At 44.6% G+C, this 72,089-nt stretch overlaps 1 protein-coding gene across 1 annotated transcript; it reads left to right on the forward strand.

The window, feature by feature from the left end:
* The first annotated feature begins 429 nt into the window (after positions 1 to 429).
* On the forward strand, positions 430 to 57,344 carry PLAGL2 (PLAG1 like zinc finger 2). Its single transcript, XM_078651777.1, has 4 exons — positions 430 to 547; positions 48,176 to 48,280; positions 51,335 to 51,657; positions 51,867 to 57,344. The coding sequence occupies exons 3-4, from the start codon at positions 51,392 to 51,394 to the stop codon at positions 53,077 to 53,079; spliced, it is 1,479 nt and encodes a 492-aa protein (XP_078507903.1). The 5' UTR covers positions 430 to 547; positions 48,176 to 48,280; positions 51,335 to 51,391; the 3' UTR covers positions 53,080 to 57,344.
* Positions 57,345 to 72,089: the final 14,745 nt, after the last annotated feature.

Consider the following 72,089-nt stretch of genomic DNA (forward strand, 5'->3'; position numbering starts at 1 on the left):
CAAGCAGCAGTGGCCATTTTGAAGTAGAAGTATTCATATCACGAGCAATGCAGGCGTCTTCCCGCCTAAAACCACAGCGGTTAAAAATAGTTTTACAAACAAATAACGATTTCTAAAGAAATGATATAGGAATCCTAGAGTAACCTTGTCTTTATCGAATTTAACACATGTAGTTGTGAAAGGTAGCCGAGTAAATTGTATCGGCATAAGGCGGGAGCTTCAAAGTTATGTTAAATGACAATGTATTGTTTTGTTATTTCCGCAGCCTTGGGTTTTTGTTCCTGAGTAAACATTAACATCACTTTAAGATGGCCGGTATACAGTCTGATTCGCGAACTAGGGATTCGTCCTTCTTTTGTGTCTTTACTTTTAACTTTACTTTTCGATCTTTTATTATTCTCCAACGTCGGTGTCCGAAGTGCGGGAACGTGGCGATTGCGTGGTTACGTCATTCCCAGGATGCCTCACGACATGGCTCACTCTTCCCAGCCGCCGGGGGCAATGGAGCCGCCTGGGGCCTAAATTTCGCGGGAAGCTTTTGGCAGAGGTAAGGACAGCGGAAGTCCAAAGCACTAGCACTACTACGTGTAGAGCGGCCAGGTTAAGACCCCACCCTGCGGTCCTCCACTTAAAGGTTAGGAACTGACACTGTCTCCCCTCCCCTTAGGAACCAGCGGGAGCCCCGCCCTCAATCCCGCAAACAAGTTTCCCACAGACCACACACAGTGTAAACTAAAACCAACCCAATTTAGAGACGTTAACTTTGTCAGACACTCGGCACAACTTTTCTGGAGTGCATAATTTATTACAAGTTGTGTGTGGGGCGAGACCTCTTCCCAGTCGCGCCAGAAACAGACCGCTCTGCTAGCTGTGGGTGGGTGAAAGCTAGGAACTAGCGGTTCAGTACAGCTCGTGTACATAAGGGGGGCAGCTCACTTTAAGATACCAAAAGTCCCCCATTGAGACCATTTGCAGCGCAGGCCAGCCCCCATAGTAGAGAGTTGCGCCTTCCACACGAGAGAACCCGCAGGCAGAATGTTGAGAGCTTCCACCAGGTGCATTTTGCCCAAAGGAGAAAGATTACCGTACCATAGGATGGTCATGCAAACGAGCATTGGCAAAGCCAATACGTTTGACCTTAGCTATCTAGTGCTGCGGATATATGTATATATATATATATTTTAGTCTCTTCAAATATAAAACAGGCATTTTGGGTTAGCTAGACGTTTTGCAGTCTTACAGTTCATAGAGAAAAATCTGTTTGAAAATCAAGAATGTGCAGTGTGTTTTTGAGATAATTTATAGCACTAATGAGAGGGAACACTATTTCATTTTCGGTAACATTTTGTACGTTTTGGAACATCATAAACAAAAGTATAAATCAGATCAAGTTGACCATAAAACAGCCCCACAAACTCTAAGGGGCAAAAAATGCAAATCTGCGCCATGTCATTTCTTCAGTGGTAATGATGTCAACATGAATCAAATGAAGACCATTATGAAAGCAGCCGTGCAAATAGAAAACAATTGGTGTTGTTCTTTGGCCATACAGAATTTTATTAGACATGTTTTGACAATTTTCCTGACAAAGCTAAATCGTCAGAGAAAATGTGTGACGTTTGTGTGGGGGAGAAGGTGACCGTGTTGAATTTGATGATTAGGATAGAATTATTTAATTCTTTTTCTTTGGACTCTTGAAGTCTGAATCATACCTGACTTTTCTGCTGATGCCAGTGCATAAGGAATATATGGAATACATTACTCAACTTTTGTAAACTGTCAATTCTATCAAAGAACTTGTGTTTGTGTATATATGTGTGTGTGTATGTATGTACGTGTGTGTGTGGATCATTTTATGAAAGGTAAAAAAGTTAATCTATGAATTATATTGGTTTCTTATACATTGCATCCATACAAGTGTGTGTACTGAATCATTGATAAACCTTGCATTTAGCTTGGGCATAATACACACAGTGAAGATGTTTGCTAAAGACTAGTGTGGTAATCTGTACTGTACCTTTTAAACAGAGTAAACTGCAGTTAGACTTGAAAACCAGCATTGGCAGGGCCAACAGGTTCGGGGGGTTGGAGGGGAGCAAGCTACTTGAAAGAGGTGCAGTTGGAGGAGAGAGAATTAACCATGGGCGGGGGAGAGACCGTACAGTGCTATGCACTCTTACAAAGTTCATGGAAAAAGGTATTAAAGTGCCTGGGGAAGTGCACAGACAGTGGAAGGACACTGACCGCAAACGGGAAGCTGTGCTAGGTCCATGCTCCACAGCAGCGACAGAAGCCCCGGGAGGCCTGACCAGTAAGAAGCAGGGATTCAAGAATGACGAGGAAACCAACCAATGGTAAGTAATGGGTAGGTTCTAAGCCTGATTTTATTTTTGGTCATTTTCACCGACAGCACAGGCGAAACCTAAATAGTGCATACAGTTGTATATAAAGAAATGGGAGGTGTCTGTTTTATAGAAAAAGCAATGGCTAATCCAGTAGGTCTCTCCTATGTGAGATCTGTTGGCGTTAACAATTTAGTTTAGCCAGGTTGCAACATGGCTAACAGTAAAGACAAAAAGCTGTATGACACAGCAAGGGCTGAATGCGTCACATCACTTTATTTTCCCTATCAACATCCATGCACTGAAGATAGCGTTGCTGTACAGTATGGCTAAAAAAAATTGACAGTCAATAGATCTCACATAGGCGAGACCGGTTGACTTTTGCCAGTAATTTTCATTGAACCATCACATCTATGCCATTTAACAAGCTGCCAACATGAAAATTAATAGGATCTTAGATATGCAGGCATTGATGAGGTTTTTGCTGGTAGCTTTGCTAAAAACAGCATTAGAGGTTGAATTGTTCTAATAAATCTTATGCATGCTACTGGAATGCTATATGCATACTATAGAAAGGACCATCCTTAAGTGGTACGTATCGGTGGAGTGACACTTGTATTTAGAATGCAAAACCCTGTTCCAGATAAAGGCACATACTAAAAAATGTCCAGATGTCCTTTAATCACACCATAGTGCCTACAACTCTGTAGAATTCCTTTTGGGGTTCCTGCATTGATCTAAACAAAATCCATTAATCTGTGAATCCTCCACAACCCTCCCTTCACTTAAATGTGGGAGCTTTATGGCATATGCCATAGCTTTCCAAACTTTTCATGTGAGTGACACACCTTTTAGACAATCTTGATCGTGTGACACGCTGACACGTGCGCAGCGCGCACCACCTTAGGAGAAAATTTTGACAAAATAGTGGGCAAATGGTGCATTTTCAAGCAAATTTGAGAAAGCAGGATGGCTAATAAAGCAATTGTGAATCTCTTCTAACAAAGACAGTGACTCGCAAAACTGGGTGTAAGCAAGGTTAAGTTTGTGCCTCAAACAAGAATATAATCATGCACACATTGACACATGCCCACAACCATTGTTCATGAATAATATTGCGGAACTGGTGGCCGATTGCCACCTGCGCCCTTAGTATCGCTATAATAAAATAAACATTAAAGATAAAAAAGTCAATCTTAGAAAACATGTTTCACCTGTAGCGCATATGAATTATTTTAATGCACACCGTACCACAGAGCGGGTATCTGGGTTATGTAAACGTGTCTCTCATACCTCCCCCTCATACTTTGCTTATAGTGCTGGAGTATGTAAATGTCTCCCATACCTCCCCCTCATACTCTGCCACAAACATGCATAAATATACAAAGGATGACCGACATGTTCAAAAACAATCACATGCATAGAAATGTGACATTTCCAGACTCGCACACGCTCTCCCACACATATACACACACTCACTCACACAAAGGACTGAGGCGCCTGCATGATGAACGCAAATTCTCAGACACTCGCATACACAAAAGCTTGCACTCTCCTAGACACAAAGGGCAATTGACTAACAAACACACAATGCTGAAACTAGACAAACTCTCCGGGAGCACCCCAAAACAAAAACGGAAGCACCTGCACTTTTGACAGTACACCCTCAAGTAACTGAAACCATATCTGCCCTGCTAGATGTTTCAAATACAACTGGCTTTAAACTTGCACACAGCTGTGAAGCAAATATGCAAAGCAAATGCAGAAACCATCGCAGGCAGACAAACACACTCAACAACTCCTACACAAAGAAAAAGGTTCAGAAACAAAAAAAACAGGAAGGCAAATAAATGCAGGCTGGAAAGCCTAAACATGAATGTAAACAGACATGGTCCCAGGAGCACACAGTACAAACCGGTGCACACACACGCAGACAAACTCGGATAAGAAACAAGAACACAAAAAGAAACACAACCAAATACCACTACACCGAACAGAGGTACACGCACAGAGAGAGTAAAAATACACAAATCAGTGCCCGCACATGGGCAGATGCGCATACAAAAAACACACAATCACAGACCCACATACAGAGGCCAATGCATCCGGGCAAGTGCAGGGAATAAAGTACCTGACATAAAAATTATAGTCACAAACATGCTCAAAAACAGTTTAAGAAATGCCTGGATCAAACAAACATGAATGAGCAAAAACGAAAAAGTGTGCCACCTTGCTAACACAAACACACAACATGCTAACAACACAACATACTAACACAAAAAAACAGGTAGCGTAGGGACGTGCATGTTAAATACTACCACACCATGCCAAGAGGCAATTGGAAGCAAATCCGAAGGTACCAACTCATTGACGCACACACAACAGTATGAAAGCACATATAGGGAAAGACGCAGGGATGCGCGCACAGCCATTCATCCCGACCCCACCATCTGTGCCTGCAGCATGTGCCGGTAGACTGCAGGCAGGGTGGGGCTCCCAGAAGCCTGTCCTTGCGGTATCCTGCCACAAGGTAAGTAAATCCCCTGACAGCAGTGTCACTTAAATTATGTAACTACGCCTCCTTCCTTTCTTTTTCCTCCCTCCCTTCGTTCCACCTTTCCTTCCTTTGTTTCCTCCCATTCCTTCCACCTTTTGTTGCTTGTTTCCTCCCTTCCTTCCTTTGTTTCCTCCCTCCCTTCCTTCCACATTTTGTTACTTTCTGTTTCTTCTCCTCCTTCCATCTTTCGTTCCTTCCTTCCACCGCTCCTTCCAATATCCATTCCTTGACCCACATCCCCTATATGTTACATCATGTATGAGCAGCTATCAGAAAATCTGGTGATGGAAACTGCCCATAAACAACTCTGTGACATTTTAGTGGCACAAGGGCAATCCTTGTCTGTGGCTGATAAAGATAATAGGGGGTAGAAGGAGGGCGGGCTCATGACGCCACTGGCTGAGCAGAAGGTGCTTTATCTGCATATCGATTTGAAATGTCAGGTCTGACTCACAGAGCCAAATGGCTGGCATTTTTCATTTCAATTTTCACTTGAAAATGGCTCAATTTATGACGGCAAACTCGCTTTTGGGTTTCACAAGCGGCGAATTTGCATGCACGGATTCACATATTCGGGCAAAATATTGCCCCTGTTTGCTGAATCAGTGCGCATGAGTAAATCCTCTCCAGGGGCAGGGCGTGGGAGTTCCAGGGTGGACATGCCCATGAAAATGTAGAAAATATAGAGGAATCAGGAAATCGGAGATTTATTTCTGGCAGGGGCAGGAGTTAACCAATTTAGGTGTGACAATGAGAGGAAAAATATTTTCCCATAGGATAAACAAAAATAATAAAATGCACTTGTGCTCACGCAAACGCATTTTTGCTGCACAATTGAATAATGTGTACCATTACTCATGCAGCCCCCACTCACCCCCCCCCCGTCGTGTGTGGCAGCCCAGGGCCGCTCACAGCCGCACCCGAGCACTTCACACGTCTTTAAAGACCTTGCGCATGTTAATAGGGCTTTGTTGTTTTTCACCACTTCCAAGAGCCCCTGCAGCTCGACTCTGCCGATTCCCGGCAGAAGTCATCTCATCGCGCAACACACCTACGGTTGGGGCGCGACACAGTAATGTGTCGCGCCACACAGTTTGGAAAGCTGTGGCATATGCAATGGTGGTTGCCAAGGGCGATGCAGCTTCATCACTGCAAAGAGGCTAGAAGGAAATGGCTAATTCAGGCGTTTTTTGTTGACAGCCCTCAAGCAAATCACTGTCATTTGATAAACTCCTGTATGGCGAGGAACATCTTTTGTGGAGACACTAATGTTCTACTTGAAGACAGCTTTTCTGTGGTATGGTCCATCATCATGCTGTAAACTCCGCAGTAGCCTGCATAGATGTACTCACAGCCACACTGGCACATAAACTGATCTATGATTTGTGGAAAGGTCAAATGGGCTGGGGTGAGTCACGCGTATGTAATTAATCTGACATGAGAGACCCATCAGACTTTCACTGGCACCCGCCCGGTTGATAAACTGACTAGATTTCCATTATGCCACCATCACTTTGAATATACTGAATTATATATCTGTATTTTATGCTCTCACGAACCACCAATTGGGAAAAACCTACTTTTAAAAATACAGCAATCTTGGCATACAGACCAATATGAACGCACAATGTCAGAATGCAAAAATAAGTCTTGGATGGATTACTCACAAATGACATGGGACGACTTCAGAGCTTTACTTGAAACCCCCCCAGTTTTCACTGTCTGTGGGCTTGGGTGAGCACCGGTCCATAACTCCTGAAATATTGATGGACTTCAGTGTCCTGTGGTCTCCCTTCAGAATCGCCTTAATTTGAGTTCCATCCATAGCTTTGTACCTAATGCCTCGGAACCCACCTCAAAGTGACATAGGTGCTATTCAAATCCATAAACAGAAGAAAACAATCAGGCAAGGCACAAGTAGCGTACGTTGTGATGGATTTTTCATTGTATCTAGTTTTTCTTTCATACCAGGAACAACAAAACTACTCATACCACACTTCAAAGAAAATACCTACACTGGACAAAATACTCGGACACAGTGTTTAATTTGAGCAGGTGGAGCGCACCAGTACGAATTTTTTGGGGATTTGGACTTATTTTTCACCCTCAGACTTTGACCCAAAACTAGAGAGAAAGGCAGGTACGGGTAAAAGGAGGCGGGAGATAAACCTAGAAGAACAGTAACGAAGAAAGCAGGGAAGAAAAAAACCCTTCAAAGTGAGATAAGAGACGGAAGAGTAGGGTGGTGAATGTAAGAGAGGAGAGGTGGAATCATGACCAGATAGCCTTGATATTCGACAGACCAGACATTGAATAGCGCCGGCGGAGGGCTTCTAAGAAAAACCTTGTGTCCTGGCATTTATTCTTTTACAAATTAGCCACTGCTCACACCTCATATGTTTACAACTTGTGAGCTGGGTATTTCCATCCATCCATTTATTTAACAAGAGTGCTGGTACTTTTGTGCCAAGTAGTGTAATTGTTACAGTTTTATTTTATATGATAATGTGTATTTCAATTACATTCTTGGTCAAAATCATAATGCAAGAGTTTTGACACTGAATAGGACATCTGGAGTGTCTCTTTATCCTGATCTTTTGTCAAAAGATCAGGTTAAGACCAAAAGGGTCCAGCCCTATAGCTTCTTGCGGTGTTATCATTTTCAAGTCTACACCATTCGGGGGCGTAGCATTCTATAATGCAACACGTACAGTCGCATAGGGAACCGGCGGTGTTGGTTGCCTACTGCACCCAATTATTTAAGTTTCTTACCATGAAACTATCATATGGGCCAGTGGCACCCTTAATATGCCACAGTCACAAATGACACAATTTGTGGCACACCCGATGTGCTTACCCATTTCCAGACACATCCACTCAATGAAATAATAGAAACTCCATGAGACTGAGTCTGAACGTAACTGATTTTGATTTCCGTACGTCGCGTTCAGGTTACATGCAGGTATCTGCTCTAGGTGCACTTACCAACTGAGCTGCCGTGCTCTACCTCAGTGTTTGCTGAAGCTATATGGTGCCTCATACCAGGCGTAGACTGTAAATGGCCTTTGAGTCTTCCTGTGCTTGCCTCATCTAATGCCCATTGACACTCACTGTTCCTTTAAAACAGGAGACTGCACAGCGAAGAGTGTCTTTTTCAGTGTCGGTAAAAGTTACACTTGTGCTCATGTCCAGTGCGCCGTGGAGAAGAGAAGGCTTGAGGAAGAACAGAGTGTACAGCCGACTTCCCAGAAGAGCTCTCGCTGTGCACCCTGTCTGTGCCCCTGAATCACTTGTCCGTTCTCTGCAGCCTACGCACACATGCATATAAACACACAAACAGCCACAAACACTGCCATCCGTAAGCACACGTTACAGAGTCCGGCCGTGTGAAGAAAACACCGAACTCCGTGTCCAAACGAGAGACGCGAAATGGCTGCGGGCTCCAATCAGCCCGCGCCTTGTAAACAAACAGTAGGCACTTTGCAGTTTCCTGCCACATGCGCTTGTATAAATCACCCACACCAACGCGCACAATTTTCCCAGCACCTTTAGACCTAGGCCGGGATCATCACTTGAGTCAACTTGTACTCTTCTCTGTGCTGCTACCGTAGCTCTTACACCGAGCGTGGCTTTACTGCGAGAGGGTGCGATCACTCTTGGGTCAGTTATCAAAAATAACACATTAATAAAAGAAACGATATATGCAATACCAACAGTGCAGCAAGGTCTCCCGACTGTACCCTGAATGTAGCTGAAAGTTTACAGGCACAGCAGGGGTCTTTAATGAGGGTGCCGTTTTTCTCATTCCAAAGTAAAACAAGCCCGGGAGTGGTGCGCGCGCGCTAGTGCCCACCGCTGCAGGCGAAAAATAGTGATGTGACTTAAATGTATTGATATTACAAATAACAATGGCTTTTAATTTTTAAAATGATTAATACTTAAAGTTTATTGTAATTTAGAATGGCAATAGCTTAAATTGTGTAACTAACTTTTGTGAAGATTGTTTTATGTATTTTATTGTGACGAAAATCCAAGAACAGAAGTCAACTATTAACATCTTTTTGTGACATTTGTAATAAAGCTTGAAACATTGAGAGAACATATTTGAACTAGTTGTTGTTGAATGGTTGCACAGATTGATGCTGTGGTGGCGCTGAGTGGTGGTGTGGTGGTGACGGGTGATGCTGTGGCGTTCAGTGATGCTGTGGTAGCGCACAGTGATGTGGTGGTGGTGCTGAGTGATGCTGTGGTGATGCGATAGATAGAGGGAGGGAGGGCGATAGATAGAGGGAGGGCGATAGATAGAGGGAGGGCGATAGATAGAGGGAGGGCGATAGATAGAGGGAGGGCGATAGATAGAGGGAGGGCGATAGATAGAGGGAGGGCGATAGATAGAGGGAGGGCGATAGATAGAGGGAGGGCGATAGAGTGAGGGCTATCTATCTGAGTGAGGGCGATAGATAGCGAGGGCGATAGATAGATAGTGAGTGAGGGCGATAGATAGGTAGTGAGTGAGGGCGATAGATAGGTAGTGAGTGAGGGCGATAGATAGGTAGTGAGTGAGGGCGATAGATAGGTAGTGAGTGAGGGCGATAGATAGGTAGTGAGGGCGATAGATAGGTAGTGAGTGAGGGCGATAGATAGGTAGTGAGGGCGATAGATAGGTAGTGAGGGCGATAGATAGGTAGTGAGGGCGATAGATAGTGAGGGAGGGCGATAGATAGATAGTGAGGGAGGGCGATAGATAGATAGTGAGGGAGGGCGATAGATAGATAGTGAGGGAGGGCGATAGATAGTGAGGGAGGGCGATAGATAGTGAGGGAGGGCGATAGATAGTGAGGGAGGGCGATAGATAGAGGGAGGGCGATAGATAGAGGGAGGGCGATAGATAGAGGGAGGGCGATAGATAGAGGGAGGGCGATAGATAGATAGTGAGTGAGGGCGATAGATAGATAGAGCGAGGGCGATAGATAGATAGAGCGAGGGCGATAGATAGATAGTGAGTGAGGGCGATAGATAGATAGTGAGTGAGGGCGATAGATAGATAGTGAGTGAGGGCGATAGATAGATAGTGAGTGAGGGCGATAGATAGATAGTGAGTGAGGGCGATAGATAGATAGTGAGTGAGGGCGATAGATAGATAGTGAGTGAGGGCGATAGATAGATAGTGAGTGAGGGCGATAGATAGGTAGTGAGTGAGGGCGATAGATAGGTAGTGAGTGAGGGCGATAGATAGGGAGTGAGGGCGATAGATAGGGAGTGAGGGCGATAGATAGTGAGTGAGGGCGATAGATAGTGAGTGAGGGCGATAGATAGATAGAGTGAGGGCGATAGATAGATAGTGAGGGAGGGCGATAGATAGGTAGTGAGGGCGATAGATAGTGAGTGAGGGTGATAGATAGTGAGTGAGGGTGATAGATAGATAGCGAGGGCGATAGATAGTGAGTGAGGGCGATAGATAGATAGTGAGTGAGGGCGATAGATAGGTAGTGAGTGAGGGCGATAGATAGGTAGTGAGGGCGATAGATAGTGAGTGAGGGTGATAGATAGTGAGTGAGGGTGATAGATAGTGAGTGAGGGTGATAGATAGTGAGTGAGGGCGATAGATAGTGAGTGAGGGCGATAGATAGATAGTGAGGGAGGGCGATAGATAGATAGTGAGGGAGGGCGATAGATAGATAGTGAGGGAGGGCGATAGATAGATAGTGAGGGAGGGCGATAGATAGTGAGGGAGGGCGATAGATAGAGGGAGGGCGATAGATAGAGGGAGGGCTATCTATCTGAGTGAGGGCGATAGATAGTGAGCGAGGGCGATAGATAGATAGTGAGCGAGGGCGATAGATAGATAGTGAGTGAGGGCGATAGATAGATAGTGAGTGAGGGCGATAGATAGATAGTGAGTGAGGGCGATAGATAGATAGTGAGTGAGGGCGATAGATAGAGTGAGGGCTATCTATCTGAGTGAGGGCGATAGATAGCGAGGGCGATAGATAGCGAGGGCGATAGATAGCTAGTGAGTGAGGGCGATAGATAGATAGTGAGTGAGGGCGATAGAGTGAGGGCTATCTATCTGAGTGAGGGCGATAGATAGAGTGAGGGCTATCTATCTGAGTGAGGGCGATAGATAGTGAGTGAGGGCGATAGATAGATAGTGAGTGAGGGCGATAGATTGAGTGAGGGCGATAGATAGGGCGATAGATAGCCCTCACTCTATCTATCTATCGCCCTCACTCACTATCTATCTATCGCCCTCACTCAGATAGATAGCCCTCCCTCTATCTATCGCCCTCCCTCACTATCTATCGCCCTCCCTCACTATCTATCTATCGCCCTCCCTCACTATCTATCTATCGCCCTCCCTCACTATCTATCTATCGCCCTCACTCACTATCTATCTATCACCCTCACTCACTATCTATCGCCCTCACTCACTATCTATCTATCTATCTATCGCCCTCACTCACTATCTATCTATCACCCTCACTCACTATCTATCTATCGCCCTCACTCACTATCTATCTATCGCCCTCGCTATCTATCGCCCTCACTCAGATAGATAGCCCTCACTCTATCTATCGCCCTCACTCACTATCTATCTATCGCCCTCACTCACTATCTATCTATCGCCCTCACTCACTATCTATCTATCGCCCTCACTCACTATCTATCTATCACCCTCACTCACTATCTATCTATCACCCTCACTCACTATCTATCTATCGCCCTCACTCACTATCTATCTATCGCCCTCACTCACTATCTATCTATCGCCCTCACTCACTATCTATCTATCTATCGCCCTCGCTATCTATCGCCCTCACTCAGATAGATAGCCCTCACTCTATCTATCTATCGCCCTCACTCAGATAGATAGCCCTCACTCTATCTATCTGAGTGAGGGCGATAGATAGATAGAGTGAGGGCTATCTATCTGAGTGAGGGCGATAGATAGCGAGGGCGATAGATAGATAGTGAGTGAGGGCGATAGATAGAGTGAGGGCTATCTATCTGAGTGAGGGCGATAGATAGCGAGGGCGATAGATAGATAGTGAGTGAGGGCGATAGATAGATAGATAGTGAGTGAGGGCGATAGATAGATAGTGAGTGAGGGCGATAGATAGATAGTGAGTGAGGGCGATAGATAGATAGTGAGTGAGGGCGATAGATAGATAGATAGTGAGTGAGGGCAATAGATAGAGTGAGGGCTATCTATCTGAGTGAGGGCGATAGATAGCGAGGGCGATAGATAGATAGTGAGTGAGGGCGATAGATAGATTGAGTGAGGGCGATAGATAGATTGAGTGAGGGCGATAGATAGATAGTGAGTGAGGGCGATAGATAGATAGTGAGTGAGGGCGATAGATAGATAGTGAGTGAGGGCGATAGATAGTGAGTGAGGGCGATAGATAGATAGTGAGTGAGGGCGATAGATAGATAGTGAGTGAGGGCGATAGATAGATAGTGAGTGAGGGCGATAGATAGATAGTGAGTGAGGGCGATAGATAGATAGTGAGTGAGGGCGATAGATAGATAGTGAGTGAGGGCGATAGATAGATAGTGAGTGAGGGCGATAGATAGAGTGAGGGCTATCTATCCGAGTGAGGGCGATAGGTAGTGAGTGAGGGCGATAGGTAGTGAGTGAGGGCGATAGTGGGTGAGGGCGATAGTGGGTGAGGGCGATAGATAGTGAGGGCGATAGATAGTGAGTGAGGGCGATAGATAGTGAGTGAGGGCGATAGATAGTGAGTGAGGGCGATAGATAGTGAGTGAGTGAGGGCGATAGAGTGAGGGCTATCTATCTGAGTGAGGGCGATAGATAGCGAGGGCGATAGATAGCGAGGGCGATAGATAGATAGATAGTGAGTGAGGGCGATAGATAGATAGATAGTGAGTGAGGGCGATAGATAGAGTGAGGGCTATCTATCTGAGTGAGGGCGATAGATAGATAGTGAATGAGGGCGATAGATAGATAGTGAATGAGGGCGATAGATAGATAGTGAGTGAGGGCGATAGATAGTGAGTGAGGGCGATAGATAGATAGTGAGTGAGGGCGATAGATAGATAGTGAGTGAGGGCGATAGATAGATAGTGAGTGAGGGCGATAGATAGTGAGTGAGGGCGATAGATAGATAGTGAGTGAGGGCGATAGATAGTGAGTGAGGGCGATAGATAGATAGTGAGTGAGGGCGATAGGTAGTGAGTGAGGGCGATAGATAGGTAGTGAGTGAGGGCGATAGATAGGTAGTGAGTGAGGGCGATAGATAGGTAGTGAGTGAGGGCGATAGATAGTGAGTGAGTGAGGGCGATAGATAGTGAGTGAGTGAGGGCGATAGATAGTGAGTGAGTGAGGGCGATAGTGAGTGAGTGAGGGCGATAGATAGTGAGTGAGTGAGGGCGATAGATAGATAGATAGTGAGTGAGGGCGATAGATAGATAGTGAGTGAGGGCGATAGATAGATAGATAGTGAGTGAGGGCGATAGATAGATAGTGAGTGAGGGCGATAGATAGTGAGTGAGGGCGATAGATAGTGAGTGAGTGAGGGCGATAGATAGTGAGTGAGTGAGGGCGATAGATAGATAGATAGTGAGTGAGGGCGATAGATAGATAGATAGTGAGTGAGGGCGATAGATAGATAGATAGTGAGTGAGGGCGATAGATAGATAGATAGATAGTGAGTGAGGGCGATAGATAGATAGATAGTGAGTGAGGGCGATAGATAGATGGAGTGAGGGGCGGAAACAAGCAGCGTTGGTCAGTGACACCAAAGCCTACGCTTTCGTAGTGCTTTCCACAAGCACCAATAACATTACACAGTTAGTTCCATATTTTTTGTAATGTCCTGAGCTGCCGATTAATCTCCCTGTGTCTACAAAAACACATGAAACTGTAATTGTGTAATATAACTGATTGTGAAAAGCACTACGAAAATGAAGCAAAAAGCCTGCAGAGCCAGCTGCTGCTAATGCGAGCAGCGTGAACAGTGAGAGGACATGGCTCAGTCGCCAGCTCCTCAGACTTTGGAGCTGGGGCTCAGTGTTCGAGCCTCGGCAACGGTTCCACATCCCTTGAATAACTGTCAGCAAATCTTTGCCCTAAAATGCGCAAAAAAAAAAAATCATCTATATTGGAGAGCTGATGGGGGCCCACACAAAGCACTAATGTGTGAGGGATTGAAAGTACAAGAATAATAAATAACTGGACAGGCAAATAAGAAGTAAACCGAAAGCTTGAGCGCAGGCAGAAACCAGATCTCTGGCAAACCTCAAAGTCCCCAGGCAAAACTTTTAACGAGGCTGGGAAGGGTGGAGGGAGAGAGAAAAACACAAGCGTGGCGGAGACGCAAACAGGCTCTCGAGAGAGGACTACGGTGGGAGTGGAAGCAGGAAGGAAGGAAGAGAACAAGAAACCTGGTAGGAAAGGAGTGAGGAAGAAGGCAAAGATTGGCGGTGAAAGAGAAACTAAAGTAACAGGGTTAATCTTCTAAAACACGCTCTCGGCATTGTTGTGTGTGGCGGGGGGAGCAGCAGCCTTTGATGTCTGGTGGTGTGAGAGACAAATGTTGGTGTGCGAGGCTTCCTTTTAAGTCGGTGGGGGGGCGGGGAGCAGGGAAGCAAGCTAGTGGGAGGGAACAAGCATATGGGGTGTGAGTGAGGCCAAGCGCGCTCCTGGCGAAGCGTCACGCTTCAGTAGACAACATGCATTGGGAGGAATCCGCTTGTTCAAGAGTGTTTCCCCTACAATAGTTCAGAGCTATAAATAGCTCGACCTAAACAAGCAGCTATGTGTCCATGGATTATCACTAGGAAATATATTTTTGTTAAGCATGCCCACAGACTAGGCAATATAGTGGGGCTTGATTGCCGATACTGCAGGCATGCCCATTGAATATCTTATCTGCCCTGCTGATGCATACCCAGTCTGGTTGGAATGCTCACTTTTTGTGAACAGTTCGATTATTGAAGGCTCTGAATCCCCCCGCCCTTTTTTTGGGGGGGGGGGTAATTTTCTCTGCTACTTGATTTTTGTATGTTACAGCTACTTTATTTTAAATACTGTCAAGAGGAGGGGATTATTCTGTGTCAATTTTTTTTCTTCTTCAGAAATTGGTTTGAAACAGCTCTTTAAAAGTAGATTATGCTGAACAGACTGCAACCTTCACAATGTTTAGTCTTCCCAGTCATGGAGTTTGTGCTTCTTGCTTCTTGGATCAAGTGAGCACCTGATCTGTTAATATTTGTACTTGCCTCCATCAGAAGTAATCGCACCCTGGTGACCAAAGTAGGAAAAGAAACAAGATGAAATGGTTTCCAGAAAGATACTAATAACTGTCTCCCCTCTGTATAAAGTTCATACTTCATTACTCTTCTAGCATTCGACTACAGACAAGTGACGCTTCTCTGGAAGGGTAGGAAACTCCTTTGAGCCTGCTGTCTTTCAACATAGTAAAGCATTAATTCTTGCTGCGAGTCAGATACTTCACCTCAAATTAGCTGCAAGGAGCTCCAGGCCGTTGATGGGCAACTATAATTTGTCATTTGACCATTTTCCCAGTACACAGATCTCTGCACCTGGCTTTTCATCCCCGTTTTATAGCATCCTATTATTTGACAAGATCTAAGAAGTTTTTGAAGATGGCTCGGCTATTCTAGGTTTCTAAATGTTACATGTCCAACTGTACCTCTAGCATGACTTTCCTCAATGAGAGCAATGTGTATGAATAAGAAAGATCTTTGTGAAAATGGTAATTTTTAAGCAATTGGCGGACACTGCAACATTGGCAACCTAGTAAAATATACTGGATAGAAAATGCCAAAAGTCCTACAATTCTTGACAGGGTATCCGAGGAAAGCTGTGCTAGGTCCATTCTCCACAGCAGGGACAGAAGCCCCTGGAGGAAGTGGGAGGCCAAGAGCGATGCAACCTCATTACTGCAAAGAGGCTAGAAAGAAATGGGTGAATTCAAGCGTTTTGTGTGGATGTTTTTGTTTTCACACAGTCAACGATTCCTTTTTAGGTCTCGGCTAGCGTAGGCTGCGCATGCGCAGTCTCGCTGGCGAGATCTTATGTCTCCAGAGTAGCGAGGTTTAAACCAGCCTCTCTTCTCCATTGGCTGGCTCCCTAAACGACGGCCAGCCATTGGAGAAGAGATGTCGATGACGTCATTTGTTGTAGCTAAGCCCCGTCAGTTTCGGATTAAGGGGCGTGTTTTTTGCGTTTCTTTCTCTCCTCGAAAAATACGCCCCCCCAGTCTGCAAAGGACGGGGCTTAGCTTCAAAAAATGGCGAGCGCTTGTTTATGTTGAAAAACACTGGCAGGGATGTGTATGGAAACTAGTAAGTTGTATTTAAAAATAATTGCGCAGAAAGTCTTCTGAAAGTCAGTTCTTAGAAAGATTCTGAAATACGTTGTTAAAATTGTACTCTAACGGTTCTCTCGAATAACCGGGTAACAGCCAGGAAATGTCTTATTTACCGTAGGGAAAGTCCGTCATCCCAATCAAAGTATTGGGGGAGCATTTATTGGTTAGAAGAGTTCTTCCGAATGTCCATTGGATATTGCTCTTCAGAAAAAATACAGGGGCTTAGGAAATGTCTGCTTGTTATTCATTGGTCATGGCTGGCTTTCAGAGGGGCGTACGTGCCCCCTGCAAAGAGTTTGCGTTGCTGGTCCGAGGGAGCTGGAAGATCCTGATGACCCTCGTGAAGCGAAGCTAGATCGGTGAGCAGCCTTGTAATCAAAGCGGCCTTAGCCTGATTGGACTCCGCCCAGCAGCAGCGCATGAGGTGCTCTTCGCCACAGAGATCCATCCGGACCATACATTTTTCGGACGCGCATCATCTCTTCCACTTTCACTCTGGGGAATGGGCCGACGCCACGCCCTGTACCCGGCTGATGCTCTGCCCATCCTTAACTATTTGTCCGCTGCCACGGGAACGTTCCCCTGTCCGGACTCGCACCAGCGCGGTGAGTGCAAACTACAATGCAGTCCAACGAGCTGCGCGGTGTGTCCGGGCTCCCGCATCCCTTCGTGGCAGGGCTGGGCATGGATGGGCGTGATTTACACCCGCTATAGGGTAGGTCTTGCTTCAGACCCCGCTCTTTAAGTGCACTGGAAACGAGAGGACATTTAAGTCTACATCTTGGGAACCTCACGCTTTCCTTAAGTGCCGTCTCCTGTTTTGTTCCTCTCGGACAGCAGATGAGAACAAAGTATTGGGGGGACCTACATTTGTTACTCCGCTGTGGGATTATTTTTCAAATAACACGAATCGTAAAGATAGTGCTGTGGGTAGGTGTGGTGTGGTGTGACTTTCTATTGTAGTACGTCTGGCTTACTCTAGAATTACAAGAGAAAGTCAGGATTACAGTTTACTCCTGAACCTGGATGTGGAAGAATGGGGGTGAATGTAAGCCAGCCTCATAGGCCCTGGAAGTAGGGGCACATGGTGCTGCTGAACCCCAAAAGAAATATGCTGGAGTTACGATGGTGAATGAAGAATAAAGAGTCCTTTAAATTTAGTTTTTATCTTGTTATATTTGCCGTCAGTTCAAATGGAAAGCCAAGTCGTATGTCAAATTGCTGCACTTTGTTTAACATGGACATTAGTGCTTCCTTTTCTCTAAAGTAAAAGGATTTTTTAAAGCGAGCTATTTGACAGTCATGATAAGGCGCAAGGAGTGTGAAAGGAAAGGCTGCAGGCTGTCTTTTGTATTCTAGCACACATTATTTAAATACTTGTAACTGAACTGTGCAAATATTTAAAATATATCCCCAGTTAACAAAGCACAGGATGCACGTTTTTCTGTTCTGAAGTGTGATGGAAACAGATTTTAATAGGATCAAGCCACTTTTCTTAGTGATGCGCAAATGATAAATGTTCACAGAAATCCGATTTCAATGCATTGTGCACTATATAATTTTCTGTGCAAATTTAATGGCTGTTTTAATGTCAATGTGCTGTTTGTAAATTACAGTTTGCTACCACACCATGTGTTAGTAATATCATTGTGACAGTGTGTTCCAAAACTCTACCAGCTACATATTGAACCTGCATCACTCCCTGCTGAACAGTCATGGCTCATTTGCTACTCTTGTTCTCTGTGTGTCGCTTGGGTTTTTACAGTCCCTATGACTTCGGTGATCTAACATTGATGTCAGGACTCCCACTCTGAAAATTGTTTTAGTAATACTGTAAGCCACCAGTACAACTACAGAAAGTCCTAATAACATATAAGTGAATTAGGGTCTAAGCCAAGTTCTGCAGGTTAATGCAATACTGTGTTGCCTCTACGAGCTTTGTTTTCTTTTTACGGGTAACGTGAGCATTTGTATCCTTCCTGCTTACCAATGATAGATTTTCTGAATCCGAAATGTGCTGCAATGCTGTGATTGCTTGTTTCAAGGTTCTCCATCTTACTGTATTCTCTTAACTGTGGACTCTGACTGTGACCCAGAAAACCTCTTGGTCTCCCGTCCTGGTTAACATAGAAGCCGATTAGACGCTTGCCTTGAATGAGCGACTCCCTATCCGCCCCATGCTCGTTCGCTCTCGTATCTGATCTACACCCGGCTCGACCCTGCATTTTCTATCATAATATCTGTATTGTATATCTGCACATAACTGTAGATGCTGTAAAGCGCTCTGATACCCTCTGGTCCAGCTAGCGCTATATAAAACTCCTAAAGTTAAAATAAAATTAAAAAATTATATTTTTTTGTTCATAGCGAATACGTCAAAATAAGTTCCAGCTTACAATGGAAATTGAAATGACGGCAGGGACTAGTCATACATCACATAAAGAATGTGAAAAACTCAAGTTGATGTCTCGGAAGGTGTCTTATTTTGTTTCCCTCTTGCATTCTTACCTGAATGAAAAAAAATTATATCTATATATGCACCCCTGACGTAAGTTTGCTTGAGTTCCCTGCTTAAATAGGAGTATGTGTCTGCATATGTTCATATGTTATATTTCTGGAAACGCTGTGATAAAGTGTAGTTTTGGACGAATGATGTCGGGGATAGAAAGGACAGCAAAAAACACACCCCTCAATCCGAAACGGACGGGGCTTAAAGTGACGGACACAGCTCTTCTCCAATGGCTGGCTGCCGTTTAGGAAGCCAGCCAATGGAGAAGAGCTAGCTCGTTTACCTCCCTACTAGAAGACATAAGATCTCGCCAGCGAGACTGTGTGTGTGGGTGGCTCTGTGTGTGCAAATGCAATAGGTCTCGCATTTGTGAGAGATTAAGCTATTTGCATTGTAAATGACACTGCCATTTATTTATATGCTTTAAAAACAAAAACATAGACAAAAATAATTTCATGAGCAATGCCAATAGCTCTAAATTTAACAGACGAGACCATTGCATTGTAAATGCTTGTTGATGGATTTGATCGTGGACAGAGGTGACTGAAATATAGCCTTTAGAGAATTCTACTGAACCACAGGTCATCCGTTGTTAAGAGTTACTAAAAATCCAATTCAGTAGTAACGTCTGTCTTTAATATTAAATAAAAGTACGTATTTGCCACTTTTACAAAAAAAGTACGTATTTGAAAGTTACTTTTTACCTGCTCGGATTGTTGGAAGGCTAATGAGCATAAACCTCTGCCAGCTCTCATCCGGTGCTCAGCTTAGAAAAAGTGTGAAATGCCTCCCAGGAGCAAATAGAAGCCTTCCCTAGCGCTTGGACGCCTCAGGGCAGCAATCGCGCTGTACAAATGTATTTCCATTCCATTTCCATTCCATTCCACTGGAATGGATAGAGAAATTCACCAGATTTGCAGGGTGATCCTGTGTGCATTCTGTGACAGCACTCTGTCATATCTAGATCGGTGGATCTGTTGAGCCCCATGTAACACCTGGACATGCTCGAAAAGGAGAGGAAAGGATGCCAAGACCATTCTTGTGGATCCCCTGTCTGGATACTAAAAGACCCAGATTTTTCCTACCAGACTTCTGTTTCGGAGTTTGTTTTGTGTACAGTGCCTGCCTCAAACTGGATTTTAATGTTGGTTGTGGGAGGACAACGGTACTTCCCCTATGACAACCACACACACTTCCAGCCCTCAGAGCCCAAGTTTAGGGTCACTGAAGAATTTTGCCATCTAGAAAACCCCCTGACACATGGTATTTTGGACCCGTTTGCTGTAGGCCACACAGGAGCTACTTGAATGTGTTGAGAGTTGGGATCAGAACTTTTATCTCCTTGGTTTGGGAATGCCCACTGGTCACCCCACTCACTAGTTGAACACATGCATAAATGTGGCACTTTCAGGCTCCCACTTTAGAGCACTGTCTGAACCTGTGGAAGATCAGAAGAGGATTGGACCTGCTGTCTTTGATCTTAGAGGAGCCCTGAAGGACTCTATCTGCTCCCTCCTCTACCCAGGCAGGACAAAGAAGTGGACTCCAAGTGCTGGTTGGCTGACCTGTGTGGCTACAGGGACACACCAAGCTGCAAGAGGCCTTTTCCGGTAAGTACCCAGCAGACCTATGTATCTGGACCTGATCAGACACTGCTGTTGGCCTCTGCTTAACACAGTGAATAAGTAAGGTCCTGGGGGACTTTAGAATTGTACTCCTGTGGTTGCTTGGGCACCAGGAAAAAGTTTAGGAACTTTTGAAAACTTTTGCTCCTGCCTGGTGGGATTCAAAAGGCAAAGTCAGAAGGTAAAATCTTTGGCTAAGAAGAACCATGTTGGTGTTTCTGAGCCACGCTCCATTTGCTGTCTGTCTCAAATCGCACCCAACTAGACTGTGACCATTGGTTATCATTGCCCCTTTCTCATATGCAATTGTTACTTAATACGTGTAAAATTAAAATCTTCCGTTGCCCTGAATTTGTCATTTTGCTAAATTTCTACATGCTGCCTGAATAATTCGCAAGCAGAAGAAAGACACTTACTTGCGTTCTCCGCTGTAGTTTCTTTTAAGTTCCTGGTATCCCAGCAGAAATATGCAGAAACTGTGCAGCTACTTGGCCACCTAAAATACTTAATGCGAACATTTCCCTGCTGATCATCTTAGCTTTCATTTAACGAGTTGGCAAGGAATTTGTAAGGATACTGTTATTTTAAAATATCCCCAGTCTTGCATTTTGTTCAGTGTATAGTATTTTTAGAAATTTTAATCTGGAATGCCGTTGTTCATTTTAACTGTGCATAGCAGGGCTGTGGCATCTCCTGGTTAATTGATTATATGAGGAGGTGTTTATTGCTGTAGTTGAGGCATTTGGAATATTTTATTGCATGTTTAATGGTTTTGAAATTCGAAGAACATTAAACTACGACTTAAAATTAATACCTTCAGCCCCCTGATTTTGTCATTTTATGACATTTTAATCTTTATTTTATTTTTTAAATCGGTTTGGGATTTTTATTGCTTTGCATTTCAACTTTGGTCCTGTATAAATAACTTACAAATTGCCCTAAATTAAGCCTTTCTGCCCTGTGCCATAGCTACTCGGGGTAAGCTCGGGTTAAGCTAGTAACTTTGAGGATTCACTCTGGCAAGGGTTGTAATTTATGTTTTGGAGAACAGGAACCCACACGCCAACTACAGGTCTCAGGAAGCTTGGGCATTGAGTCACCTTACGTAAACCAATCTTGATGACTTCTAGAATGTGTTCAGCCATGGGATGGCTGTGAATAAACGTAGACTTCTCTGGACTCCTTATGAGCCTCATGCTGCTGTCATTATGTTTAATTCAATGGCCATCTTAGTGAACCAATTGTAGTGCAATAAACACTCTTAAACGATCATGCACACATTTTCTGCCAATTAAATCCTTTGCTCACACCCACCAACATATGGGCGCAGCCAAAGCCAATTTTTTTGGGACTACTCCTGAAGGCTTTAAACAATTTTTTTTTTTTTAAACGGTTAATCATGTAAGATCTGGTGACAACTGTGCTGTGAAGCCAGAACTCAAAACAATGGCAAAATGTTGCAGATTGGATACTTTTGACAGGCGGTGTTTTAATTGCATCTTTAAGATATCCTACGTGCAAACACATTTTTACTTTATAACCAGAAATCTGAAATCCAAACTTGTTATCATATCCGCAGAGTAAAGCAAACTAATGTGCAGGAGCAATCAGTGAATAGCACTGTCTCTTCATTACAGGCTAGTATGTACAAAAACACAAGCAAATCTAAACAAAAAGCCATAAACCAGCTATTAAAATGTTGCTGACCTGTCAAATCGTATACCCCACAGAGCATACAGTGGTTGGTTTTCTAAGAAAATGATTACTTGAGACCCAGCACCAAAACTTGAATGTAGCACAAATAGGACAATGTAATCATCCAGCAAATGCCATGGCCTTGCAATGGCATACCAAGAAAATACTTCAAAGACAATAGCTGAACGTAACGGATTCAAAACTTTCTTCCTCTATACTTCTATGTTTTTGAAGAATTGTTGGAATGGGGACTTCTAGACCGTGCTAAATATCTGTAGCCAGGGGTGGCGGAGCTTGCCAGCGACCAAGATGGCTGCTTGAGCCTTGAGCTCCGTCTCGTCCGTAATATGCTGCATAATCCTGCATCAGAACATTGATTTGCTGCAGCTGAGTTACCCCCTGAAACTGAGGACGTCCGGAGCTGGCAGCGGGTGTCTGGCGATTCAGATTTGGTGCCCGTGACCTGACGATATAGACCGCGGCAGATCGGCGGTGCGGTAGGCCCCGAAGCCGCGTCCAAGAATGAAGCCTGCGGCCGTGCAGCGTCACAGTGCGTGCGGCCAGAGAGCGTAAAGAGACTGAAGCTGTCGAGGCGGCGAACCTTGGAGGCCTGGAGGAGGACGCATGTGTACTTCTGGTACTTCTGGTCCGAGCAGGGGTGGTGAGGGGCCTCGCGACGCTTCCCCCCCCCCCCCTCCCACCCCCACCACCACCACCACCAGTTAATGGTAGGCAGAAAAAAGTCTACTTACTGCAGTCTTGGCACCGGTGAAGGGACCCAAGGTGGTGGCTGGTGCTGGCACCTAGTGTACTGGAGAGAGGGCGCAGTAGAGCTCTGCTGAGACTGAGACGGTGAAAGAGCGGCTACAGTGACCCCCAGGCAGTGAAAGCACCGGCGAAGGCGGTGAGGTGCCACGAGCGGCCCTTGAGTGGCGGAGCTGGTCCGCGAACGAAGCCGGGTACAGCCACACGACAGGCCTAAGCCGGGAACAAGCCGGACAGAGCCGGGACAGTGTAGTGCATCAACCAGGGGGCTGGCTTCGGAGACCATTCTATGAGACGCACTCCGATAGTCTGGGGCCCATTAATGAGAACAATCAGAAGTACGCTAAAGACCCACTATAACCTAGAGGGGAATCTGTAGTCGTTCCCCCCCCCCCCTCTCTCGGCAGTCGAAGTCTGGGCATCGTGTGTGTGCAGTGTTTGAATGGAGAGCCGTAACCAAAGAGGCAGCGAACTGCAGAGCGAGGCACAGGCCCAGTGTTGGGCACGAGAGCGATACTAGGAAGACCGAGTGGAAGGCTACTTCGAAGTGCGGACCTGTGTGGCCGGAGACTCTCTGCGACGTCGCAGAATTTGGTGATAGACTGTGGTTTTTGGTGGGGTGGACACCTGTCTGCGCTGAAGCGGAATTTGACAGCTGAGCTGGAGTGTTAAGGGAACAGACCAGCCCGATTTCACTGGAGGAGGTCGCATCAAGCAATAAGCGGCCGCCACAGACCCTTGCTCCCCTGGCAGCATGGGTAGGGGAGAGACAAGACGCAGAGCAAGCTGTCCTTTGATCAAAGGCCCTCAAAGTCACAGGACGCGACGGGCGATGACAGAGTTAACACGCAGGCTGGAGAGGATGCCGCATCCGGTACAGAGATTAAAAACCTGCTCCTAGCTATGGAAAAAGGCCTCCAAAACAGCATGACGTCCCTAGGTTCGAAGATAGACGCCCTCATCTACAGAATGGACAGAATGGCGGAGCGAATCGCCAAACATGCGGAAAGACTCGACATGGGTGAAAGAAGATTGACTGAGGTGGAGGAGGCGCAAACTGAGCTTGACACAGATCATAAGAAGATAGGGAAGCTTATGCAGACATTACAAGAGAAAACCGAAGACTTGGAGGCCCGCTCACGTCGCTGCAACCTCCGCATCACGGGCCTTCCAGAAACGAACCCCCACGGGTAACATGGAACTTTTTGTTGAAAAGCTCCTGGTGACTCTCCTTTGGAAGGGGGCATTCTCTCCAATGTTTGTGGTGGAGCGGGCACACCGCTCACTGGGCCCTCACCCACGCCCTGGAGCACCGCCACGTCCTATCATTGCTAAGTTGCTTAATTATAGGGACGCAGCACTACGACTAGTTAGAGACAAAGTCGCTACAATACGAGGGCTCAGAGATTTCGTTATAACCGGATTTTACGGCCAGAGTACAAGGAGCCCGCAAGCACTTTGCCCCGTTTAAAAGACAGCTTAGGGACCTGGATTACGCAATGCTGTATCCGGCAAAACTGCGTGTCAACCGGCAGGGGCACTCCCATCTATTTACGGATCCAAGAGCCCTGCAGCAAGCGTTGAAAGGTTGGACGAGAGAACATCGCAAAGACGCGAACAGGCCATCGGAGGGTGAGGAGAGGAGCAGCCAGTTGGACGAGCAGGAGTGACATTTTTCCCTTCCAGGCTCCAAGATGATGGAAGGGGTATGGGGCAATGTATGCGGTGAGAACTGGGCCATGAGGTCACCCTAGAGGTTTGGTTTGGACTCTGGACATTGGCGGGTGGGGGGCCTGGTGACCTGGATTGTAGTGTGGTACAGAGTGGTTACTAATAGCACACGCAGTGCCGGTTAGTTGTGGTCGATCACTTTAGAGGCTTACACAGGCGGCTGGCGCATGCTGGTCGGTGTTCCAATAATGAGGGGAGGAAACCTCAATTACAGAGATATTCACAGGGACATCAGTTCTACTTAAGGGCTTGTACAACTTAAAACTTACTGATGAATGAGATCTGGTACAATGAGAGTTCGGAGGAGAGTGTTTAGTGTATTTGACGTACTACAAGCTGGTTATGAGGCAACCTTGGCCCCGCGTGCTATGCACTTTAATGACCACCAGAGGGTCATACTCTTTGGGATATGGGGCGGGGGGAGGGTGGGTGGCGAAGGTTTCTGCAACGCCAGGTTGGGGGTGGTCTGCTGTGGGAGGGGGGTGGAAATGTATGGGTGTTTGGGGTGGTTGTTATGGGGAGGGGGGGATTGTTTTAGTTTTTTAACATGCAGCAGAATGCTAACTCACCCAGTGAACGTACACACACGAAGTTCGATATTGAGAGCAATGGCGAGTACGGCTGAACTAGAGAAACCTAGACCTTCTAATACGCTAAGGGCACTTACATGGAACGTCAGGGGTCTTAATGATTATCGGAAGCTGATGAAGGTGCTGAGCTATCTACAGATGCATCAAGTGGATGTGGCACTCCTACAGGAGACCCACCTGCCTCAAACGAGCAGGATGCTACCCAGCAGGGGTTTGGAGGGTAACATTACCACAGCGGGATTCACGACACACGCCAGGGGAGTGATGACCTGGGTAAATCCCAAATTGAAATTAACACTGGTACTCTTGTACCAGTGGGGGGCCGCTTTGTCATATCGCGATGTAAAGGTCTGGGGTTGGACTTCGTTGTAGTCAACGTTTACGGCCCAAACTTTGATTCCCCAGAATTCTACATGTCATTGGCGACGATAGCCCGCGACTATAATGCTTCCCAGTTCCTGTGGGGTGGGGATTTTAACTTCGTTCTAGATCGAATGTTAGATAGATCTGCAGGACCATCTCGTAGGCCCTCTGCAGCGGCACAAATGTTAAACAGCGTGATCACTAGTCTAGACCTAGAGGATGCGGCGGCATGCAGCGCAGGGGGGGATACACACACTACTCAGCCTACCACGACATACATACCAGAATAGATTACTGGTTGGCGTCTTCCTCTATATTGAGACTGATACGAGAATGTAAGATCCCACGTACCCTGTCTGATCATTCGCCACTACTACTAGTGCTAGATACCCCTAAGAAAACTATTCAGCCGTGTACGTGGCGGTTCCCGCCATACTCGTTACTTGAGCCACTTCAGAGGGGAGATAGCGGAGGCGATAGATGTATTTTTTGAGACTAACATAGGTTCAGTGGACAGCTTTCAATCAGTGTGGGAGGCATTTAAGGTCTACATTAGGGGCATCGCTATGTCTAAGCACTCGGGGGGGTCCTTAGATCTATCAGGCAAAGACTAACGTAGTTGGAGCGGCAGTTAGTACAGTTAGAGGAGCGACAGCGGGGGACTCGCGACACAGCAGTGGACGAAGAGATTAAATCACTTCTGACTGATTACCACGAGGAGGCAGACAGGAAGGTCAAACATATGGGGAAATACGCGACTGCTCGCGCGTACGGAGAGGGGGGAGAGACCTGACCACAGGTAACTGAGTTAAGAACGGAGGAGGGTGAGGTCCTTACGGACGAGACTGACATCGCCCAGAGGTTTAGAAGCTACTATACAGACCTGTACTGAGTGGGGACCTTGATGACGAAATTCTCGATTACCTTGAACATATTGAGCTTCCTACGCTCACCAACACGCATAGGGAATTCCTGATGCTTCCAATAGAGAAAGACGAAATAACCGAGGCACTCGCGGGCATGCGGTCGGGCAGTGCTCCCGGAGCTGATGGGCTCACGGTGGGCTTTTATAAAGCGTTCCAGGACCAGTTGCTCCTGCACCTGTCAACGTTGTTCGATGATAGCTGCGTGGATGGATGCATAGCTCAATCTATGAGAGAGGCGCTTATGGTTACCATTCTTCAGCCGGACGAGTGCAGCTCGTATAGGCCCCTATCCCTGCTGAATGTCGATACAACATTTTTTTGCCGAGTTATTTGTGAACCGCCTGGTGCTCCTAGCTCCGTTGCTGGTCGCACCGGAACAGGCGGTCTTCATCCCGAGTCGAAATCTAACATATAATATTCGTATGGTCCTTGGCACTATGCAACACGTAAAGCAAGACACGAAGGCCATAACCGTGTTCCTGGACATGGAAAAGGCCTTCGACTCGTTGGAGTGGCCTTTTATGAGACGAGTGTTGACTCGGATGGGACTGGGATCACCATTCCTGCAAATGATAGGCTCCCTGTACAACAAACCAAGGGCCAGAATACGGCTTGGTGATATGGTAAGACTCCTTCCCAATCTGCAGGGGGACCAGGCAGGGGTGCCCATTATCTCCCCTATTGTATGCCCTGGTGGCAGAGCCGCTAGCATGCGCATTGCGAGAATACCATGGCAATGAGTGCATAGGTTTCCCCACATACAGAATCGTGGCCTCAATGTATGCTGACGACACCTTGCTATACGTCTGCGACCCAGAAACTAACTTATCATCGATGCTCAGAGAGGTGGTACACTTCGGGCCCTCTCTGGTCTGAAGGTGAACTGGACTAAGTCATTGGTCTTCCCCCTCACCCCGGTTACCCGGGAATTTGACATGGAGTACCCGCAGCTGTGGTCCACACACAAGATCAGATATCTGGGCGTGCGGCTACACACTGACTCAGATCTTATTCAGGGAAAACTATGGAGTTGCTTTCAGCAAATTGGAAGACTGTGGAGGTCTGGTGCAGCCTCCCGCTTTCGCTCCTTGGTCGAATTTCGATCATGAAGATGGTGGTGCTTCCTCGATTACTGTTTGTTCGCTACTATCCCGATTGTGTTGCCTAGGGTTCTCTTTCAGAGACTGACGCAGCTTATGATTAGACTAGCGTAGGCAGCCTAGAGCGCAGTGGAAGCTTCTCTCGCTGCCATACAGCATGGGCGGCCTTGGTGCCCCAGACTTGGAGAGCTTTACTACAGGGTGGTTCAGGCGTCACACTTACACACCTGGGTACATGGAGACACGCGCATTCCCCACGTTTGTATGGAAATCGCGATCTCTCATAAGTCGCTCCAATTCACGAAGGCTCGTCTGGCATGGCAAAGGGATTTACAGATTACCATAGATGATGACTTGTGGCGCTACTGTTGCGTTAACACCAGACGAATTTCTTTAAATGGTAAATATAGACTGGTACATTTCAAATTTTTCAATAGTGTACCATACTCCAGAGAGTCTACACAGATATGGTCTCCGACAGATGGCTGAATGTGAGAGGTGTCACGTGCCGGAGGCAGATTTCCTACACTTGACCTGGCTGTGCTCGGGAGTGTGGGCATACTGGGAGAACATCTTCACAGAATTGAGTAGGATAGTTGAGGTTGTGCAAGTCCCGGACCCCACTTTGGCTCTGTTGGGTCACTCTAGGAAGCTGCCAGTCGCAGTCCGCAGGCTGGTGGATGTGGGAATGCTTATGGCCAAACTGGTAGTTCCCTCTGCTGGATGAGCGGACCAACACCTACAACTAAGCGCTGGGCGCATGACATGCTCTACTGCTGCACGCAGTCTGAAAACTACAGCGAGCTGCTACCCCCAACGAGTCGCCCGAAGAATTTTTGGGGGTTGTACCAGGCACATATAAGAGACCGGGGCGATAATGAGGTCTTGGAGGTCACATATGGTGACGGTGCGGATGTGACACACTGAGGAGATATGATAGGTTATCAAAATATGGCGGGGGGGGGCAGGACTACTACGTTGGTGAAATCAACCAGTTCTGGCTCTGAGGCAGACATAACGGCTAAAATCCCCCTATTGAGAACTACAGGGGAGGATTCTGGAGTTGGAGTGAATCCACACTAGGGGCACGCTGGAGTCGATGGGCTCCCTCCAAGAGCTATGCAGCGCACTTAGGGCTCGGAGAGGGAAATGTATTGCGCTGGGAGTGGGGTGGGGGGAGATGACTGTGGTAATTTGAACTCTCGGATGGGATGTTTTCAAGAGTGCAGTGACTGCCGCCTGCCCAATATTGGGTTGTTGGCTGACCGGCTGTGTATGAGATCACGGAAGGACTGGTATATTGTGAAGATGGACTGTTATACTGTGTATGTTCTGTCAGGGGGAGGGAGGCTAATCGAATGAAGTGTTTATGAATTTTAAATCCTAATAATATGTTAAAAAAATATATATATCTGTAGCCAGATTCCCCCTCCCGCCCTGAATTCTGAAATAGTACATTTATAACCCAATTATCCGTGAAAAGAGGGCTTGTGCTAAAATAAGTCTTCCGTAATTCTTCACACTCGTGCGACAGAGCCGTTGTAACCGCGCTATGGTCGCTGTGAAAGGGTGAATAACTGCAACCGTACCCATTAGCAAACACAACAGACTGTATTTTCAATTAAAGCAAATGAGGAGGACATTCTTAATTCAATCTACTTTTTGGGTTCCGGAGTAGTGTGCTACTCGCCGAAAAAACACTTTGGCTTCTCGTCAGAGGTAGTAAGTGCTATATAAATGCAATTACAATCCAGTAAAATGCTGTTGAGAAGCAAATATTTGTATGTGGGCTATTTCAGCTTACCAGTCTGATTTATTTTTCTCGCATTTACACAAGTTTATGCTATTAGCATTGTAAATGACAATGCCTTTTTTTATGGTTTTTAAAAACGAAAATAAAAGGCATTATTTGCAATGTCAATAGCTCAAACTCGCATTAAAGCGCAACCTATTGCATATGCTTGTTATTTTAAGGAGTCCAGTTGCAATGTTTCATTTTAAAATCTTGGTGGAGCGAGCTTTAGCTGTTACCAGTAGACACATAATAAAACAAGCATTTACAATGCAACGGTCTCGCCTTTGAAAAAGTTAGAGCTATTGGTATTGTAAATGACAACATTTTTATTTGTGTTGGTTTTGAAAACCGATAAATAAATGGCACTGCCATTTACAATGCCAATAGCTTAATCTCTCGCAAATGCCACACACAGACCCAGAGTCCCACACACATACATACCTACAGTCACACACAGAGCCACACACACACACACACACACACACACACAGAGCCACACACACACATACACAGAGCCACAGACACACACACCCAGCTACAGACACACACACACACACTTCATCCACCCACTAAGTCCATCCACCTAGCCACCACTCAACTCCATTCATCCACTGACTCCATCCACCCAACCACACCTTGTCAGGGGTGGGTAGTAAGCAGAGTGACAAGTACACAGGTGCCCACCCATTGGAAGTGGCCTTGAATGTGCGCGTGCACCAAGCGCTGTGCAGTCCCAGTCTCGGTGCTGCACCTGTCCATAGTGCTGAAGGTAGCCACGTCACCCCCACCAAATAAACGGCAAAGCCATTTTGTCACAAGCATTCAAATACAGTATGTTTACATCCAGGTCGGAAACTTTATATTTGTCACTAATACAGACCAAGATTAAACAAAACCATGAACAAACCAATCTACACTGGCCACACACAACATGCAGATAAAAAAATAACAAATCCGTATGTATAGAATCCGTACTCCGGAAGTGCTGCGGTGCCACACATTGACAGTGTATTCTCCAAATGCTGATAACGTGACTTTAAAAGGTAAAGGTGCTTCTCGGCCACCTATAGGCTGCAGGCGGGTCCCGGTGCGGCTGCACTGCATGCCGTCCTGTGCAGAGTGCTGAGCAGAGCTGCACTGTCAGAGGAGGGAGGGAGGGAGGAGGCGATCTCGAGACCGGGAGAGGCTGAAGGGGGAGGGAGGGCGGCCGATCCAGACTGGAGGAGGAGAGCCACCGACCCCGGGACAGGGAGGGAGGAGGGCTGCCGATCCCGGGACACAGAGCGAGACTGGGGAGAACGAGTTGCTGCTGATCCCGGGGGGAGGGGGGTCAGCACACCGAACGAGGGTTCTCTTCTGTAACGATACAAATGAGGTGAACATTAAGGAATGTTGGTTCACAAGACAACACAGTACTATCCCTTGTGATTAATTAGCATTGGCTCATGCAAGCCCATTGAGTTTTTAATGATAGCCACAAGATTATCCTATGTCTGATCACTTAAGAGATGACACTCGGGACAGGGAGAGACTGAAGGGGGAGGGAGGGCGGCCGATCCAGACTGGGGGAGGAGAGCCACCGACCCTGGGACAGGGAGGGGAGGAGGGCTGCCTATCCCGGGACACAGAGCGAGACTGGGGAGGACGAGTTGCTGCCGATCCCGAGGGGGCGGCCAGCACACCGAACGAGGGAGCAGGGCAAGGGGCAGCAAGCACAACTAGCGCGGGGATGGGCATGAGAGCAAGCACTCACCCGAGGACTTCTTCAGGCGGCGGTCGGGGAAAATGGAAACCAAAAGCACCGGCAAAAAAAAAAAAGTAAACGCCCACCTCCGAATGACGGGGAGAGAAAAGGGGCGGGACTTAAAAAAACGACAAACGCCCACGAATCTGCTCCCGCTAAGATTGACACATCTCTCTTCCAATGGCTAGCATCCATTTATGGAGCTAGCCAATGTAACAGAGAGGCGGGTTAAAGCCCCGTACTGAAGATCAAAAGATTTCGCCTGCGCGACACTGCTTGTGTAGTGAACGCCAGGCGAAACCTAAAAAATAGCAGTATGAAGGAGCTTTGGCTTCACTTTTTTGTTGCACAGGCATTTGATTGGGGAGCAGTCCACCTATGAGGTAGTTGCTGATAACAAATAGGCATAGGTCATACTGACCCCATGTCAAATATAATAGAAGGAATCTTGGCATGATGTAATATTTATAAATGCTGTATAAATCTGTTCTCCCTTGACAATATTGGGACAAATATAGGAAGAGGTTTCACATTGTGAACTCCGTGACCACTGTACCAGAAGGGGAATTTACATTGCTTAACAAGATCTTGTTCAAGTTCCCTGTTGAAGAGCAGCTAGAGACATCTGTTTTGATTTATTGCATAAATTGCATATATAGTTGTGTCCGTTAAAGTAATTGTTCTTCTTAAAAGTAAGAGCACTGGCTTGAAATTGATGTAAGTGTTCTTTTGTGCTTGGTGGTAGCTCTGAGTTTTCGATCCCTGCAACCTCCCTGAGTAAGCCTTGGACTTCACTGCTTTGGTACCCTGAAGGTCAAGTGCTGAAGGGGTATACTTTATACTTTATTAGTAAGGTGTTACCAAAGGTGAAAGACTGTCACAAATGGAACCAAGTAACCCCTGATTGCCCCATGGCAGCTCCTCTTCCCCCACTACTACCCAAAAGCAATAGAAACTTCACCCATTTCCACTTTGAATATCTGCATATGTTATTGTTTGAAGGTTGTCAGTTAAACTTGTTTTGGTGTGATGCAAGATCTACTTTTCAGTATTGATGCCTAACATAATACTTGTTTTACATTGTTAGACACCCTGTTGCCACAAGGTGTCTGTCTAGTATTCCACCCACACCAGATTCCTTCTCCCACAACATTACAGTGCAAACTACCTTTACTTATGGATATATACACACACACATATATAATCTATGTTTAAGATGTATATAGGTCACTACATAGTTTTCCTATAAGTTATTTAATTAGATGCTTATGGGTCTCTGTTTTATCTATCATGTAAATATTATAACTATTTTATCTGCAAGTGGTTCACTATTGAGGCAAATATAAAATGTAAATAAAGTAATAAAATTACACCAATTCGCTTCAAGTAAGGGCAGCACTGGAAAGTCTGAGTTTAGTTTAAATCTCGATCTATTATCTTCCTTATACATGTATATCCTTTCTTTGTAGTTATGTATCTATATATTTATTACTTTACTCCTATGGTAGAAGATAAAAAGTCAAATCTTTAACTCTCTCCATTCCACTACTCTTACCCAATACCTCTCTCAGTATATCCTCTACCCATACTATGTGCTTGGAAAAAGAGCAAACTGCTCTCTCCAGCGCGCACCACTCGCGGGTGCACCCCTCCGCCCCTCTCCCCCGCTGCAGCGCGAGGTTTTTACTCTCGAATTTTGTCCACTCCAGTGGCAACCTTGACGAACACCTGGCTCAAAATTTGGACAGGCCGCCAAGGCAGTCTAACTTCGTTGCCTTTCTTTTTCTGCTCTCACACTGTTCCCTTTTCTGTCCGCATTTGTCTTTTCTTCTTCCTTTCATCTGTCTTCCACCTTGATTTTTGCTTTTTGTTTCACTCTGTCCCTTCTCTTTGTCTCTGACCCTTTTGTCTTTGCCTTTTTCTGGTTTCTCCCTCTGACCCATTTATCGATATTCCAACCGCTTATTTCTCTTTCTTTTCGTAACCCTTCCCTCTCGATCCACTTCTTTTTATTTTCTTTGGTGCTCTGCTCGCGTTTATATTTCTCTCTCCTCCTCTTTCTCTCCCCCTCCCTCTCTTCCCTTCTCTGCACCACCATCACTCTTTACCCTACTCTTTATACCTTCTCGCCTCTCTCCCACACCTATTGTTACACTTACTTTTCTAGCCCTCTCTTCCTCTCTCTCGTTGGAATGCGCCCCCCCAACACTGCTCTGTCTTTTCCCTTACTTCCGTAATGTCTTATTTTCATGGATAATGAGGTTTCAATGGCAGCCGCAGCAATACGGTTTCTCTTCATACTTCATACCAGTGAGGGTCTTGCTGTTTTGTTTCTTCAGCGACATCCAGAGGTCCGAGAGTAGTATTTGTGGCCATATGCATTATAGCTTTAATGTAGACACTGATTGGTTAATGGTCGGCGTTTGGGATAGGCATTAGGGAGCGCAATATAGGTATCAATTTGACACAGACCATTTGTAATACTATCTTAGCCTAAGTGATAGTGTTGCCTATCTATAGGGCAGTGAAGCACCTACTCTGCTCTTCTGGGTGTCTTAAGGACTCTTTGTACAGCATGCTTTTAGTACACAGAGATTGTTTGGCTGTTTCCTTACACCCTCCTACCACCACTGCTGTTCCCAGTGTGGTCGGCCATCAGGAGTCGTCCCAGGCTGAGGGGGTGGGTCCGAGGATGAGTACCTCCGTCTTGTCAGAGTTCAGCTTCAGACGGCTGTTCCTCATCTAGTCGGCGACTGCCTTCATTCCCTCGTGGAGGTTGGTTTTGGCGGTGTGCGGGTCCATGATGAGGGAGAGGATGAGCTGGGTGTCGTCGGCGTAGGAGATGATATTGAGGTCGTGTTGGCGGGCCACTTGTGCGAGGGGGGCCATGAAGATGTTGAACAGCGTCTGGCTGAGGGATGAGCCCTGGGCGACACCGCAGATGATGTCGGTGGCCTCGGATCGGGAGGTGGACGCTCTGGGTTCTGCCGGAGAGGAAGGACGTGGTCCAGTCAAGGGCCTTCTCTTGGATTCTGGCTTCTAGGAGGCGTGTCTTTACAGTGCGATGGCAGACCATATCGAAGGCGGCTGACCGGTCCAGGAGGATGAGGGATGATGTTTCGCCGTTGTCTAGTTGGCGCCTGATGTCGTCTGTGGCGGCGATGAGGGCTGTCTCTGTGCTGTGGTTTCGTCTGAACCCGGACTGGGACGGGTCCAAGATGTTGTTGTCTTCCAGGTGGCGGGCCAGTTGCATGTTGATGATTTTCGACGGGAGCAGGGAGAAGGACCGGAAGTCATTGAGGTCCTTGGGGTCCGCCTTGGGCTTCTTGAGGAGGGTGTTGATTTCGGCGTGTTTCCAGCTTTCCGGGAATGTCGCTGTTTCGAAGGAGATGTTGATGACCTTCCGTAGTTGGGTGCGATGGCAGCGTCTGGTTTGTTGAATACGTGGCGTGGGCACGGGTCTGACGGAGATCCTGAGTGGATGGAGTTCATGACCTTGCGTGTCTCGTCGTCGTTGGACAAGGAGGTCAGGCGGTTGGCGCTGGTGGTGTTCACAGGGGAGGTGGGGTCTGGCGTAGTCTGGGCGGTCATGGTGTTGAAGCTGTCATGGATGTCAACGATCTTGCAGTGAGTTGCACAGACCTGCAGCAAATTCTATCTGAGGTGGCATAGCTCACATATCGCATAAATGCCTCACCAGAGTAAGAGTTTCGAGAACTGTCCAGACCCGTGAGCACTGCCAGCACCAACCAGCTCCAATTGACCATTCTGCATACAGCTAAAGTCGCTGGCCGCTAATTAGAAAGATTATCAGTAAATCGAAATTTAAATCCGTTGCCTGTTATCTCTCATTTGAAAAACGTGCTTATAATGCGAGTACTTCCGGGTCACTTGGCATTGACTGAATCCAATTTTGGTAGTCGAGTGGGAGGGAATAGTGGTAATGTGTAAAGCGGCCTAGGATTGGAGTACTGTCAGCACCTCAACCAATCCTAGTGCGTGTTGGCCATGGAGCTCGCACGTGCCACTCGGCATAAACACTGCCCACCTAAGTGTCCTTCGATAGTGACTGGCTCCTTAGCAATTGATATGGAAGTCTGTATATCCCTTTCCCTTGCACAGGAACGTGATCTAGGGAGCATCACAGGGTTAGTGGAGTAGCATACATCCAAGAACCTATAACCTTACTGTGATCCTGCATCTTCACTGAACCGGACCAGATATGCCTTGAGATTGTATGCACTGCGAGAGAAAATAGGAATGTGAAACTGGTAGCAGGTGTGTCAGAAAGACGAACAAAATGAGCGAAAGCTGGAGCTGGGGCACTCCTTTGTTCCCTTGCAACGGACATGGATCTTGGGCAACCCACTCCAGTCTTTGGCGTGGGGTAGCCAGGGCTTCTCGGGCCCTATATTTCTGTCTCTGGGTCTTGGGCTGGGAGGAGGCTTTCTTGCAGACATCAAGACTGACCAGCAGAGCTTCATCAGAGATCCTAGTGGAGGGCAAGCAAGGAGCATGTGAAGTTCCCGTGTGAAAAACACTGGACCCTTGGTGTTCCATCAGATCTCGGAATTACAGAGTACTCCAAGTGATGTGCCCTGACTGGAAGGGCTTTGCGTTTCCGATCTTACTGACAGGACTTTTTGTGTAGTATTGGGGCATTAACACAGGTGTGCCGGGATCATCCAACTGTCATGGGGAAATAAATATAGCACTGCGTTGCTATAAAAAACTAAAATATACAGGAGACACAGGCTTACTACTGGTATCTAATTCTATCTTTCTACCGAGTACCTCCTTATACTGACTGGCTTCTGTAATTCGAGTAAGCGTGTATTGTACTTCAGTAATTATTTGCACTCTCGTGTGTTTTCTTCAGTCAGCGGTAGAGCATGGCATCCATCGAGATGCATTGCTGCTTTTTTGTTGAAACACATTTTATTATGCCATCTATCGATCTCGTCAGCCCCTTCCCTGGGTTTGTGTTCCAAGCGCTGCTTTAGCGTGGCCACTTCATTTAAAATGCTGGTACCAGCCACACGGTGGTACTATTCCGCAACTTTAGGACCAGGGCACACACTACTTACACAGCATGTGGTAGCATTTAATTATGAAATATTAGAAAACGAGTTGTATCTGAAGTGTACATTTTTTGCTGAATATATTAAAGAGGAACACTCGTCTTGTCAGCGCCCAAGAAGACGGCAACCTTACAATGCAATATTCGCTCCAAAAGGCAAAGAGCTGAAAACCTAGGTCTCAAGGAGTCTTTCAATTATCTGACCAATAGGAGTGCCTTCGGGAGAGTAAGCAGCCAGCGGGGTAATGCCTACAGGAAAAACAGCATTGAAAGCGACATTGCGCAAAGATATCTCCAGTACTTGCATACTCTTGTTTGGAAATCTGACACACCTGTGGTACTTCTGAATGGAGGTTTTATTCTTGAATTGATTTTTGAAATTATTTTGTGATGTATACTTAGGTCAGTATTTACCACCAGCCTTCAGCCTCTGGTGTAACTGGCAGGAGCCATTCTTTTGCCATCTCGAGTTCCACTGTTAACAAGTCATGATCTTCTTTACAATGCGTCGATCTTAATTTCACATGGAGCGCGGTGCTGATAACATAAAGGGCGTGCACGGTTGAAGTCGGGCTGTAATCAGTGCTTCATTACACTGAAGCGCAGCGGTCGTGACTCAGGAAGCGATAGTGATCGCGGGGGAAGCATACGAGTGGTGCGCGCAGCAGAAATTGCGCCAAAAGGCGCCTCTGCTCAAGCGTGTGCCCGTGCACATACACTGCAAGCTGTAGCCTGCGGTAACATTTTTAGGTCTCGCCTATTCCATTCCGCAGGAATTAATATGCGAGTCTAATGCCACTAAACCAAGACTTAAACCCAAGGCTCTCAAAAAGCGGATTTCCAACAGTTCACGAGAAATCACGTGACCACAAGCACGCGCATTTCCCCACATGAGCATCAGCCTCCCTCCCACAGGCTTCCCCAGCGTGCGCTCGGCCGGCCTCTGACAGTTCTCCTCCCCTAATTATTCACTTCACTTTTCACGGCCGTGACTCTCACTTCTACGCCCCCCCCCCCTCCCTCTCCCCCCCCAGCCCATGTAGACACCTCCTGCCTTGAAGGCACACATCAAAGGCATCAGCCTCCCACAGGCTTCCCTCCCCGCCCCCCGCCTGCACTCCCCAACCAGGCTGCCATTACTTGTTTTAATCAACTATGCCTTAATGCCCGTGTGCTATCCAGCCACCTCCGAATTACCCCAAGCACTTTCACCTTTTTTTCCAATTTACTGTACATTTCACATTGTTCACACTCCGGCCCACCTCTTTACAAGCCATGCTGTCCGTAGGTAACATTATGCGCATTGCACTTACATTTCAATGATTCACCCTTTTTATTCTCTCAGAAGCCGGCTTTCTGGTGTCAGTAATTTCTCTTGCAAACGTTTGTACTCCACTGGGTGACATTGATCGACCTACCTAGGGCGGTACCGCTGTGTATCCCACATCTCTTAGCATTGAACATTTTATTTCTGCTCACTTGCATTTTTATTTGCGTCCATAACACGTGGTCGTTCCCGTTTTCTTCCTATCTTCAAAAATCTACAAAGATTGGATTCACCGTGGCCATTTCCCATGCTGCTTCTTTTCTTAGCCATTTCTGCTCCTCTGGTGTTTCCTTTCCCCGGTTAGCTGCATCCCTCTTAGTATTTTGTTGCTCTGCGCCCGCGCCCGCATTTAACGACCGTCTTTGTTATTCTATCACCCTCCACCCAGATCCCTTGCCACGGCGCATGATACAATTTTAATGCCTACCTGTACATATGTTCCCTTCCCCCTAGATTGCAGACATGCTCCATACACTTTTAAACTGCACAGTGAAAGTTGGTGTGGGAACATGAGCCACTAAAAACAGCACACACTGAGCGCCAAAAAATAGCTACGATTGGCAAGAGGCTAGATTTAGTAGTATTAGGTGCTCATGCGGCATAAGTCCAGATTCTGCTCGGAAGAGAAAGCTTGCTTGGTTTCACCTCAACAAAAACTTTTGCCAAGGCAATACACGAATGTCTCAATTACAGAGGAAGCAGATGGCTTCCTAAATAGAACTCAGCAGCTCCCTTTAGCATTTTCTTCAGCAAGACCAAAGGATGTAGAGGGAAAGACCGAATGGCCCATCAACATGGAAAACAGACACCCTTGGAAAACCAGCATTGGCCACGCGGCAGTAAAAGTAACGCCGCGCGGCCGTGAAAGTGATTGTGATCTAAGACAAAGACAGATGGTGGTGCGATCAAAGACAGACAGATGGCGGCGCGCGCGCGTGCATGCCTGAGTGCACTCAAGCTTCAGGCCAGTCAGGTATTCGACATACACTTTTTTAACACACTCATTCACAGCACAAACACATTTACATAAATTAAGCAGAAAAATAGCTGTTCTTCCACAAAGCAGTATTTTAAGGTCTGGCTACAGGTGCTCCTCACTCAACAAACTATACTACAGTTAATCTTTAAACTCTACACACTCTCCGACCATATTAATAATTTGCTTATGTAATTCCCCGTCGTAAATAATAACTTTTCACGGACGCGAGGCCGTGCTTCACCCTGTCTCCTCCTCCGACGGCCCATCTGGACTCGTTCGTTTACTTGCGGCAATAGACGGTCTTCTTAAATTACTGGGTAAGCACTTTAAAAAAAAAAAAAATGTTCAAAGTGAAAGCTTGTTTAACATTGCGTTAGCCTCAGCTGTAAGTAGTGTTTTTTTCTTCTTTTTGTGACTTGCGGTACCGTTTTTCTTGCCTTTGTAATTTCGATCGATCGTGTTTATGCTATCTGAATTCCCTACGTTTTCGTATTATACTTTCGCCCTCCCTCTATCTATCAATCGCCCTCACTATCCATCGCATCACCACAGCATCACTCAGAGGCACCACAACATCACTATGCGTTACCACAGCATCACTGAACGCCACAGCATCACTCGTCGCCGCCACATCATTCAGAGCCACCACAGCATCAATCTGTGCAACCATTCAACAACAACTGATTCAAATATGTGTACTCAATGTTTCAAACTTTATTACAAATGTCACAAAAAAATGTTAATATTTCACTTCTGTTCTTGTATTTTCATCACAATAAAATACACTAAACATAATCTTCCCAAAAATTATTTGCAAAAGTTTAAGCTATTGCCATTACAAAAACTTTTATTTAAGTATTAATTATTTTTAAAAAACAACCCATTGTTATTTTTAATATGAATACATCTAAGTCATGTGAATAAAACACATATTGCATTACAAATGCTATAGGTGTCACGTTTGCAAAAGTTAACACTATTGGCATTGTAAATGACAGTTATTAATTTCGCTATTTACAAATTAAAAACATGAATAAAAAATTTGTCATTTACAATACTAATACCTCAAACTTTACTAATGCGAGACCTATTGCATTGTAAATGCTTGTTTGAAGCTGCTGCTAGGCTTTCTCCAGCGCCTGCTGCTCCACTATCCCAATGGGCAAAGACTGCAGTGGTTTATACAAATACTGTGCTGTTCATGACTTCCCTACATGCACAAGTACGTGATCTTTAAGCACATGCACCGTATAAGTGATAATGCCTGGTAGCCAGCAAGCTGCACATGCCTTCTCTGTCTGAAGGACATTTTGCTGCACTTCAGCACTTTATTTACACATATGCAGGACAGGTGGGGATGGCTTCCGGATTAGTACACTGGGACTTGTAGCAGTCGGGAAGAACAGATGCTAAAAACTTCTTTGGTGCTGTTCATCTAAGGCCAGAGGCAGTGTCTAGGGCAGAGGCTGAGTTTCTGAGCTGAAAGGGATATAATGTAATGTAATGTTGGCTTCTTATATAGCGCACTAATCACCCCAAAGGGTCTCAAGGCGCTTGCTTTGGGAACCCGTCCTGGTTTTTCCCTGTGAGATAGCCCCTACTGGGCACCCCCAAGGTGAAAGCCAGGCATCCCGCTGCGGGGGGCTGTAGTGGAGATTGAGCAAGCTATTGCCCAGAGTTGCAGAGTGTGAGCCCCTGACTTGAGTAGGCACCGAAGCGAGAATTATCGAGTCCGTGGACATTTTGAGCTCAGGACCCTGCCGCGTCGGGAATTGAACCCTGGTCCCGGTCTGACCTCTGCTTCAGGGTCTGCCTCCTCTAACCAGTGAGCCACACCTCTCGACCCTATAATGTTTTTGCAGTAAGAAAGGTATGTTTTTCTATAAAACTGTTGTAAAGCATTCTTTTTTAGTAGTAGTTTAAATAAAACTACTAATGTGCCAATTAAGGCCCATCTAATTAGACTAAGGTTTAGTTGGGACATGTGATTTTCTTTACAGGACAAGTAAATTTTTAGTACCATTTGCTCCTTGGATAAGTAGAGATTTCAGAAAGTTCCACAACTGTAACATTCTTGCTTTAGTGGCTTTTCAAAAACAATGATCTTAGATGAAACAAACTAGACAGGCAATTGGAACATCTGCCGTTGATCACAATGAAGAGGCTGTATTTGAAGAAAACAACCACAAGCCTTCTACGACAGGAGTAGTTGCTGCAAAAATATAATTTACTAAAGTCACTTTAGTAATTCCTTGCCCATCCTTAGCATGCACCTAGCCATCTAGTTTCAAATCTCCTGCAGATACCTAACAAAGTTCTCACCCTTGTTTAAAAATTTCAACCACCTTGGCTCTATTGGCACCAAATAATTTGTTTCCCTTCTTCAATGCATTCTGCACATTAAGATACATATATCCAGCTTATTTTCTTTACTTCATAGCTCCCTAACCGTGCAAAACAGAAATGTAGCTTTCATTAAATTTGCCTTGTGTAAGCCCACACTGGCCATCGTTTCACATGGTAACGGATGCGGCTACGTTTTTTTTCTTTTCTTTATTTTCCAACGTTAAATTTCAATTAAAATCCCCAGCTACAAATAGACCTATAGGTCTAGAGTCATCTTTTTGCAGTGATTGCGAGCTTGTATCAGGGGTTCCAATCTGTGGCACTGCGATTGGGCATTGGGTTGCGCCTTCTTCAATGATTCTGCCCTTTGTTTAAAATCAATCCTACTGTGATTTAAAACTAATCATTTTAAAGTAGGATCTTCGCTTTATTTTATTATTAGCACAGGTCCACAAGATATATATTCAGAGCTCAGGATTTCTTTGACCTTCCTTTTGACTCCTATTCTAAAGTGGCAGCTGGTGCGATCACTGCTGTAGAAGAATGTCTTTTTCATTAACACAGGACCTATTTTTTAGTACTGTGTTTTTTTTTATTTTAGTAATCTCAAGCAGGGCCTCCGAGATTCCTTTGATTGATTTTCGCATTATTAACAATAGCTCCATCATTAAAGGTGAAGCTGAAGGGACAATACGCATGCTCTTTGCATCGAGTTCATCTGCAGGTTTCTGCCTCCCCTGTGATTAAAATATGGATACTGAAGCTTATTACAAGAGCTAGAAACAAGTTTCTTCACTCAAGTCATGTTCAAGATGATAGATGCGTGCCTTTTTAATGTTCCTGCAAAGGAAGCATCCATGTCTTCTGTTCTTGGTGCTGGGGAGCAAGAAAGTAGCAAGGAAGTGCCTAAAAAGTCAGTTACCTTTTGTTGATGTTTTAAGGTGGATTTCTGTTAGCTTCCTGTAAAACATTGACTAGATGGCGTAAACAGGGAAGAGCTTTGCTGAAGTGATTTTAGGATATGTGACCGAGGGCTGAGATACTGGTCTCTAGTGTGACTGGTGCAGGCGACACCGGTAAATGCAACTGACTCCGAACGTGATGTGGTGATCCATGATCCATGTGGGGAGTTGGATGGTGGGGGCGGTATGCACCTGATCTTTTGATGTGGCTTATCATAAGTGAATGAATAGACAGCCCAGGTCACTAATATCTATAACTTGCCCTCTCCTTAGCCATCCTAATATTTAGGACACCCTTTTTGGGGAACACAGACTAAAAAGGCACAGAAGAGCAGAAAAAACTCTAATCATGAATGATTGTTACAGCATTTAGAGAGCAAGATCAGTTATTGTTAAATGTACAGTGTGGTCCGCACTGACTTAAAATGTTAGCACTGCTGTTAATGAATGAAAGGGTGTGTAACGGGCTGTAAAGGGAACAACACTTCAGTCCGGTTATGGGGATAAATGAGATTTCAAGTAATCCTATTTGCATGTCCCTTCATTACATTGCCAAGAAAACAGTTGTTCTCTAATTTGATGTACAAGTTTTTGTTATGATGTGTACGTTTTGTAGAGTGCAAGCTTACTAAGAATGGTGTACTGGTTCTGAGATTAGTGAGGAGAATGTACTGTATAGAGCAGGGTGGTTTTCTTTGGAGGTACTGCCATGTTTTCAGGTGTTTTCAAAAAGGGAGAAGCTGAGTCTTGGTGCCCAAATGAAGAGGTAAAGAGTTTGGCTGCAGATAGAAGACCAACCTCCCAGTCTTGTGCAGTAGAACCTAGGTATGGTCAGCTGTCCGGCCTTTGATAATATAAGTTCGAGAGGGATCTTATCATACAAACTTAATACAAAGACCAGAAATAATGATTTGAACAGAAGTCACTTCTTGAGGGACAGACAGTGCAAAGAGTTCAAAGCCATTGTTGCTAACAAAAGCTTAGGCGGACCCCCCAGGATATTGCAGCATAGATTCACAAAATTTTCAGCACAAAAATTGACATTTTGCAGCATTATTGCAGCACTTTTTTTAAAATTTTTACTTGTAATCCAGCTTTGATTTGTTTTCTAGCTGCTTCAGATGGACTCAGATAGCAACCCCATGCTGTGCTCAAACAGAGCTTGAGGTGTGTTGATAAAGTTGTACTCCTATTTTGCCTAGGCAGCTCTCTCCAAAACGGATGTAAAGTGACCAGATTGGTTTTAGTCACACCCAAGCACATTAGCGCTACTTTCGGTTTCTCGTCTTTATTTCAACATTGGGGCCAAGGCATGCAGCTCTTCTAAATCAATGTTTCTCAAACCTGACAGGCAGCAGCCTCTGCAGCTCTAGTTTTAAGATGCACTAACATTCACCAATGGGACCTCAGACCTGTCAGACTGTAGCGTTTTGCTTTACCTGTATGAAGAACTTGTCAGCTGATTCTGAAAGAGGCCAGAGGCTTGAGCCCAGGAGGGCCAGTGGAAGACTAAATGTGTACCGGAGCAAGAATTGAAAATTAGGCCTCGGCGGCGCTCGCGAAATGCAGAAAGCTCCGCATAGTGCAGCGGAGTATTTTCTATTCTAGTTAACGATAAGTTGGCTAGGGCGAGCTGCTGCTTGGGTATAATTTCTACTCTATCGGCATGATCATCAGTGCAAACTGCAGTTGGCGCTGCACTCCGCCACTTGCGGAACTCCACTGAGCTTTTTTGTCACTTCACGCCGCCCAGGCCTATTGAAAACGTGCCTCGCTGCTCTATCACATTTTTTCCTGTTCTCTATCAAATGGTCAATCCTTAAAAATAAATTTACAGAGTTTGTCAATGAAGTGCTTGGCCTGCTGGCATTCTTGGCTCCTAGAAGAGGGACGGTGGGCGACCAGGCAGGAGAGGCAGTTGGGCAATTTCTCCATTCCTAATTTCCTTTACTGGCATTTTACTATTTTGTTTAAAAGTTATTATTTTCTTACCCTATGAGATATCACGCTTTGTAATTTACATCACATTTGTTTTGTGTGCACTGTAAGGTGGCTTTTTCCCCCAGGGCACTCAAAGCTTTTCAACCTCCCTTGTGTTCCACTGGGGCTGCCATACAAGAGTACAGCTCAGTTTGTGCGAGCAGTTCTTCCGATCACAGAGCTACTTCTGCTACAGGCGGTGCTTGCTTTGCTCCGTGTCCCAAGTAGTGACAAAAAAGCATTAGAAGCAGTATGTGGATTGTGCGAACCCAGATTTCGCAGGCACTTTTGTAAAAAGCAGTGCTTTTTTAGGTCTCGCCTGAGCCAGCGTATGTGCTGCTCAGCAAGACATTTAGTGTGTGGGCTTTAAAAAGCCAACCACAGCTTTTTGGCTGGCATAGAGCGTGCGGTTACGCGCACATCGCACACCACTCGCCAGCCTGCTTTCACTTTTTCTGTCATGCACCTGCACCACTCTCGTGCTTTTTTCTTTTCTTTTAGCGCGCGCACAACTCCCAGGCTTGTTTTTTATTTCCTTTTTGTTCTCCCTGGCTCCCTCTCTCTGCCCCTTTCCCTCTCTTTCTGCCCTTTGCTCCCCGTGTACCTCTTTCTGCCCTTTGCTCCCCATGTACCTCTTTCCTCTGTTTTTCGCCAGCTCCCTCCCTCTCTCTGCCCCTCTCTTTGTGCTCCCCCTGTGTGCCTCCCATTCCTCTGTGCCCTTGTCTTCCAGCCTGCCTTCGCACATGTTCAGATAGAGCGGCGAATAGTTCGAGAGTTTAAGGGCCAGATATCTAAAGGAACAGGCCCCACATTGTTGATTCTGCAGACACCAGCTGTGGCTAGCTCACTGGAGCTGAGCGTCAACGCCCCCTCACCATTTGCCCTTCAAGAACCTTGTCTGTCAGGCAGAGCAAAGGTCAGTCTGACAGGCACTCTTCATTTTCAGGTCAGGCAGCCAGGAGCTAGACTTCTGCTGAATGTGCCGACTCCTGGCTGCCTAAGCTAAGCTTTGCTGACCTTAGGATGTTACAGCTACTGTGGGTGTGAAATCCTCAGCTGAGAAAAAGTCCATGAGGGTGACAAGGGGTAGTGTCATTCATTGCCTTGGACCTGGATGCTTCAGTTTTAAGCCCTGAAGCACACAGGGCCAAGTGTCAATCAGTGAAACTTCATCACGGAGTGGGGTGGGGTTCAGCAGTCTCACTGACCCCATACCACTATGTGACGTGGTTGGGGCTGCTGCCTTCCCTCATTGACTGACCTTAGGTCCCAACCCTCCTGGGACACAGAGGCTTGGGATTGCTGCCTTAGGTACATTTTCGCCTCAATTATATCCTACTGATGTTTTTATTCGTGCCATAGGACCCTTCTATTAAAACTTTTCAAATGGGTATTTCCTATAGGTACTTTTAACATATATTTCACTACACATAGCACTTAAACTCTTCACAAAAAAATTCAGCTCCGCTGTAGACAGGCGTTGCAGCACAGCTGGATCGCACTCGGTGATCCAGCTGGGCCCCGATGATGAAGCATGCCACCTACCAGGTAGGTGGGTGAGGGGTTTCCTAACACCCTGTTGTTGGCATTCAACGACCAGGTAATCGGGGACCATCCCTGACCTGTACCTGCTGAAGGTCCTGTCCTTGTTGTTCTATTACACTTAACATGAGCACCAGTTACATTACACAATGTAGGCACCGGGACCCTTTATGCAGGGTGCTCAAACCCTTGTTTGGAGTGAGAGGGGTCTCCGGGTGCCTGGACCGCTCACAGTTGGGTAGTGTCACTTTAGCGTTCTTCAAGGACTTCTCTGCGCTGCTTATGGGCCTCTTGGTGGGCGTCTCCACTTTTCCCTCTGTGCTGGGAGTTGCTTGTCAACACACTTGGAAAAAACTACACGTGAATTGACTTTATCTGGGAGTTTCAGAGAACTTCCGGTGCCCTCTGTTTATTACACTACGTTGTTCCTGTCACTAGCTCCTAGTTTACACTGCTGCAAGTGGGCGAAAAGCAGATTCAGCTGTTACAGGATTGTCTAAGGTGGACTCTAGGATAACTGGGCAATGGAGTGCCCATACTTCCCCTCCTTTCCTTGCTATGTGAGTGGCTTTAACTCCAGCCATCAGTAGGGACAGTCAAAGTCCGTGGCTTGCTATGTACGAAACACCATTTGCTGATCCCCAGAGAGCAGGGAAGCAGACTTGTTCCAACAGAGCCAAAAATCTCCCTATCTTCCAAGGTATGCCAGTGATCTTGATGTGGTTAGCAGGGTATGCATACTTTCTCCTAGGCAAAATGCATAGGTCCTATAATTTTCAGCCCTCTGTTCCCTTCGTACTACTTTCAGATTGCAGTTATCTGAGCTTCTGAAGCTCCACCTTGGAACATTCATTGGTGCTCAGCCCTGCACCTCCATCTTGCTCCAAAAATGACTGTCTTTAGAAGTGTTTTTGTCTAAAAAGAGTGTGTGTGTCTATATATGTATATACATGAAAGAAGCACGTAGTGATAGATTCCTTACCTTAGAATTACCCCCAGGCCGTCAGACTGAATCTGGAAAGTTTTACGTCAGCAGTACCTCTGCGCGCCGTCGTGCGTCGTTGATGCCGGGATGACGTTGCCAGAGCAACTTAGATTCGCCCACACGCGATTACATCAGTTCTTTACTTTTCCACACCAGCAAGCGCACATCCGGGAAGAGCAAGTACCCCCTCCCTCGCCCCAGTCAATTTTTGACTGAGCTTTTTCGAGACCTTTTACCTCATTTCTTCAAGTCGATCGATTCCTGGTGTCCTAGGGATGCCTGGCTTCAAGAACTGTGGGGACTGTCACCACATTATGTCAGTGACGGACCCACACCGTGTGTCTCTCTTCTGCCTGGGGCGCCACCACTAAATCCAAGTCTTGCCCTAACTGCCGGACGATGGCGCCGAAAACTTTGCAGGAGCGGTCCCGAAAGTTGTTGGAAGTCCGGCAGTCTGCTCCGTGCCGCTCAAGGTCCGGGTCCCGTGGGAGGTCGGGGGACCGGTCGCGGAGCCATCAACATCGTTCCTCGTGCCCATTCTACCAGGGCGACGGCTGCCGCTACTGCTTTGGGACGGGGAATTCCCTTGCATGACATCTGTCAGGCAGCTACGTGGGCTTCGCTGCACACGATTACCAAGCATTACTCCCCGGACAGCCAAGTCCGTAGAGCAGGCTTTTGGCCGTTCTTTTCTCCAGAACTTTCTGGTGTGATCTTGCTTCAGGGACCCACAACTGTGGTTGGTATTGCTGGGATAGCTATTCTAAGGTAAGGAATGTATCACTACGAGTTTCTTTCAGATGCAGAAGTTACTTACCTTAGGTAATGATATATCTGTAAGAAACATTAGTAGTGATGGATTCCTTACCACCCCACCCATCCTCCCTGTTCTGCGAACTGATTTCTAATGTTCAGGTCATCCCTTTCAGGGCCTAGTTTCATGGCACCTGTGGTCCATTTCTTGCATGGCTCTGCATTCCTGGCGCATGTACAGAACTGACGTTCGTGCGTGTGGGCACGTCTAAGTAGCTCCAGCGACGATGCCTACCGACGCGCAGGGGTACTGCTGACTAAAAACGTTCCGGTTCCAGTCTGGGGGTAATTCTAAGGTAAGGAATCTATCACTACTAATGTTTCTTACAGAGATATAGTTACCGAAGGTAAGTAACTTGTGTGTGTGTATATGTATGTGTATGTATATATATATATATATATATATATATATATATATATATATATATATATATATATATATATATATATATCCCTGCTGTGAGAGCTCGCCGTCAACGGGATGGTAAACACCATTAATAAAAAGCCACCAAACTTGCACAGTCCAAAGTTCATTTAATCACCTTCCTAACTCGTTTCAAGGCCTCCCGGCCTCTTCATCAGAGGAAAAGCGACAGACAAATGCTGCAAAAGTACTTTTAAAAGAATGCACTGTTTATTCACAGGTGCGCTTAATTCTCCTGGCATGCTTGTACCTAGAATCCTAATAACCAGCGCTGTATTTCCCAAGTGGGTTCTGTCAATCTGCCACTCATTAAAAGTCAAAACACCAAGTGGGCTTCCGGACAGGGAAAGCAGGTTATTTGCATGGGCCTGCTAATCTGACGTGAAAAGCATCCTTCGTCGTCAGGCCCCGAAATACACAATTGCAGTGGCAAGCTCTCTGCGCCCAGGCTGCCACAAATTAAATGCATCAAAAGGTTGCCCTGCTGTGTATTTGTAGTTCACTCTTTACTTTTCTTCACTGACCCTTCACCACCATCCCTTATCAATGCTGAATGTTTTGTTGGTGTTTCGTGCTCCCACTATTGATGGGCAGTCTTCATTTCCTTCAACTTACTTTCCTTATCTTTGTTTCAGACTGAAAAGAACTGTCCATTGCATGTCAAGATGCCTGCTGCCTGTCTGTTCACATGTGACCGCTTCACTACGGGCTATGTGTTGGGAACCCGCTCCTCGGGGAAGGTAAGTGTCTGTTCCATGTAGGGTAATTTAATCTTTATTTTTCAGTATGTTTCAACATTCTTAGCCGATTTCATCCATTGAGTATTCTGAAAAGGATCTCTCACTTCTCACTAGTAATTCACATGCCTTGCATTCCAATGTGAAAACCAATAGTTTGCTGTGTTTTTAGGTCGAGCTTGTCCCATTCCGCAGGAATGGATAGGATCGAATTCAAGTGCTCGATCGGCTAGTGAAACCACGGACGTTTCTTCACAGTGCATGTGAGGTCACGTGGCCACAAAGCGGGTCACGTGACCACACAAGCACGCGCATCTCCCTAATCTGCCTGCCTCCCCTCGCTCGCATTCACGCCCCAGGCTCTCCCACCCCCATCCGGCTTCCCGGCTTCCCTCCTCGCTCGCTCGCATTCACTCCCCAGGCTCTCCCACCCCCATCCGGCTTCCCTCCTCGCTCGCTCGCATTCACTCCCCAGGCTCTCCGACCCCCATCCGGCTTCCCTCCTCGCTCGCTCGCATTCACTCCCCAGGCTCTGCCACCCCCATCCGGCTTCCCTCCTCGCTCGCTCGCATTCACGCCCGAGGACCTTCGTTTGTTTTTTTTCGGAGAAATGAAACAAGGCGCTTTTGTCATTTAAGCTTACAACTAAGAGCTGCTCTAAGGATCGAGGCTCGACACCAGCTGCAAAATCTTGCCATCACTCTTATGTCGGACTAACTAAACGATGACACGGTTTACACGGCCACATCCCCAGGCTCTCCCACCCCCATCCGGCTTCCCGGCTTCCCTCCTCGCTCGCTCTCATTCACTCCCCAGGCTCTGCCACCCCCATCCGGCTTCCCTCCTCGCTCGCTCTCATTCACTCCCCAGGCTCTGCCACCCCCATCCGGCTTCCCTCCATGCTCGCTCGCATTCACGCCCCAGGCCCGAGGACCTTCGTTTTTTTTTTTCGGAGAAATGAAACAAGGCGCTTTTGTCATTTAAGCTTACAACTAAGAGCTGCTCTAAGGATCGAGGCTCGACACCAGCTGCAAAATCTTGCCATCACTCTTATGTCGGACTAACAAAAGCGATGACACGGTTTACACGGCCACATGGCAGTGTCGCATTGAGATCCATGCACAGCCCATGGGCCTCCCACCAGAGCATGAGAAACCCACACGTGTCCCTTCGCTCTGACTATACCCGCACCTGCTCCCCATGTAGCGCGCTCTGCCCTGGTAACCCCTGAAACAATGCCACGCTCGGGTGGCTCCCTCGCCATCTTGATTTATTCTATCCTCTCGCAGCTTCCTGTCCAGACTGCTTTATCTGGGTGGGTAAGGGAAGGGGCTGGTCGGAGCATGTGTCGCCTCAACGCCAGGCAAGCTCCAACAAGGCACGGCCTCAGATGCGAAACAGCACAGAACGTGAATAAATATACATGCCCAGCAGAAGGTATGCACACCGTAATGTAGCCCAGCAAATAATTTATTTTTACAAATATCACTTACTTTAAATCTCGAAGTTTTTCAACCGTAGTTATTTTAATAACACTGTGATGATGAAAAGCTTACCCAACAACGCTTTAAAAACACAAAAATAAATAAATGCTTTTATTTGAAGATGCAATTTACAGATTGACAAAAGTTCTGTAAAACGGATGCACAGCCGACCACACTATCTTACTGGTGCAAATTTAAATCTCTCATCCAACTGTAGCCCTCTCAAAGTACGTGAATGCAAACCACCATAATCTCTATATTTCAAAACAAGCGTATATTGTACGACCCGTACAAATGTGCTTTATACATCAAATAAATCACGTTAGTGCCACTCGGTTGCAGGAAACTGACATTTCAAATAACTACAGTAAAAAAATTAAAAAAATGTTTAAAAAAAATTCTCAACTGCAGTACTTAGTAGAAAATAAATATTTCCTGTTTTAAATGAATCCTACAATTTCATATTCACTCTCATTCAGTCAGGTACCGTGAAAGGAAACAATTTCCTTTTATCACTGCTCAACAAAGGATTGCAACTAATTCTATATGAACATAGATCTGAGCAAACACAATCATTGCCCGTTGCAAAGTATTACATGCAGATCTACCCAAGATATCCACTGACAAGATATACAGACCTGCTGCAAAACATAACAAGCATTGGCATAGCCAATAGGTCTCGCTTGTGGGACCTTATAAGTATTTAGTTACAAGGATATTGTGCTGCAAAACAAAATACTTATAAGGTCCCACAAGCGAGACCTATTGGCTATGCCAATGCTTGTTACACAAAGAGTGCATGTTTAGGCTGAGAGCTCAAATAGTGCCCCTTCAAATACTGGGAGGATCACCAATGGATACATTAATGATTTAATAAGCCATGTACTTCAGTGCCTGACCTGGTGAGACCATCGAAGCAGAAAAATTAGCCACTGCTGCATTTTCTATACAAGCACAGATGTACCATAGTGTCTTGGTTCTCTTTCATAATTGTAGCCCGACAAGCAATCCTAACCTCCTTTCTGAGTTAATTCTTGGTCGTTATTAAAGGTTGTGAATAAGGTTAAATCAGATTGTTGTGGTCACTGCTCACAAACCCTATGCCCCCGTGCCAAGTAGTGTTAGCTACTTATCACTGCGTCCTAATACATTGGAAAAACTTCAATATGGTAATGGATTCCTCGTTTTTTTGTGTTAATGGAAACAAGGCGCAAGGAGTAAACCTTTGGGCTCCTAATTTTGTAATGCTGAACAGAAGGTGAAGGCTACAGGCAGCCCACATGTTAAGTGCGATTTAAGGTCAACCTCTTAGCCAAGATGTTGCAGCTATATTTGGGCTGTCACCGGCGTAGATGCTGAATGTAGATGGGCATGTTCATTATATTAGACAAAGTGATAATCCTACAGATACACCGAGCATGGGAGTACTTGGAGTAACGAATGTGCACGGAGGGGGAATCACACACATTTGAGCATTATTATTGCATTGACTTTTCTGCATTTAAAACCTGAGGGAGTGGTTGGAAGAGAAGGGTATGCTTTCTCCTAATGATGATTAATATTTGTTTTCTAGATAAAGACCACTCGAGAACGGAGTGCTATGATAATATCCCATTAGACGTCACCTGCCATGAATGTATTCCCAGTGGAAGCCCCAAACTGGTTTCAAGATGCGAAACAGGAAACGCCAGAAGATACGTTGTGGAGACTAATCCCCAGGCAGCGATGCGGGGAAGTTGGTGGTTCAGGGACATGCCATTTCGAATTCCCTGGAACCCCCATTCATCATGTGGACAAGCTAAGGACTTCTGTTCTAACAACTGCAGAAGAGAAACCATACACCTGTCCTCAGCTGCATTGTGTTAAGGCATTTACATCCAAATACAAGCTCTACAGGTACAAGGATCTCAAAAACTACCATTCTGCTGGCTTTGCAAGGTTGGAAGCAGTGCCTTTTAACAGGATGGGGGGCGGGGGGAGGTGGTTGCAAGAAATGGAATGATTGGTTTAACAAGGCAAGTTTCTTTTGGTAGCGTGTTTGGCTGCCTGATTGTATCGCCTCTGCATGAATAGTTATTGGGTTTTTTCTTTCTCTTTTTCCAAAGGCATATGGCCACACACTCTGCCCAGAAGCCTCATCAGTGTATGTATTGTGAGAAAATGTTTCACAGAAAAGACCATTTACGAAATCATCTGCAAACCCATGACCCTAACAAGGAGTCCCTCCAGTGCCTGGAATGTGGCAAGAACTACAACACCAAGCTTGGCTATAGACGTCATCTTGCCATGCATGCTGCAGCCAGTGGAGACCTCAGCTGTAAAGTGTGTTTGCAAGTCTTTGAAAACACACCAGTCCTACTGGAACATCTGAAGGCCCATTCACGCAGGGCATCGGGTGGAACAAAAGAAAAAAAGCACCCATGTGACCACTGTGACCGACGATTCTATACCCGCAAAGATGTCCGCCGGCACCTAGTGGTCCATACGGGGCGCAAGGACTTCCAGTGCCAGTACTGTGCCCAGAGGTTTGGGAGGAAGGATCATCTGACCAGACATGTGAAGAAAAGCCACTTTCAGGATCAAATAAGGATCAAAGTGGAACCTGCTGACATGTTGAGCTATATGAGCTGTAACTCTTCTGTAGCTGTGAAAGAGGAGTTGAGCCCAGTTATGTGCATGCAGCCAAGGGAGATGATGGGTAAACCTTTTCCAAGCATGCTGCCAATGGGCATGTACAGCTCGCATCATCTTCAAACCATGCCAAGCTCTGGCCTCTCACACTCCTTAGTTCCAGGCTCTCTGTCGATGGGGTTGAGCTACCCCTTGGAGTGTTCATCTGCAGTCACCAACATGACACACACTTCAAAATACCAGCTCGCATCTACCTCATACTTGCCTGAGCGACTGTCAAAAAGTGATCTTGACAGCTTCCTGGCAGAGCTCCCCAGTGCTCTGTCCTCCAGCGAACTGCAGAGTTCGCAACCTCAGGCCTTTGGATTGGATGAGTCGTTGCTGTCCAAAAGTCCTGCCAACCTGTCAGAATCTTACTGTGCTGCTAACATGGATTTTGGACACCTTCTGGGCTTCCTACCTCTGAACCTACCTCCGTGCAACCCACCTGTGTCCACTGCCGGTCTCTTCATGGGCTATTCACAGGGGGAAGCTCAGTCACTGCTTACCACTTTACAACCTCAACCTCAAGAGTCCACAGGACCTGGGGGGGCCCTGAACTTTGGACCTCTTCACTCGTTTCCCCCAGTTTTCACCTCCAGCTTGAGTACTACTACCCTGCCACGGTTTCACCAAGCATTCCAGTAGGTGTAACAGGACAGTGGGCAGAAGCTGCCGCGGGTACTTGAAGAGCCTTACTGCACAATGGTCACATTATATATACATGCCTTATTGAGACAGGATGCTTCCAGTCTTGAAAAGGAAAACCACAGTGTTCCTTATTGAAGATTTTATATATATTTTTTTAAACCAGAAAATACCCTTGCTCCCCAAGTCACCCATTAACCATATACAAACTTTGTCACTTAGCCTACTCATAGGCATATGTTTGCAAAGCATTCTGGGAATGCAGATTGTCATAGAGAAATGTTTATTTTTTGCTTATAACAAATCTAAAAGTCTCAGTTAAGAGCAGTACTATTCTACCAGTCTTTTACAACCAGAGATGGGAGCTTCTAAGGCACGTACAGTGATCACAGATGCCGTGTTTGTCCTCCGAGACATCTTGTTGGGGAAAGAATGCCTGGTTTGGGAATTGATAGCAGAGATTGGCTGTCACTGGATAATGAATAGGGTAATAGTAATGGAAATTGATAGCCGAGATTGTCTGTCAGTAGGTAATGAATAGGGTTTTGGTAAATCCAGTAAGCCGCCACCTTCAAGGATCGAGATGGGATATACAGTCGGATCTGCTTTTTTTTCCCCATGGTCTCTTTTCCGGTCAAAGGGCCTCTTACTCCTTATGCTATCTTTGTATGACGTAGTGGCGCATCGATTGAATTCTTGTAATGCTTTTAACCCGTGCCAAATGTTCTTGACCTGGCAAGACTGAGTTTTTACTTGTACTTATGGCAAGATATCCAATTCCAGCTGCCTTAAAATGTTTGTTCGTTGCCATAGTGACTTGTGTTACACACAAAACAGTTGCGGCAGGGGATCATGGTGAGTGGCTTGCAAAGAAATGGCTGAATTTCAGCTCAATGGAATAGAAGCTATAGTATGACAAGCTCTCTAGTACTCCAAATCCACCTCATTAGAAGAAACAAGTCACCACTACTTTCTGAATGATTTGTTATAGATCTCCACTCCAAGTTGAGTTATAAGGTCATTCGGCAAATTCAAGCTTAAGTGTTGCTAAATATTGCCATGTTACATTTTGAGGACTTCCCATGGACTCTTCTTCTTTCAATACATCAGTTAACCTGTTTATTCAGTGTTCCTTAACATGAGCTGTGACATGAGCACGTGTGCTTGTTTTTCTGAAGGAGCACCAGTTTCCTTTTTTCTTTCTTGAAATGAGTAACAGTAAGCTTTGGTCATGTCCGAGCACGTTTATTTGGCTTTTGACTAGATCCAATCTCAGTCTTTTATGTATACCCAACCCAATAGATGAACTGCAATAAAAGAACAAGTACAGGCAATTATAAAAACAAATTCAAAGCTCTCTGAGCTGGTAAGGTTGACAGATTTTCACAATCACACTACTATTGGTGATAGCTTCAGTCTCTGGTTGAGGTGGAGGCGGCTTCATCATGTGTCCTAGGTGCAGCACACAAATGCTTGATGTCCTCTGCACTACTTCTCTTTAACCGTTAAACATAGTACTTGAGCCTGTTTCAACTGAGCGTATCTCAAAGTAATTCATTGTATGCTTTGTGCCTCTGTTATTGCAAAAATGTCTGCAGCTTTTGTCCTGCGTAACTTCCAGACTTCTGCAGACCTATATTTTTCATTACCCACATTTACTTGCGGAGTCAGAATAATAGTTTGCACCCTAAAAGTGGGTGTAACTGAAGCATAGGCCATGGCGGAAGAGTGCAGCACACATCTGAGAAGCTCTGTCTTATTGCTCACCTATTCAAATGTAACTTCATCCAGTGGTGCAAGGGAACTCCATTTCAGGTATTCACAACGCTTTTTCTCTGAGCTCTCTTTCACCTCCTCTTGTAATTTTAAGTTCCAAAGTAACGTGTACTTGCTCTTCCTTGTGCTAGCACTCTGAATTTTGAATGCCTCTTTTGTCTTGCTGACTTTTCACTACAAACAAAACTTTGTTCCAAAATCTTTCATATAATTTCCAATGCAGATCTTGAACCATTCGAAAGTTCTCCTTGGTAGCGTTTTGGAAATTCCCTAGAAACTGGGTTTGAGAAGTGGATGCAAATAGTGCATGTTATGCTTCACCAACAATTTTTTCTTTTTAAACGGTAGTAACAAATCCACTAGCCTGTTTGTTACACCAACACCCTCACGCCACCTCTCTGCCCCCCCCTCCTTGGTGTTAATGTCATTAGTTTGAGAACATCCAAAATGTGCCTTTAATTTAGCTCCTTTCAGTATCACTGCCAATGTTTGCTCGTGGGTATGGCTTTGCAGTTAGCTGCAACAAATCTTTCTGTATTCTCTTATTCATTGTCTGACATTCATTTTGCTGTAGGTTTGCTTTCAAATACCAGACCCACACCATCCCGCTCTGCTGTGCCACAGTTTTACTCCAGATAGAAGGTGCTGAACCATGGCAGCAGAGCAGATACACAACAGGCCTTTCCTTTAACCTCCCCATTGAGATTCACTGTCTACAAAAGATATGCACCAACAGAAGGGAAGAAGATGACAACAGTTATTCTTCTGAGGAATTTTCAATTGAGCAGTTTAGAACCTAACACACACTGGTACCCTTTTAGAGTTTACTTAGTACGTGCTTACACTGTTGTAATTTCAGCCTTGAAATTGCTACTTATTTGCTTCTGTATTTCTTAAATTTCTGCACAACATCAAAAACCTATATTTGGGAAGGGTATTCTGCCTCAGAGTATCGCTGAAATGGTATAATTGGCAACTTCTCTCTGTCTGTTGGAGAACGGTTATCTCCAACCTTAACTCTTCACTGTCCGGCAATCTCCTTTCTCTCTCACCCATCATCTCTTCTCAACCTTTGACTCTACCTATAAATATATGAACTAATAAGAGGAAATAGGAAGGCTTGCCTGTAGGCAAATGTATCACTTAGTGGTAGGCAGTTGCAGGGCTTTTCTGTGTGTCCTGATTGTCTTGGGTAAAGTTTTGTGAATTCAACAGCTTCAGCACCAGGAATAAACTGTCACCCACTCGTCCTAGGAAGAGGCCAGATGTCCTAATGCCACTGACCGCAAACCCATCCCTTCATCTGCTCCATTCTTAAGGCAGACCGCATAGCTATCTGTCATCTCAAAGCAGAACAAGCTCTCACTTGCTAGATAGAGCTAGCCCTAACGTGCAACTGGGCTAACTAGCACTTAAGGCTGGGCAGGCTCTTCCTCAGCTGACTAATCTCTTGTGTAATGCAGAGCAAATCACTATCCATCACTTGTCACAGACCACAGAAGTTCCAGAAGAGCTGGCCCACATTGGCTACTTCCCTTAATGTGCTTACCTGTCTGTTTGCCTGGTTATCTTTTAGTCGTCTGACTTTTTCTACCTATGTGTCTTCCTCTTATCAGCCAGTTTACCCCATAGCTCCATTAGATGATCCCCCCTCATACACAACACTGCCATAGGTCACACCCTCCATAGGCAAAGAAAAGTCCTAAGGAGACAAGAAATCCAGACGAGTGCTGTATCAAACCCGCATAACCCAAATTATATGTATTTAATCAGGACGTTCTAGGGTTATTGGCAAGGTTGTGATTTTCAAGAAAGTTTTCTCAGTCAATATGGCTTTTTAAACAATCTGTTAAATGACATTGGCATCTATTACGTAAGAATACTTCAAGTCTTCTTAATGTACCAGTGGGCTGGGGATATCTCTGTTTCTTTGATGTCACTCACTTCTCAATCATGAGTAATAAGAGTTGAGTCCAAATACTCCAGTCAGAAAATCATGCAGTTATTCTGTGATTGTGTAGGTTTTACTCAATCATTTGGTAAGCCCACAGGCTGGAGGATGAAACCAGTGGACACCTATGGGCCTGTGGCAATGACTAATGAGGCCGTCTGAACACAAACAGATTTTGTTCATCCCTAGGAATCCAATGTCACAAAGGGCTGGGGGCAAAGGAATACTGTCTTCCTTCAAATGCTCACAGCTTGTTTGTTGTGTTTTCTGTCTTGAAAGCTCTTAGGTCTTCAAGAGGTTTGTTGAAGACTCTTCTCTTTGGAGAACACTAATTCACAATGCACTAACCCGTCCACAACCGAGCTACCTCTCTTATCACTTGTTGATACTATGCTTGTCTTTGACATTATACAGTATTTTGACATGGTTCACCCAAATAGAAATACTATATACATACAAGCAAACACCGGTTCCCCTCCAAGTCCATAAGTGCAGTGGTGAAGAGACCAGCACAATCCCTCTCACCCAAATCCCCTCCCCCAACATCTCTTACCTGGTGACTTGTTCACCCTGCCCATTCTCCAATAAAGTTCAAAGTGGGGAGGTAACTACCAACCCTAAGGTGTAGTTAAGGGTAGGAGCCCGAACATCCCCTTCCAATTGTGCCACCCCTATTACTAGTGTTTCAACATCAGTACTCTCTAAGCCAAGGGCAATGAATGATGGATAGCGGAGGCATGTCGTGTCACAAGGAACTACAGTCTTACTGGTTGCCAGGTTGAAAGTGCAGCATATGTTTGGTCGTAGTTGGGACACTATAAGATGGTAGTGGGGAGTGGGAAACATCCATTAGGACGAAGCCAAAATCACACTGTGCCTTCACAGTCCAGGCAAAAAAATGAATGCGTCTTTAGCATGCATTCGTTCAGCACGCAAGTTGTTATAAAAACTTGTTTTAGGGGGGGCGCATTGGTGGAATAGTGTTTGATTTAAAGTCCAACACTTTCCCTACTGTTGCATAGACTTTAGTTGAGATAGTAAATTAAACCATTCCAAAATCCAGCAACCCCCCCACCCCCCACAGGCAAGTCGTTATAATGACTTGCGTGCTGAACTAATGCGTGCTAAAGACTCATTTGTTCAAATTACGGTGTTCGTAGGGCATGCGTGCTAAACGCATGCAGAATACCATTATACATTTGTGCGGGACAGCAGTGTCAAAGGAGCGTAGTTGGTTTCAGTTAGAGTATTGTCATTAAGAGGCAAGGAACTGCATATTAAGTGATGAGAAGAAAAATGGCAAATACTCAGAGGGACTATTGTGATTTGTATGGGTTCTCCATCTCTCAAGTTGTCTAATGTGATATTTTAAATTTACATAGTAGGTAACCAGTTCCAATTTGGCTATAAAAACCAATATTTTGAAGCAAAAGCTATAAAAATGCATTGATGAGAAAATGTTTACAAAGGAAAACGTATTTTGGAGAAACGTAGATGAAATAAAGCAAATAAATAGTGGTTGGGGGTCAAGAGTGGAATGAGAGTAAGGCAATGGGTCTAGAGAAGAGTAGGACTGGGTATAGGGTTTAAAAAATGGTGGGTATAGCACATTCCCTTTTTAAAGTAAGGGAAGAATGTACAGGAAGCAGGAGATAGAAACTGAAGGAGGATTGAAGGCTAAGAGGAGGATGAAGAAAACGAGGTTAATTGGGGTGACTTTAGTAATTGTGGAGAAACCAAACCACAGTCACACCACTCTACTGTTGGTACTTTTGAATGCAAAAAGTAATTTTGGAACAATTTGCTTTCACACTGTTTTTTTTAGACTGATTAACTTCAAGCTAAAGAAATTCAAATTAATTTGTCATTTAGTTAAGTCAGTAAATGTGAAAGATTAATTCCAAAATATATTTCCGCAGAACGAATTTTACAATAAAGTCAGCTGTACTGTAAGAGGTGTTTTTTAAAATGAAGAAATATCATCTTCAGTCCCATATCCTTTTTTGTATTTTGCAATATATTCTAGTTTGTCCCCTAGAATCCATATAATGAGGTCTCCTATATTTGCTAGTGCAGATTGATTCATACAGTGTAATCTGACGCATCGCATCTGTAGCTCCCACCTTCAAGTTTGTCTCTCGATGATGGCCTCTTTGAATAAGTAAGCGCTACCTTGAAGAGGGGATTTTCCAGATCATTTTGGATTGTTTTGTCATAGCCTGGTGATACCCTTCTATGTGGACTGCCTTGTATCCTTGAAAGCCCGGCAAAAGCCACTGGGATATATAGGCTAGTGGTGGTTCCAAATGTTTTTGGTAGTAGTTAGATATTTTGTGGCAATATTGTGACATTATCTCAAGCCACCCACTCTTAACATTTTGTGAACATTTTGGATATTTTTCCACTAATTGTTCTTGAAGAATAGACCTGTGTTATCCTTGGAAGTATTATATTCATCTGTGGGGCCAGATATTTAGGCTGAAGAATCCTATTTAATAACTATAGGTTCAGATCTGTTAGTTAATGTTTAAGTGACATACATTACATGAAAGACTGTTTTTCCTTTCTAAACATTTCTTTTCATAAATTTTCTTCATTAATCTATTAACTATAGTGCATTTCACACATAAGATCATTTCTATTTGGTAACTGGTAAGTGTTGCACATTTTTATTTCCTCAGTTGCAGATTTCATTCACCAGATTTAGGTTGGACACTATTAGATACCTTTTCTGCTTTGGATAAATGTTTCAGTTGCTCAGATTAAAAAGTATATAGCTTCACCTCATTTAAATGACACTATACTGCCTTCTTGTGTCATGACTTTTACAATTCTTCTGAAGATTGTACCTGTCACTACTCTGCTAAAGGCACCAAAATTGGAAAACATGCAGACTTATCCTAGACGTTCTCCCTGTAGGCTAGGCCTTCTGTTAAGTTCAACTCTCTTTAGATGAAATGATGATTTCTATGTGATCATAGCCATTGAGCAAAAAACGTACGCGAGGGAAAAGTTTTCAGTCTACAAATGATTCGGAATGGTGAGCTAATAAAAAAATTAAATAAATGGATTCAACAGTTTTTAGAAATTAGCAAAGTTTCTCACATTATCAATCCCCCGGTTTATTAATAGTTACACTTTAAAAGAAGAGTAGGCATAAATTAAGCCGAAAAGTAATACATTTTGAGGTCTGTCTTCGGTACGTATACCTGGTGACTCCTAGACTCCTAATACATTTGTTTTGAGCTTTCATGGACCCATGAACTTGCAGAGTATGTTGAAAATATGGTGAGTTTTGGACATTTTTAGGGGTCTCATTTCCTCCTGGTTATCCCTTTGGTAGAGACTTGCCTTGAAATTGTTGTTTTTTTTATTTATTTAATGGACCAGTCTGTATATTAGGTTATGGCACTTAAATCTTTCATTAGAATACCTCATGGCTTATCCACTATTCTCCCAGGCATTGGTTGCTGCTCTTGCAAGTCTGCTGTGATGTTCACATCACTGAAATCACTCTTTAGACAGAAATGGACGCGTTTGGAAATGTATAACTTGTTAAAAAACCAGTGCCCATAGAAAATCTATACGCCTTGAATTAATTTCATATTTTGTTGTCCATGCTTCAGTTTAGCTCATTTAACTGAGGATTTTCTGGCTACTTGTATGCTAATAGTCCATAATTTAATACAAAACTAAAGTATGAAGTATACTTATTGGGTCAGTCTTAAGGCCCAAGTTGAATTTGGGCAAAGTACTTATGACGGCAATTATAGCGGTCTTGTGTTAGCATATGTGCCTACCAACTTGCACATCTAACATTTGGAAATATTTGAGTTCTTTACTGAACTGCTCATTCGGTCCTATTCCTTGGGGCGCGTTGATGAACAGCCATCTTCAAACCATGCCATAAATGTATGATACATTTATTTAATTGTTCCCTAGCTATTCAGATGTAATTCTGGCCCTCTGCTTGGAGTTTACCTGCTGAAAGTCACTTGAGCCTCAGTATCTGCTTTCTTGCAGAGTGCAGCATATTTTCTTCATAACCTTTCTTTAGGTTTTACCTTTTGTCCTGACAAGTGCATTGATCCCTGCAGATGAGTAACATCTGGATTACATGATATTGCCATCACCATGCTTCAGGATAGTGCACTTTGAGTTATGATGTTTGGTCAATTGTAGCATAAGATTGATCTGTGCAGTTTTAAATTCATATGGCCATAAAACATTTGTCACTGAATAATGATTTTCAGGGGTGCTTATGCACACTAAGTGTCCTTTCTTGAGTAATGACTTTCATCTTGCCATCCTGCCAACGCGGCCAGATTTGTGGAGTGTGTGGGATATTGTCACATGCCGTATTTGAGCCTTCTTGATAAGTTAGTAGTCCCTTCAATTTTACCATAAAATGTTTGATTGGCTCTCTGATCAGTCTCCTTGCTCGTTCATCCGGTTTGATCAAGGCATGTTTTGGTAGTGCCATGCCGCTTCCATAATTAATGCTCCAAGGAATTATTTTGCCCCTGTACCAACCCCCTTGTATGTGCCTTTCACCAGCTTTGTGTATGGGTTTGAAATTGATTGGTTACCTGAGAGCTGATTTCTGCTTCCTACAACAAACTGAGATTTAGCCAGCCAAAATATTTCAGTTTTTATTTTTTAATTGTCGTTTTTACAATTTTAGGATAACAATATGTGAAAAGGGGTGTAACTTTTCTTTTAAGTAATGCAGTTGCAGGCCAAATCGCTGCGTTATTCATGGGCATTGAATATGCTATCTTCCTTCTGCTTCATTTCATCTCTCTGGGTCAGAATATTAGTTTGTTGACATCACTCTTTTGTAAGATCTAATTCAAATCCCTCTGTTTGTTCTGGTACTCAAATGTCCCCTTATATCAATGGTCTTCAAACTGTTTAATGCCTTGCTCTCCCCAGTAAAAAACACAAAATCGCCCCCTCAGTATTTTTCACATTCTGTTGAAACTGGCAATGTTTAAATATGTATAGACTTATTTAAACATTGCAGCTAAGTTATGTTACTGCTTTAAAAATGCAGTCAAGTACATGATTACTAAACATACTATTCTGGTCAGGCATGCCTTACTAACGTGTAAAAGTATCGACAGTGTGATTATTAGAAATTGGAGGTGAGGGGTTTGAAGAATGTGTCCCTTCCTTTTTGACACCTCTCAGCCAGTATATAAATAACAAAATATGTTAGTGATGGCTCATTACAGAGTTATTTACTGCTGCTCATTTGTTTCCACTGAAAACAAAGCATTGTTATCCGCAAATGCTTCTTTTGTCCAGAGTCTGGTGCCCCCCTGAGATCACTTGAATTCCCCCCCCATACCCCCAGTTTGAAGACCCCATGCCTTATCTAGTTGTAGCAACAATTTCTTTATGCTTCTGTCAAGATCCACTGTGAAGCCTTCTGTTGTACTTCCCTTGTGAGATTCTTCATCTTTAGTCTTCTACTATTGGTTTCATTTGATGGCACCATCTTTTAGTCAGAAGCTAAATGGACCCTTTCCCCCAACCTACCCACATTTCATTCCATGGTATCTGATTCCTACAGCAGTGTTTATTTCCATTAGGGTCCAAATCTAGTATGTAATTTCTTGCTGGGTCCGAGCTTTTTGTTTCGTGCCTTGGGCTTATGCATTTCTTCAGCATGTGCATGGACTAGCTTGCTGCTTTGTTTATAATGTTTCTTATTTTTGGGTGATTAGTCTAAAGATTTTCCATCATCTAATATCTATGTTGTCACCACGAATGTTGTTGGTATGAGAGCCTTTACATGACCTTTATACTTGTGCTCCTTGTGTTCTCCTTAGCACTCCTACATTGTGTGGGCCTTTATCCTTTTGAAGGGAGACATGCTTTTTTTCAACTGATGAAAACAATTTGCTATGTTCACAAGACAGTGTTAACAATTTGGAAAAGATCTTCTCTCCTCAAGTCCTTGGCACTTCACATGCCCTTTGATCTTAAATTCCAGGTCTCTTCATTATCAGTTGCTGTCAACAATTTCCTTGAATTTCATGTTTCCACCCATTACATAATTTATCAGCAGAAATGTATACATGAGCACTTTTGCCTTGCCTGTTTATACTATCCAACAAGACCTCATCCCTACATCATGCTACAGAAATCTTGAACGCGTTACCGAAATGTTCAATGGGTTACAAACCTCTTCAGTGCTTAACATAACGATCATATTCTGGTGCACATGCATGCCCTGCCAGTACATGCTAAGATGCAAGGTTTTCCACCAAGTAGAGTGTCCAAGAAAAAATAACTAAGACATGTGAATGCCTCCCTGTAGGCAAGATGAGCATTTACATGTACTGTGGATGTGTCCTGATTTCCTGTAAGCACTGGATCATCGCCTCCTGGACTGCCCATTGAGGATTGGAGATGTACACATTGCACCTCGTGCAATGATCAGAATAATCCTAATTCCATAGTCTGAATATGCTAGGATAATCTGCTCCGTTTAACCATCTTTTTTCTGTTTTTTCCAGTGAGGCTCCGTCTACAGTCCTTAAAATGTTTAGCGTGATGCTGTGAAGTTTGATAGAGGCTGCAGGTGCTGAGGAACTCTCCCATCCACCCAATAGTCTCAGGCCCCCTTGCTGGAAAAAATGTTATTGCCAGAGCCAATGTCTTACCCGCTAAGGGATTACTTTGTTTCTCTGATTCCATGTATGTAACTTCAGCTTTGTGTTCATTTTGATTTTGGGAGTTCCCAGCTGCTTTTTGCTGAGAAGAGTGTTTTCTAGATAAGGGGACGTAGAATGTGCCTTATTCCTATTTCATTTCCCATGTTTGGAGATTTTGGATTGGGTACTGTTCCTCGTCTCATTGTATTTTTTGTTATAGTTTCTCCTAATAAGTAGGAGTTGTGTAGTATAAACATGTTTTAACATTTTATATTGTACAGTATCAATCTAACAAATGTACTTCAGATTTTATATTTCAAGATAAATGTTCTGTCGAGGACTGGTATTACTAGTCTAGGACATGCCAGTGAAGCTCTGGAAAAAAAATGCAACACATCACCTCATGACGACAATGAAGCTATGAGTCTAACCTTGCAAGGAGGAGGGAACCCGGAGAGCAGCTAGTATTCCATACCTTTCCTGACTTTTGCAAACCATTTCTCCCAACTCCTCACTTTTGACAAGTGCCATGGTTGATGTGAAATGAGCAAGTTCAGGCATTTTAATGAGGAGCCTCTTAGACAATGGGTTGACGAGCAAATATATTTCCACCTCCCGAACACATATCCATTTCCAACTCCTCTAATATTGGTTAAGACATTGGTTGGAAAATAAATATTCTCAGTACCCCAATGAGCTCCTCTTGCAAAGAGCTATTATGCCCCCTGGTTCACCTCCTTCATGCTGGACTTTTGGACTATTTCGTAACTTTATAGCACTTTTATAAACACAGTGAGTAACCTCTTTATATTTGAGTATTTTTGCTTTATATGAGAATGTTTTTACTGTAAAATAGGAAAAGTAATCCAATAATGACATGTACAGCTCAGAAATGTAAATTTAGTTGTTCATGTTCCTCCGAATTAAGTTTGCAAGAGTGGCAAAACAACTTTTTATCTCTTGTCTTTTTTTCATGCGTAGTGAGTGTTGGTTGTGAGAAAACTACTTACAAGAGCTTTGCTTGTTATATATTGTTTTGAAATCCTAGCTGAATGAGCAGAAATGTCCGTAACTTACATTTTCAATCTGAAGAGATAAGATATTGATTTAGTAAAACTGTGAAGTACCTTGGAACTAGTCTCAAACTCACAGATGTACAGGATGTTATCAGCTTTATGGTAAGAATTCTTGTAGCTCATTGCATTTGCCCTCAGTGGTAAGAGAACTGCGTTTCTGACCCCGTGGACACTTGATAGGCAAAATACCTAGATTTTTTTATTGTAAGTAGATTGTTGATAGACTCTGTATCTGTACGTTGGAAAACACTTGTACAGAAATTAATTTTCCGCTTATTTTTAAGCGATGCAGAAGCTAAACCTTTAAAATACGTTAACTCTTTAATCCTTCTTGCTCTTCACTGACTTTTTAATCCTCCTTGCATAACAAAAGAAATGTATCACGCCTCTAAATTACCAATAAAATAAAACATGAACCCAAAATTTTCATAAAATATACTAAAAAAACGATCTACAATTATTGGTGTTTACAAGCTCTTTTCCAAACCACATCAGTCCAAAATGTAATCCCTCCAATGCCTACAAAACATTCCTCATCAAATTATTTTACGATATAGAATGTACCACAGAGTGGTTCACAGGTCTGTTACACTAGCCTTTGCATATACTAGTTTGTTTGTTTTTTACCATTTTTTTGTATATCATGGCAACTCAAGCATAGTAGTTCACTGTCACCATCATTACAGTTGAAACAGAAATAAACAAATGGAACGTAGGGCATTATTACAACAGTCAACATGTCCTGAATCTTGCAAAAGAAGAGACTTGGCAGATCCTTAAAATTCAGCCCTGCAGGCCCATCCCATCTCTTGGGGCGCAATCAGTTGCCGTCCAACAGCAGGTCCTCTGGCGCACCTGCCTCCAACAGTCGCATGAAGCCACCCTAATCAAAGAATCACGTACACTGTGGGGAACATAGGAGCAGCGTAAATAGACAAACAGGCGGTGTGAACCTGGTACCCCACACCCTCGGGGACCAAGCCCCGTTCCAGTTGAGAGTTGGAGGCTTGACGTAAAGTTTCCACATAGGATTTGTATGGACCCCAGATGTCTTTGAGAAGCGAGGAGCTAGGCAGTATGCTGGAATATACATCACAGTTGGTATTGCAGTAGGTCATACTATTCAGCCATCCTTGCAAAGTGGGAGCTGACTTGGCCCCAGTGAATAGCAATTTCTCTTTTCGCCAACAGCAAACTAAGGGATACAAATCTCCTTAACGCTTCTGGGGAAGTTTACCGCATAGCCCAGCAATGCCACTTAAGGTGTGGATACATGGGACAGTTCTATCATGTCGCCTAGTGTTCTGTGTACAGTCTTCCAATAAGGGTTTTGGGCAGGTCCATGTAAGGTGTGCAAAATCTGCATGCAGGGCGATGCATTTATGGCAGTTATGGGGTCTACTCTGTGGACTTTGGCAGGGGTGATGTATATTCTACGCAAGAAATTAAAATGGAGAAGTTTATGCCTGCTATTTAAAGAGACTTCTTTCGTCACTGCACAGCATTTAGTCCACTGGTCGTCTGTGATGGGGCAGCCTAAGTCTTCCCAATCTTTGCGAATCTTGTCATTGCTGATAGGTCGCAAACCAGAACAAGACTTATATAGTTTAGATATGAGGTGAACCCCACTCGTGCTCTCAATCAGCGCGAGAGAAGCAAACAAGTCCAGTTCAATAGGAAAACCAGGCAGCATGGCATGTAGATCCGAACGCATCCTACCCAATACAAAGCTGTCCATGATTACGATGCCGTGAAAGCGGATATCGTCCGTCACTGAGAAGGCATGTCCATCTGGGTACAAATCTCCCATCTTAGTAATATCAAATTTGGCCAAAGTGCGCTGTACCAATCTTTCTCTGGTAATTGGCAGCCAGCGGGCGTTGGGGACCGACAGGGCAGAGGAATATAGTGTGGCAGCGCCAGTGAGACGTCTCCGCTTGTCCCAGTCCCAACTGGTAGTAGAGACTGTCTGTATATCCTTAGGGTCTCTAGGTATGCCCTTAGGCAATACAGTGGACAACTGGTCAGGTATGACGAAATCCGCCTCTGGGCGGAGAAACAGGATTCTGGCGTCAGGGTGAAACCATGCATGGGCTTAGCAGCATTGGGCCTCCAGGTGGTACAATTGTAGATCCTGTTACCAAACCCCATCCCCCCCCACAAACTAATCGGAGAAGTTGTGAACGCAACGTCAAAAAGAATTGTTCGGGAGGGATATGGAGACATTGTTGAAGAGATCCAAGAATTTGGGGAGAACCACCATCTTGAGAATCTACTCTGCCGGCGATGGACAACGGTAACCGCAACCATCTCTCCACTTGAGTCTCGAGGGCTCTAATAGCTTGCCCATAGTTGAGGCGAAGGATCTGGGCGGTGTCAAGGTGGATGTGGATTTTCATACTGTAGTTGGCTCCACTTTCTGTTGTCACATACTTTGATGATCTGATGCTATTTGGCTTCCCCAGTGCTGTACTTTAATGTTGCTTGTTATATGCGTGTATGATTCATTAAATATAAGGACTGTGAAAGAGCCTTATGTGCATTCAAAAAGTCTGACAACCGTAACCTGCTCTAATGATTCATTTCTGCTTCCATATATTCTACAGTCTGGTGGGCTCGGGTAACTATTCCTGTGCAAAGATTGATATATTTGGAAACAGTCTCATTAATAACAAGCTTAGTTCAGGGATTGTGCAGCTTTCACAAAAGCATTCTAAATTAATATCTGTCTTAATGTAGGTAGCCACTCTTTTAGTTATCAAATGCTGTGCAGTTGTCCACAAAGCCTGCTGAGTGAGTAATCTCTTTTATATCGTTACAACAGATTTTTGCTTAATCCTTTATCTTCCCACATACTGCATTGCTTCTTAAGTTGGCTCAAGTACCACCATAAAAGTTTCCTCTAGATGTTGATCAGCTAGTGTTATTGCTGCATATTCAGTATCTTTCAGAGGATCTTACGCTTAAGGCTAAAATATTCATTTTATCAGCATCTAATTGATAGTTAAAGAAACAGTTTAAGGCAATTCTCAAACAATGCTCTATTGTGGAGATGGCGCTTTGGTAAAAATGTATTTAGCATTTCATGCAACGAGCTTCATAGAAAATGTGCCGATCTGAACTACAGTGAGCAGAAAATGATGGCACTAAATGTGACCCACAGTAAATTGCCAATGCCTGTGATTCAACCATTTCACTTGTCACCTTTTTCCACCCTCTGAGTTGACCCAAAGTAAAATGGGTTTGCGTAGATATGGGTCTCATTGCTCCTAGACCCCTAGTGTAGTGTAGTTCCTATATTCCCAATAGGCTCTGTGCATTGGAATAATCACTATAGATTTGGCATAGGACTGAGGTCAGTATGTCTCTATCGAGTATACTAAACTTAATTGTGTGTGTGCCAGCTAACTCAGAGGTCACTAGAAACATTCTGGAATAAACAAGAAGGGATTAGTCTCTGACAACCGCATAAACATGACAACTTTGTTTCCCCTAAAACCGAAACATATCTCCAGAGTTTTTGAAACAATAGATAACTAGTTCACTCAGTCAATTGTGCATGCTTCGTTTCTACATAGTTGCATAGAAATATAGAGACCGGCGTTTCAATAAAAGGGTTTATTGAAGAGTCTTATTTCTCATGCAAGAGATATGAACTGCTACAATCGTTAGAATGTAAAGTATAATGCGTACAGCGAGAACAGTAATATAAAATACTGTAATAGCAGTGTCTGTTGCTATGACCTGTACAAAAATACATACATATATAACACAGGCTAAAATACTCAACTGGTGCTTCTAAAATATGCCTACCCCAATGTACCCAACCTTGGTCTAGTACCAGGGAAGAAGTAGGTGTTTGTCTTTTAGCATAGGTTTAGTTTTTAGCCAAGAACTGCCAAAGGTTTCTCTAGGTTCTAATCAGCTCCATACCTTTAGAATGAGCGAGGTTGGTATCTCTTTCACAGGACTCGATTTCCCAACACCCCGCAAGGGGAGTCAGAAACACTGGAGCTGGATTCTCGGCAGGAGGATGACCGCTTCTTAGTCAGTGCGTCAGCTGGAGAGTTGGCTTCCTTCGGCACTTGCTGTAGCGAGCTGCGTCATGCAAGTAGGTAGTCGAACCACACCGTGCTTTGCTATAGCTAGTGAAGGTATATTTATACCTTGAAGGTGTTTAGGAATGCCTGTATTGACGTAAAAGTCGGGCATATGAACGTCATGGATTAACCCGTAAGGAATAGATGTTCATGCATAATAATGTGTTTCTTGGAGAAATCAATATCCAGGCTAGGGGAAGTCCCTTCTGCTTAAGAGTCTGGTTTACCAAGAAATCGTTGTGACGTAGATGAACGGATGGAAGTAGCCAGGCCTGTATTTGGGTAGCATGGGCTATGCCTAAATAAGGACTAGTTTTCTATGCCTATATAAGGGCAATGTGAATTGTACCTATATAAGGGCATGAATCGGAAAATTCATTCGGAATCTAAATCGACATACTACACCCACTCCACTTTCTTATGTACGACGTTACTAAATTCTAAGCATGTTTAAACATATCTACATACGAAGTGTGAAAATCCCTCCAAAATACATAAAAATGCATTAGAACTGGTTGGACATATAATTTTCAAAAAATTAAGGTCAAATTCAAAGTCTCTCAAAACACTGGATGTCAAATTCAAAAGTCAGTGTTAGTACTTGGAGAAAACATAATCTTCTATGTCTGTATCAAAATCGTCTATCATTGTAGATGATAGTTGGATTACCTAGTTTAGAAGATTAACCGCACATAGATGTGAAGCATCGCTTTCAGCATTGGTCGCATGAGCAATGTTCAAATCGGATGGTACCTGTGTGCCTGTAGTTTCCTCTCGTACCTCAACATCAGCATTTTGCGTCTGTGAGATCTCGATAAATGCCTTCATCAGAATTGGTAGCCACTGGGGACAACACTGCACATGGGCCGTTACCGGGTCCAGCAAAGTATCAACATCCATTGGCATGACTGATGGAAGTGATAGACAGATATCTTGCACGCATTCTTCTCCGCATAGCAGGCAGCGTTGAACAGGTAAGCTGCAATCTTGCCAGATTGGTCTGAATGACAGAAACCATGTGTTGTTTAATTCTCATAGACTAGTTAATCCCAACATTTGGACAATGCGCTCACGACACTTCATCTCCAATAGAGCTCTCTCTATGGTGCTTTGAGTGATGCTGGTGATTTGGCTTGCCATATCGTAGCAGTAGGAGCAAAAACAGTATCCCTGCAGCGAGTCCCAAAATGAGAGGCAGTCCGCCAAACAGAGTGCACGAAGTTCGGAAATGTTCTAGGACTGCTTGAAAAGTTGCTAATAGTCCGGAACATACGTTCTTAAATAGATGTACAATACCGCTCGTATCAGACATGTTTAAGATACGACTTAACATTTCTGAGAAATGTATGGGGCAGTTTGTAGTTTAAAGGGCATGTATCTCAGCTGAAGTCCTTGTGACTTGCAGATCATAGGTCTCTTTGGCCGAGGTCAGTGGCACAGTTCTTTTGCATAAGAATGGCTTTCATTCTGCCTAAAGTTTCAATTTATATAGAAGAGATGTTCAGTGAAGGCCATAAAGGCAACTCCCTGTCTGTCTTGGTTTTAGGAAACAATACTTGCATACAGCAAGTGACCCTGGCTGACAGTCACTAGATATGGTATACCTGGCAACATACCACAGCAGCTGTGAACGTTCAACATGAGGTAACTCCCATTTGAAAGTTGTCCAAATATTGGATCAATCAATGCAGCCAGTGAACCTTGCAGGTGGCAGGATAAGTTGTTAAGAGGAACCATCGCAGCCCCCGTGTAAATTAATACCCTGACAAAGGAAAGAACCGCTTAGTGCGTTTTCACATTTTTTACCACTAAGAACACTTCACGCCCCCCACTCCAACATCTGTGTGTGTAAGGTAATTCCCAGGATGTCTTGATGTATTCTTTACCCAACCTTTCATATGTACCTGCTAGTATCTGTATTGGGCAATGCTGAAAAAGAAAAATTGTAACAGGCAGAGTGATTGTTCAATTTAATCCATTCAGTAGCTAGTTTTTCCTCTACCATGAATGGCAATCTTTCCAGTTTTTCAATGCTCAGCACCTTATAGTCTGCTCCCCTCTGTGCCAGTTTGATCTGTTTATCAGTGAGATTGAATTCTGAAAACCGTGACGTGGTATTGATTAAACGCCAAGCCTGAATGAAGGTTTTGCAACATCCAGCCTAATAGCATGATAGAATGTAATTGTGACTGACCATGTTGCAACATGACCAAGTCCTGTTCCATGATGTCTATAGCAGAAGACACTATGCTGTCCAATGAATATATCCTGGACGACCGAGTCGTTAACCCATTGTCAACTACAGAGAGTTTTCTCTAAATTAATATGATCAATTTCTCGTGTTCGTTCTGCAGTTTCTGCTTGCGTAATCTCCCATGCTTCATGATAAGAAGCATAGATGCCAGCATATTTAAAACGTTTATGGCGCGGTTTTCTTGGTCCTAGCAAGAATTTCCTAAGATCAGCGCCATCAAGATAAGTGTTGCTTTACATCCTTAAGTGTAGATCTATGAAGCCAATCAAGGCACAGCTTCCCTACACTGTATGTTGTTACTATTCCAGGATGTTGTCTTTGAACATATCTTGGTTCTGGACTATTGAATGTGAAACCCTGTGCTTTGTTCAGGAATCTATCTTGACAGGTGTTTTCGTCTGTGGGCCAGATCAACCATTTATTTCAATCTGGATCTGTTCTGATGCAAAATAATAGTATGTACGTTGACTTCCCCCTCTGAAGTGATATTTCTATCCGGTGTAGGTATGGACAGATTGTTCATGTCTTTGATCTTGGCTAACCCAAGGCATGATGTCGGTTGGACAGTGTAATTCAAAAACATAATTTGCTCAGGGATGATGCAGGCTCTAATTAAGGCTTCTACCCCCTGTACTTGCCAATCTTTTGTGCCCCAGACAGATTTTGTCTCAATGTTGTCTTTCCAAAAGCCGAAACATAGTTTAGACAGTTGGGCATAAAAGGCTGAAGAATAAATCTGTTTTGTATTGGTCAACATACTTTTTATTCCTGTTTTGTTTACAAATTAAAGTAAAATGATTCAGCATTTGATACATTTAACCCTGAAAAGTATGGGAATTTCATAGCAAATGTTTTTGAGCTACCCTTTGGTGGCGTAGAACAATGTTTCCCTTGGTTATACATTAATACATTCCTAGGATTTGCAGATTTGTGCAAGAAATGATGACCATAATGATTAGAACAATACATTTGTTCATAGTCTGATGGACCTCCTAGAAAATTAATGATTAGTGAACACTGCAGACATTTCGAAAGTCTGACATCATTTTATTAAGTCTCGAAGTCCCAATCATCAGAAAAGGTACTAGATAAAACAAAGTCACGTAATGAAATCTTGAATAAGTGTGGAATCTTCAACAGTTCTGACGGGCCAAAAATGTCATATTCTTTTTTGTCCCAAGCTAGGAA

The sequence above is a fragment of the Lissotriton helveticus genome, chromosome 7 (genome assembly GCF_964261635.1).
Source record: "Lissotriton helveticus chromosome 7, aLisHel1.1, whole genome shotgun sequence".
NCBI lineage: Eukaryota > Metazoa > Chordata > Amphibia > Caudata > Salamandridae > Lissotriton > Lissotriton helveticus.

Bases quoted from the DNA above. Each gene is read 5' to 3' on its own strand.
- PLAGL2 (XM_078651777.1), top strand. From the start codon at position 51,392: ATGAATGTATTCCCAGTGGAAGCCCCAAACTGGTTTCAAGATGCGAAA. The intron at 51,658-51,866 runs GTACAAGGATCT...CTTTTTCCAAAG, and splicing joins TCCAAATACAAGCTCTACAG to GCATATGGCCACACACTCTG.